At 53.2% G+C, this 69,888-nt stretch overlaps 2 protein-coding genes across 2 annotated transcripts in view; one reads left to right on the top strand and one right to left on the bottom strand.

The window, feature by feature from the left end:
• The window catches only part of IGFBP5 (insulin like growth factor binding protein 5), a 20,580-nt gene extending 339 nt beyond the window's left edge, over positions 1-20,241 (top strand). The window contains exons 1-4 of the mRNA XM_062191468.1: positions 1-807; positions 14,073-14,302; positions 14,793-14,912; positions 15,753-20,241. The exon at positions 1-807 is cut by the window's left edge and continues 339 nt beyond it. Of these exons, the coding sequence (XP_062047452.1) occupies positions 474-807; positions 14,073-14,302; positions 14,793-14,912; positions 15,753-15,884 (816 nt within the window). The 5' untranslated portion in view covers positions 1-473 and the 3' untranslated portion in view covers positions 15,885-20,241. The remainder of the gene's footprint in view (positions 808-14,072; positions 14,303-14,792; positions 14,913-15,752) is intronic.
• Positions 20,242-27,053: 6,812 nt separating this feature from the next.
• Positions 27,054-53,371, bottom strand: IGFBP2 (insulin like growth factor binding protein 2). The gene is made up of 4 exons (XM_062191453.1): positions 52,897-53,371; positions 30,969-31,192; positions 30,125-30,265; positions 27,054-27,548 (listed from the first exon to the last, which is right to left on the bottom strand). The coding sequence occupies exons 1-4, from the start codon at positions 53,294-53,296 to the stop codon at positions 27,396-27,398; spliced, it is 918 nt and encodes a 305-aa protein (XP_062047437.1). The 5' UTR covers positions 53,297-53,371; the 3' UTR covers positions 27,054-27,395.
• Positions 53,372-69,888: the final 16,517 nt, after the last annotated feature.

Here is a 69,888-nt window from a genome sequence, read left to right as displayed (position 1 = left end):
GGGGGTGTATTTTAAATTTTAAGCAAAAAAAAAATATTTTAAGACCAATCCATTTTTCTCCTCCTCATCTCTCCCCTCCCCCGAATACCCCCTTCTGCACAGCCTTCGAACTCATTATTTCGGAGGTTGCTTTGGGGTTAGCGATTTTGTGACTCCCGCCCACCTCCCCCTACAGTTCTGACCCGCTCGGGCTCCGGGCTTTTTCCACCCTCCGCCTACCCTGAGTGCACCTGGCGAGGCTCTCCCCCTCCCACCCTCCCAACCTGTTGCACGCCTTTAATCCCTGCAACCAGGACTCGCTTGCAGCCACCTCAACCCTCCACCTTCCGCTACATTTTGCAAGTGTCTGGAGAAGGCACCTGCTCTACCTGCCAGACTTAAAAGAAAAAATCTCCGGGCTCCCTCTTGGCCCCCTTAACTCCCTGCACTCTCGCTCTCCTGCCCCGCCCCGAGGGAAAGCGAGAGACTCGAAGATGGTGCTCACCGCGGTCCTCTTGCTCCTGGCCGCCTGCGCTGGGCCGGCCCAGGGCCTGGGCTCCTTCGTGCACTGCGAGCCCTGCGACGAGAAAGCCCTGTCCATGTGCCCCCCGAGCCCCCTGGGCTGCGAGCTGGTGAAGGAGCCGGGCTGCGGCTGCTGCATGACTTGCGCCCTGGCCGAGGGGCAGTCGTGCGGCGTCTACACTGAGCGCTGCGCACAGGGACTGCGCTGCCTCCCGCGGCAAGACGAGGAGAAGCCGCTGCACGCCCTGCTGCACGGCCGCGGGGTTTGCCTCAACGAAAAGAGCTACCGCGAGCAAGTCAAGATCGGTGAGCGCGCTCGGGGTGCCAGTCAGCCGCGCGGCGCAGGGCGGGGGACTCGGGACGCGCTGGGCCCGCACGCTTCGCGCAGCAAGTGGCTTCGGGCTGGGGCGCAGCCCGGGAGGAGCCGAGGAGGGTCCTTGTACCTGGGGATCGGAACCTTGGCCAGTACTGCCGCCCTAAGCTGCTGTCCAGTGAGCAGCTCCTAGATTTCGCTCCTTCTCTTGCCCCCTGCTGGGGTCCCACGCGACCCCTGCCCCCACCCCCACTTCCGACCACTAGCTCTGATCTCAAAGTCTAAACCCCAATCTGCAGTCGGAAAGGATGCCTGTTACATTATGGACTCCTTCCCCACACACTCCCCTTCCACGTTTTTTTTTTTTTTTTTTTTTTTTGACCCTGAATTGGGCGGGCGGGGGGCGGGGGGGGGGGGTCTCTGGTGAAAATACTGTTTAAATTCGGACCTGGAGAGGCGCTTCCCATCTTCTGAGCTAATTCCACCTTTGTGCCTCCCAGCTCCTCTCCCGCCTCCCCACCCCGCCCTTCGTCCCCCACTCCAGCGCCTCTGGACAACCTCTACACACGCAGACGCGCGCGCGCGCGCACAGGCACGCACACACAGAGACACGCACACAGACACGCGCGCACACAGACACGCACACCACATCATTGGTCAGCAAGGTCTTGGGGGGGGGCCCTCGCGCCCCTCCCACGTGCACACCCACTGCTTTTGACTTGGTATGATTGATCGTGGTAAATGGTAAAATAGATTACATTGCAAAATGGCATTTTTTTTTCCTTCCAGCAAGGGAAAGAATGTTTTAGGAGCTCTGGGGTGGGGTTGCGGCTGGGGGGAGGGGCGAGCAGAAGGGTTTGGTGCTGTGTGCGGGGTATTTGTGTCTGGATCCAGTTCCTTCCCCTCCCCAGCTCAGAGGTTATCTTGGATGAAAGGTGGGCGGGAGGCTCCGAGGCAAGGTGGGAATGAGATGCAGACTTGGCGATCTCCAAGCCTACGCCGCCCCCCTCACCCTGCCCCACCGCTCACCCTCCACCCCCCACCCTCCATTCCCCACCCTCCACCCCCCCATCCCTCAAACCAGATCATAAGGGGGTGTGGCGTGAGCGCTTCAGGGGCCTTAGAAACTACGAATACAAAATTCAGGGGGAGGAGACAGAAAAGGCCACGCACCAGGCCGCCCCTCGCTGGCCCCGCCCCCTGGTGGTCCCGCCCCCTGGTGGTCCCGCCCCCACGTTATGTGCGCCAGGCGTTTAGGGCTTAAATGATTGACAAAGCTACTTGTTCAATCAGAACAGTTCTCCTCCTTGGGCTGTGTTTCTTTATAGAAAATCACCAGGTCTTAAATTAAAAAAAAAAAAGTTTAATAAACTGTACACAGAAGTATGGGTTCTGAGATGTCAACTTGGTTACTGGTTATCTCCGAAAGCGGTTAGTTAAAATTGGTTCAGTATGCTTATTTATTTAGTGTAGTTTCTTCCTGGGAACATGCCCGTCTCCCCTTCCTTCACTCACAAGCACCCCAACACGAATTTTCTTAAGTGCAGACTACAGACGCTGTCTTATAGGAGAGCAGAGTCTCCGCGCTTGCCAAGAGGCAAGAGAGCTTTCCTGGGCTCGGTCCCAATGCCCGCAAACTCTACAGGTGTTGTCCGTGGCAGGAGCCAGCCCTCCAACTTCGCAAAAGGCAATCGTTCTCCGGATTGCAAGACGATATTAAAAAAAAAAAAAAAAAACAGAGGGAGGTGGGACTGCAGACGCTGGAAGCACCAGAGGTCGGTTTGCTGGGGTATTTTTATTAAGATCCACTTTTCAAAGGCAGCCCCACCCGCCTTCAGCTGGGGGGATGTGGGTTTGGAAAGGCTCAGCGCTGGGGAGGGTTGGAAGGGAGCGCGCTGGCTCACAATCCAGTCACGTCGAAAATATGCAAGATATCATTCAGCCGCATCTTGGCCCTGCTTCTGTTTGCCCAATCCAGTGGCTGGTGTGGAAGGTGTGTGCTGAGGGCGCACTGGGAGAAAGTGGACGCATCCAATGTCCCAGTCTAACCCACTGGGGGCGCGCGCGCGGGAACGCACAACTCTTGTCCCTAGGAGGGTCCTCTTTAGAATTCTCTACTCCCATTCTGGTGCTCCGAGCAACCTCCCCTTCCCCACCCCCTCCCCAGCCCTTCTCAAAGTCCCCACCCTGCCCAAGGCAGGTGCCTGGCGGGCAGCAGTTGCGGCTTGGCTGCGCTCCCCGCGGCCAGGGCCGACGCCTTCCTCCCCGACAGACCGAGTAGGAGGGGGCGCTCCAGGATTCTGCTGCAGGGCTGTTGTTGGGTGGGTCCCCCAAAAGTCGGAGGAGACAGCTCTTAAAGAGAGGGAAATGGACAGAGGAAGCATGCCCTTTGGTCTTTTAGCCAAGATTCCTGTTGTCCAACTCCCTCTTCCCTCCCACCCAAAACCGAGCAGTGGGAATGTTTAGGATACATTAAATATACACTGTGCAGATTCGATGTCTTTATACCAGTATGTGTATATTACACATGATATGCATGGACTATAACGTGATTTATACAGCATACCTAACCAAAATCTATATCATGTATGTGTAGATAGTTTATATTACATAACCCCCAAAAGTGCATTTCTGGAGTGAGACAGAGAGCGGAGGAGAGCGAGGTGGCAGCCGGCCAGGGCTTGGGGAGGGAGACCAGCAGACGGGTTGGCCTGGTGTTTTGCTGGGCGCGTTGCTGGGTGACTGCAGAGGGAGTCGGCACAGAGCAAGGGTGCTCGCTCGGAGCTGGCCTGGCACTGCCTGCTCTACATTTTACTTCGGCCAGTTCAGGGGCAGAAATAGATATAGAAACAGAGAGCTGTGTGTGTGAGGCTGGAGGGGGCGAGAGCCTGGAGTTATTTATTGGACCAAATTCAATAAATATGAGTGAGCTGTAGCGACAGGAGGAAGGCCTGGGCTCTGCATTGGATGTTGGGGGGGGGGGGAGCCTTGTGGCTTTTATGGGCGGCACCGGGTAGACTCACCCGCCCCAGGCTGGTGAGACATCAAATTTGAGCCAGAGAGGACAGTGGGTTCTGGGTTTCCATTCTGTCAGTGAGAAAGAGACCAAGAGGGACAGAAAGTATGCCTCTAGGGGAGAAGTCAGGAGGGAAACCTGCACTCCCTAAAATAAAAGGAATTCAGCCTTTGCCTCTTGGAGGCGTTTGGCCCCCATCACCCTGGGTTCATCTGCGAGCCTGGTCCAAATGCCATGTTGAAGTCAAGTTCCAGAGTTAGGCTCATTGGCCAAATTTATGTCTGGGTTGAACACGATCATGGAAAACTGAGAGAGCCAGATTGCTTTCCCACTCATACTCCCTCCCTTTGAAACGAGTCTTTTACAGGCTGGCTGTACTTGGAGCCAACCAAAACGGAGTTAGGAAGGCCAGCGATGATGGTGCATTAACTTGACTTTTCTTTCCCTTCTTTCTGCTGCGTCAGCTCAGACTGGAAGAACGAGGGTAGCTGGCCATTTCCCCTTTCTCGGCTCCCTAGCCCTCCCCCAGCTGGAAGGCAACCCCTGAGGGGCAGCAGCTGTGAGTCAGTCCTGGGGCTGGGGCTGGGGCTGAGGCCGAGCAGGCAGGTGGGCCCACAGCTGCAGAGGGAGGGCCAGGCTGACCCGGGAGCCAGAGGTCAGCGCGAGGGTTACAGCAAAGGGCATGGGAGCAGGCACCCCTGCAGAAGCCACCGTCCCTTCAAGGAAGGGGGAAGAGTCCGAGGGAAGGGGGGTGAGCTCTGTCTGCAGCTTTTCCTTTGTACCTGAGTAATGCCTGAGAAACTTGAAGATTATTTAATTGTGTGGAAAACAAACCTTTGGCGAAGGGACCAGCACACTCCAGGCCGGCTGCAACCAGAGCTGGAGGAGCACAGTGAGCACCGAGGGACCTCTGAGCGGAGGCGAGAGGGCAGCACCAGGGTTCCACTGGGAGACAAGGAGGTAACTGGGAAGGGTTCTGTTTAGTTTGACTTTTGCACTTTTCCTACAGTGTTGGCACAGTTGCAATTCCCAGACACCATCCTGAACTTGTGATCTGCAAGCATTACTTAAAGCAATAAGATTGAGGACATGTCTGCAGAAATAAGGAAGCAGATAAACCAGGAAGCCAGGGTAGACTTAGTCTACAACCCTTCCCCAAGACCAAGAGGACACCCCCCGCCCCGCTTTTGTTTCCAGCTCCCTTTCTGTCCATGATTTCCATTATAAGGTCATTTCCTTCTTTTTAAAATACTAAGCCAGAGGAGAGACTGGAAACCTCTGTGACAGAGGAGGTGGCCTTTCCCACAGGACCACTTGGCTTAGCCCAGTCCTAGCGTCTCTCCAGGAATTGTCTGGGTATTGGCCAGAGAATGCCAGAGTTGGGAGGCACCCAGAGGCAGCCTCACAGTCAAGGCCCTTTGTTTTATGGAGGACGAGCTGAGGCCCAGAGTGGGAAGTCATTTGTCCCAGGTGAGGGGCAGGACTCGAACTCAGCTCCTGCCACTCCTTTCTGCCATTCCTACCTGCTTTGCCAGCCACAAGCACCCTTGTCCAAGCCTGGAATGAATAGCAGCAAGGCCTTCGGCAAATATTGGCAAGTGCTGTCCTCTGGGGTGATGTCTGTGATGATAAAACCCTTTATGGTACCCTTTGCTGTAACCCTCAGGGTGCTTCTGGGGCAGCAGGGGGATGAGTGGAGGAACCACAAATAGAGAATGCAACACTCTGTTATTTCATACCCACATTTGCTCTTTTCCTACACAACCCTGCAGACAGGGCCGGCTCACGCCAGTGGCTTAGTTTGAGACAGAGGACAGGGACGGGCTATGAAGAAATGTCACTCCACCCAACCTGTAGGTTCAGGCACCAAATCTCACTTCCTGAGTGGCAGGGAGCTCTCCTGATGGGAGCAGGCGGTCCCCCATCTCCAAGGAGAACCCAGCCCAGAAGTGGCCTGCTTCAGCACAGGCCTGACAAGGGACAGGCTCTGAGGTGAGCTGGGGTGGGTATGGGCACCCAGAGGAAAGAGGAAGAACCCTGGGAAACAAAAACTGATAAGGAAAAGAGCAAGAGAGCCCCCTGCAGGTGGGCGGCAGATCTCTCCGTGGGAGAGGAGAGGCTTCCAGGTTACAGCGGGGCCCGAGGTGGGCTGCAGGAATTGCTGGAGCCATCTCCATACACACTGAAGGCAACAGCTCCTGCCTCTGGGATGATTAAGAAGGCAAATTAGACAAGCTGTTTCCCTGATACCTCTGTCATGTCTCGGTGGCCAGAGCATTCAAACAGCTCTCTAATAGCTCTTGTGAAATGCACAGTACTTCACAAGGGTACTTCAAAATGCTTATGAGAAATAGAATTAAAAGGTGAGGTTATCTGAGTGCAGAGAAATGCTGAAATCCATGCAAATGCAGGGTCTTCAAAGACACACATTGGTATAAATTCACATTTGTCAATCATATGTATTTAAAAAATATGCATGGGTTTCCAACTTTTTTGCACCAAGGTAAACTTACTTTTTAATTCCATTTCCTATGAAACTTTTGAAGTAGTCACAATTAAAAGTAAAAATATTTTCTGAAATCCGAAAAAGGAAAAAGGAAAGAATAGCCCCTCTTCCTAACTAGTCAACTGAGTCCAAAATAGGTTATCTGAATTTTTAAACAAATGTTTATTGATTGATTGATTTGAAAGGTAGCACAGACAGACAAACAGAGAGACCTTCTTAGTTCTCCCTCCCAAATGCCTGCATCAGTCAGACAAGCCAGGAGCCGGGAAGTCAGTCCAGGTCTCCTGTGTGGACGGCAGGGACCAATGACCTGCTGCCTCCAAGCACGCCCACCAGCAGGAAGCTGGCATTGGAAGCTGAGCTGGGACTTGAACCCAGGCACTCAGACACGGAATGCAGGTGTCCCCAGCAGCATCTTAATCATGGCAGCAAATCTCCACTCCTCATTTTTCATGAGTCAACCTAAATCATCTGATAGGGCCCCATCCCTTGCCGAATCCTGAAGTTAGGCCTGGCTGAATTTGCACTCAGATCCAGGACTCAGATGACCTTGCTGAACTGTTTACTGTGGGTTTCACTTACTCTGAACCATCTAGATGGTTCCATCAAGGCCGTCACATCCCTCCAGCCCACAATAAGATGACTCCTTCTGATGCGTTCTAGCAACACTCCCAGTTGAAATGTGAGACAAGCCACGTGTGTAATTTTTAATTTTCTAAAAGTAGCCACCTTTTCAAAAAAAATATAAAAAGAAACAGGTGAAATTGCTTTTATTAATAGATTTTAACACAATCACTTCAACACATGCTCAAAATAAAAGTTATAATGAGATATATTAAGTCTTAGAAATCCAGCGTGCATTTTAATTACCTTAACAGCACATCTCGAATCAGACACTAAATTCTCATTGGAAATATTGGGTCCGTATTTAAGTTTCATTTAGGTTTCGAAGATTTAAATTCATGGCCCAAAGCCGTTCTGTATATGTAGACTTCAGAATTTTCCAATAACTGAATCGATAGCAGTTCTTTTAAACTAGTTAAAACTGAATAAAATTTAAAATCCATGCCCTTGGTTGTATTAGCCACATTTCAAGTGTGCAGTAGCCACATGTGGCCACCTAACTGGACCACACAGAGGCCCCAGCGAGCCCTCCCTCCCCTGAGAAGGGAACCGCCATCTCCACTCTCCACTTGCACCCAGAGGTCACGAAAGAAGAGTCTGGACCTCCGTGGACAGACCTGACTCCCTGCAGAGCTGTTGGTCCTGGGGTGTGCCGTTGGAGAGAAGGAAGCTCTGTCTGCTCTCTTCCGCCCCCTTCTGGTCAGCCAGACTTTTGCGGTAAAGGCACTGCCTGCCTGGCAGGTTCTGAGCCGACTGTGATGGGTCAGGAATGGAAATGTAGCCAAGTCGAAAAGGGCGCTCCAGTGAGCGACCAGGAGCAGCCATAGGCGTTCCTGCCAAGCTTGCTCCCGTTCCTGGTCTCCTGGAGAGACCGCCGTGGAGGCTGTGTAGAAGGGTAACGTGTTCCCTAGGTGCACATTTATCACCAAATACCTCTCAGGAGCAAGGAGTGTGGCCCGCGAAAAATGGGAAGGAGCCTTTTCTTTCCTTCTGGTCTCTGGATGTGGGACGTGAGTGAGTGAGCCCTCAGCTTTCCTTCTGTTGCTAGCTGGGCACCTGCCACATCCACGTGGCCGGGGTGGGGGGTAATGGGTCGCCTTTCCTGCCTTTTTAGGGCAGATGACCTCATGCCCTTAATGCAGCATGAAGCGAAGGGGTTAGAGGGAAGAACTCCCAGGGTGAGGTCTCTAAGTGGAGACTGGTTCCCAGTGCACCTGTGCCATGTTCTCACCTGGGGTTTGCGGGTAGTCTCCCCGGAGACAAAGGTAGAGCCCCAGGAGCCTCAGATCTGACGGGCTGCAAGCAAGTTCTTAGCTGGTGATTGGGAGGGGAGAGGCAACTGAGCCTCCTGTGCTAAGACTTAATTAGTATCAACTCATTGAGCACTCATGGTAGGAGAAGGGGTTGTTATTGTCTTCATCCTCCCCACAACCAAACAAAGAGAAAGGAAGAAGAAACCAGAACCAAAGTAGAGTACACCTGCACCAGGGCTTACAGAGGCCCTCACAGTCAGCAGCCCCATCTTCCTCCCAGGAAGAGTGGCTGGAGGTTGGGGGGGTGGCACCGCTTGATGCATCTCCTCACGGGTGGAGCTGAGTGCTCCGGCTCCTGATTCTGAATGTTTTCCCTCTGTGCTATAGGGTGCCCTTATTTCTCTGGCCAGGACAGAGATATGACAACCCTGCCTTGGCCAGCCTTGCCACGAGTATGCAGCACCCAAGCCCTTTCTGAGGGGGTCTGGGGAGGCTGAAGGAAGCCCCCGGCTGCCCTGCCCTGCCCGCAGGAGCCTGCCCCACTCCACTCTCATCCTCCTGGCCTTCTTGCTTCTCGCAGCTGTTCTTTAGGATGGCACTTGCTGGGGTCCATTGTCCTCATGGAGGGACCAGCGTTTGTCTCCTCCCTGGCCCGTAATTCCAGTTTTAAAAAGAGCCCAGAACATGCACGTGTCTTCCTGACCACAGAGGACAAGCCAACCATCTTCCCAGAGCCTGGGGCCAGGCCGATGCTGGCCAGGGAGGGGACAAGGAAGAAGAGGGTCCTTGCTGCTCCCCCAGGAAGGTGCCACAGTCCCTCCTGGCCAGCCCCTGGGCCTTTTTCCCTTTATGCAAACACACACACACACACACAGAGAGAGAGAGAGAGTGCAAGTGAGTCATCTGGCAAACCCCAGCAGGGGAGCAGTCAGACTTCAGGAAACCAAGACGTGTCTTCCACTTTCACACAGGGAGCAGCTGATCCCTCATCCCCCATGCCCCCCCCCCACAACCCCCAGGCCTTGTGTTGCAGCGAAGAGCAGCAGGCCAGCCAGGGCGAGGCAGGGAGGGGGCCTGCGGAGCACCGTGCCTGGCTTTGCTATTTTCGTCCCTACCCAGGCACGGATCAGTGTCCTCCGGCCAGCTCTGTCCAGTAGAACTTTCCGTGATGATGAAAGTGTTCTATATCCGCACTGTCCAGCACAGTAGCCACTGGCCACATGGAGCTCTGGAGCACTGCACTGTGGCCGGAGCAACCGAGGAACTGAATTTGTATTCTATGCAGTATTTATTCACGTCAAACAGCTGCATTGGCTCATGGCTGCTGAATTGGCTAGCACAGCCATAGGCCAAAGACAAGCCCAGTGCATCCAGGCTCACCTGTGATGCTTTCTGCCTGTCCCCCTGCACTCTGCTGCAGTGGGTGGTCACACTTTAAAGCCACTGTGGAGCTGCACTGACCTTGCCCAGTGTCCCGGCCAAGCCCCACATTCTTCCAGGGCTGTGAATCGCTAGTGCACCTCCATCCATGCACTTCTGTAAGCCAAGCTGCTCTACCCAGCTTTCCCTTACGTTGGCCAAGATGGAGTGGGAGACTAACCGCAGACCAGGGCCAGCTGTCGTGGTGCCGGGGCCTGATCGGGAGGCCCCGAGTGGAAGGTCAGACTTCAGACAGCAGCAAGCATCCCCCTCTATCTGTCCGCCGCTGTGACTAGGAAGCAAGGCAAAGCCCAAACACCTCTTAAGAGCCCGCCTGCCCCTGCCACCAAAACCCCTGGCCCATGCAAGAGGACAGCAGCAGCCCAGGGCAGCTTTGGGGGAAGCAGTTGAGTCTGGGTACTTCGTATGCACTGTGCAATCGTGTTGGGCGTATCACTGCCCCTGCCCCGGACACTTCGGAGCCCACAGCGGCTGGGCCTCCACCTAGACACTCTCTGTGTTTGCTGGGACTCGGAAGAGTTCAGTCCTCGGGCACATGTTCATGTTACCGTGGGGAGAGGCCCACAGCCCCCGCAGCTGCCTCAGAGGGAACGGGGAACACCCTGTGAATGCAGGGGCTGCCCGGGGCCCCCTCCGATGTGGCAGGAGCAGGGCTGTTAGAGAGCTTGCTGGCAGGACCAGGGACGGAAGCCTGAGCAGAACCCACCCAACTGCCCCAAAGGCCTCCCTTCCTTGGTTGCTGGCTATTAACAGGACATCAAAGGCCCCACCTCTTCCACTTCAGGAGGAAGTCCAATATTCCACATTTCCCTCCTCTGTAGAATCCCCTCTGCATCTAGAGATGGGTGGCAGGTCTGGGACATGTTTCTCTTCCTCCCCAGATCAGTTTCCAGTTGCAGATTAAAGAAACAGCAGGGCATGATGCACCACTAAACGCTGCCCCCTCCTCGGATCCCTCCATCTGCTGTGCCACCCACCCTACCCGCACATGGGCTCTTTCTCGCCCTCGCTTCACATCCCCCTGACCCTTCCAGTGCATGTGCTGCAATGCCCTCCCCCCAAATACAAGGGAAGGATTGTGGTGAATCAAAGAAGGAAGAGGAGACACACAAATTGCACATTTTAAAACTGCTTAGGATCCCCAGACAAGAACGCAGATTGTGTGAGCATCAGTCTCCCACGCCATCTACTGGCCACTAGAGGTACTGACCTATTTGTCTATACAGCTCCAGAGCCCTGAGTTTTGTTGCTGCTCAGGTGCATGGCCAGGAAGCCAGGAAGCAGGTCCCTGTGTCCCATCTAAGTGCCCCTTGCAACCTCAGTTCATTCTCTCTTGATGAAGTGGGTCAGGTGTGCCGGCGTACTTGTTGTACCTTATTTTTGCTTGACCTAAACCGCAAAGCCTTCCAACACTGAAAGCCTATTTCTGACTTGAGCCACCAGGCAGCTGAATAGTGCTAGCTGCCTCAGGCCTTCCAGCTCCGTCTTACTTTCCAGATCTTTAATCTTCACGGCTCTGCACTGGCTCCCTTCCAGGTTTCCACTGTCTCTCTGGAGCCTCCAGGTGACCACAAGACCCTGATCGGTATCTTTGATACTCGACTCCTCCACGGACGGAGGAATAGGTCCCACGGGGTTAAGTGGCACCAAAACCTGGGAGGCACAGCAAGAACCAAAGCCTGTCCTTGAGAAGTAGCCGAGCTGCCTGCAAACTCAGGTGTAGGGAGCCTTGTCCTTAGTGGCCCCACCCCGGTGAGGCCAGGGGAAGGAGAGAAGGTTTGCCAGGAGTATTTTGAGGTCCTTAAAGGAAGAGACCAGGATCTATCTACATTTGTTGTCCAATATCATCACAGACTGGTGCTGGGAGAAACACCTGACCACTGCCAATGAAAAGGCTGAGAGGGGCTAAAGCTCATTTCCCCCGTTGGTTAGCCCCCCCCCTCCCATTCTCCTCCCAGGAAAGGTGACCCAATACAAGGACAGTCTATAGCACATCTTTGAGAAAGTCTTAAAAGGTGAAGCAGCTTGAAAGAAGACCCCCGAGCCCAAGGCGTGTGAGCGGGCTGAGATGACAGCTGGAGGAAGACATCCTCTGACCAAAGGGACAGAGCTGCCTCCAAGAGACTGGTGGCCAAGGGCGGGCAGGATGACACCCCCTTCCCAGATCTTCAAGAGCTAGACACAGGTGCATGCACTTCTTTCTGCTGGGGCCCAGCGGGCGCAGGAGAAGTGGTCAGTTGCAGGACTCCAGGAGTGGGCGCCTCCTGGGCTCAGAGGCCGTGCCTGGTAACCCAGCTTTGCTAGCTGTCCAGGTTCAGCTGGAGCAGCCCACTGCAGGAGCTGCTCACCTTCTGTCCCTGCCCTGGCCAGCAGCCAGCCCTCAATCAAGCCTCTCCCTGCACTCCATATGGTTGTGGTATTCACTGGGGAAGGGGTTTGGCCATCCCACCTCTCCAACCCCATCAAGGCCCCAGCATTTCACGGGCATCTGTCTCCTGCCCTGGCTCCTACCCTGCTTGCTGATGCCCAGAGAGGCTGAGTGAAGTGTGTGCAGCCTCTTGGGGAGGAGCGCCAGGGTCAGCTCTCCCCCCATCCTGGGTATATGATGCAACCCTAGCCTTGCAATCTTCAGATTCCCCCAAACCTGCCATGCTTGTACTTACCTGTCCACCCCCTGCAACCTTTGTCCTGCAACCCCAGAATACAGCTTGACCCCAAAACATCACTAGCTTACTCCCTAGTCTACCTATCAAGCACTTCACCCCATTGAGAAATCACCAGGCACAGGGGACATCAGGAGACAACAGGGTGGAGTGAGTTAGGAGGAAGAGGAGGGCTGGGGTCCTGGTGTGGAGCTTTGTGCAGGATGAGCCTGCCCCACACATTGCTGCCGCCTTCTCCTTAGCATCTTGCCCCCCAGGAGTGGCCCCCGATCTCTTGGGCATGGACAAGCCCATCAGCTCACCACCACCACTCCACACCCTTGGAGTCTTCCTCCGGGCAGCAGCTTCCCTGCCAGGGTCTTACAGACCAGAGTCCTCCTTTGTTAAACCTCACAAGTCCTGAGCCAAGAAAGACGCAGGTGCTCGGGGGCTTCTTGCCACCTGCCTGGTTAGGCCAGATCTGCAAGAGCTCCCTGCACCTTCCTCTGGGCTGGGAGCTCAAAAGACAGCCTCTGTGGCTGCCCCAGGGACCAAAGACTTTGTCTTCCTAGGTAGCTGCTCTCCCCTTGCACCCCCCTCCCCACCCACATTCCCCATCCGGGGTGCTGGACTATCACCACTTCCAGAAATCCTAGGGATATGGGAATGGATGGGGGATAGGATGTCCCGTTGCCTCATCCTGTTTATTTGGGGTCACCCAAAGCTGCATTTCCTTTTTAGGGTGTTTGAGAACAGATCAGTGAAGACAGAACCACCCACACCCACCCACCCCAGCACCTGTCTCATGGTGGGGAATCCTGACCACATCCTGCCCATGTGGGAGAAGCAATCGTAGGTCTCCCCACTCTGAGTCCGTGAGGCTGGGGATTGGGGGGGAGCTTAGAGGAGAAAGGGGACCCAGAGCCGGGTGTCTATGAGAGAATTTAGTGGAAATCTGGACAGGGCAGGGGAAAAGGGGGCTCGGCGTGGAATTCAGACCGACAAATACATGAACGAAGTCCTGGTTCTTCAAAGGTCATAAGTCAGCTAAATACAGACTGTCACCAAGTCACTCCTATATTTAAACTTGCGCCGCCCCAGACAGCTGTCGGCCTCTCTCACACTGAGCCTGAGCAATGGCCCAGCCTCCAGGGGCCTGGAGCGAGGCCTCATTCTGTCTGCCCCCCTCCACCGCTCCCTCTGGCCTCCCACGTTCATCCAGCTCGCCTGGCTCCCACTTCCCCTCTTCCTGCCCTTTGGGTCCCCTGCTCCTCCTCCCTCCCCAGCGTTCAGCTCCAGACCTCAGGACTTTGGTTCCATGGATCCAAATCCATCTGCATGCCCAGTGGTTCTGAGAGCCCACGGCCTCTGCTCGTCCTGTCTTCGCCTTAGCTGTCGCTGAGGTCTCCAGCATCCCAGCTCCCAACCCCACCTCCCGCCACCACCCCATCTGCTTTAGCCAACCCCAGCCGGCAAACTGCCCACACCTTCCAGGAGACAGTTTCCTCACCCTTCCTCCTTCCTACCCCCCAGAACCCTCTCCCTCCTGTCACCCTTCTACTGTGGATCAGTGATACTCTGCCCATGGTCCCCTCCTCCGGGACGCCTTCCTGCCCACTCTTCCCCCGCCCCCCATGCCAAGCTGCCCACCGCTGAATGAGTTTTGGCTCCTCCTCCTGGGAAAGCAGAGACCTGGTGACTGCAGCCTTGATTACTCACCACGCCCTGGGAGGCTGACCTTGAGGCTGACCTTGAGGCCTTTTCCCTCCCCCTGCAGAGAGAGACTCCCGCGAGCATGAGGAGCCTACCACCTCCGAGATGGCGGAGGAGACCTACTCCCCCAAGGTCTTCCGGCCCAAGCACACCCGCATCTCCGAGCTGAAGGCCGAGGCTGTGAAGAAGGACCGCAGGAAGAAGCTGACCCAGTCCAAGTTCGTGGGCGGAGCTGAGAACACTGCCCACCCCCGGATTGTCTCCCCGCCTGAGATGAGACAGGAATCCGAGCAGGTGAGCCTGAGGACCCCACCGTCTGCCACCCCTCACCTCCTGACCATCCCAGCTGAGGCAGCAGGAAGTATGATGGCCTGGCCGGGACCACCTGTGTGCCTGGGAGCTCAGTTTAGGATTCGGGAGGAGACTTGTCAGAGACAGAGAGAGCAGGAATAGAGGTGGCACTCGTGCGGGAAGAGTCCCTGCCAGTGCAGCAGCCACACGCCAGGTGTGTCACCCCCAGAGCTGGAGGCTTTCCTGGAGCATCCAGAGACAGCCACCTCCGGACTTTCTTTCCCAGCAGGATAGAAAGCCGCGGGTGGGTGGTCTGGAGGACCAAAGGGAAAACACGGCTCCACACCTGGCCACAGGTGGATCCTTGTACACTCTTGGGGCACACGACGGGGATAGGGAGCAAAGACCCAAAGGTGGCGACTCATCCCCAAGCCCTGTCAGCTGCCGTGTCCACTTGGGCCATGGCAGGTGCTCATCCTTGCTGTCCACACAGGGCCCCTGCCGCAGACACATGGAGGCATCCCTGCAGGAGCTCAAAGCCAACCCACGCATGGTGCCCCGGGCCGTGTACCTGCCCAACTGTGACCGCAAAGGATTCTACAAGAGAAAGCAGGTATGTGGTCGTCTCCTATCCCAAGCTCCTAGGCTCCGAAAATGGCACCTGCCAAGAGAGGGCCACCTCGTACGTAAGCTAAGACTTCTACCACTGGTGATTTAGTGTTTCCCAAAACCCAGTGGCCCCCGGACATCCGAGAGCATCAGAGTCCCCTGGAGGGCTTGTTAAGGTGCTGCTTGCTAGGCGCCAGGTCTGGGGCGGACTCTGAGGCTCTCCAGTGTATAACAAGTTCCCAGGTGCTGCTGGTGGTGGTGCTGCTGCTGCTGCCTCCAAGGCACCCCCAATCTCAGGCAGCATAAGAGCCAGAGCACCTTATGGTAAACCTTGACTCTGCCACTTCCTAGTCACGTCCTCACCCCAGGCTCGCTTTGTCTCTGTGCCTCAAGACCACGACATAAAATGGGCAGAGCAGTCCCTGCCTCACAGGATTGAGAGAAGTGAGTGCTTAATCTCTGGGACACTAGACAGGGTTCAGCAGCTCTGGAAGTGACCATGCAGCACAGTTCTGCCTCCTGTTACATTCTTGCCATTATCAGGTAGCAGGTAATTACGGTACCCGTTATTATTAATTATTCTTGCCGCTGTCATGATTATCAGAGCGTGCACCGCTCTTGGAGAGCCTTACAGAATTCTAGGTTGGAGAACCCCAAATGGATAACCAACAACAAGAACAAAATAGAGATCTTAGGAACTAGCCAGAGGCAGACTCACTCCTGAAACTGGAACACCAGAACCCTTGCCCTCTCTAGGGATCAGTCAGGCCGGGGAGGGGGTAAGATGGGCAGCAACAGAGCCTCGGGTACAAACGTCCTCACTGCCTGTCGCTCTGCGCCCCAGTGCAAGCCTTCCCGCGGCCGCAAACGTGGCATCTGCTGGTGCGTGGACAAGTACGGGATGAAGCTGCCAGGCATGGAGTACGCGGACGGAGATTTTCAGTGCCACGCCTTCGACAGCAGCAACGTTGAGTGATGCGTCCCCTCCCCATCCCTCCTCGCCCCCCACCCCCACCCCCGACTCCAGCCAGCGCCTCCCTCCACCCCAGGACGCCACTCCATTCATCTCATTTAAGGGAAAAAGAAATACACATGTATCTATTTGAGGAAACTGAGGGCCTCGGAATCTCTCGCAAGGGCTCGACTTTGAATATGGCAACAACGGAGACGCCAGAAGCTAAGGAGACCTCCCCTTGGGCAGGATTTTCTTTTTGAGGCAGGTTGAACGAGCGGAGAGGGGCAAGAGGAAGAGAAGGGAGGAACGCGTCAGTGTAGGGCATAGAAGAAGAGAGACAGAGTGACCAGAAGGCACGTGGGCAGGAAGGAGGAAAGGCCACTGGGCCAGGGCTGGGTGCAGGAGGTCGGGCAGCGAAAGGCGTGGCTTCGATGGTGTTCTCCCGGTTCGGATTGGTCGGGGGGAGAAAGGAAGACAAGAGAGGTCATTGCCTCTCGCGGATCAGTCTCCTCCTCCAGCCCGCAGGTGTGGGCGGCCCGACCCCCGTGCCTCCTCCCTTCAAACCCCTAGGAGGAGTCTTCTCTCTCTGTCCCCCAGATTTATTAAAAAAAAAAAAAAAATCATTCCATTCCTCCGAAAAGTAATTGATTTCACCGCTGAGTGATCTTAGGTAGACAGGTCTCCCTAAGCAAGATCCGTGAGGTTGAAATCCGTGTGCCCTTTTCACTGCCCCTGCATTCGTGTAGAAGTCAGTTCACACCGGATACAGGAAAGACCTGTTCTTCCAGGGTGACTAAAAAAACCTGCAGAGACCTGCTGGCTTCAGCCCCTCATTGCATTGGATTCACAACTAGCACAGCACCCTCTGGAGGAGGATGGACTGAAAACCAAGTGGGCTTGTATCATCTACCAGGCTCCATATAGTCATATATAGGCATGTAAATCTATCTCTTATCTTTATTTCATTTCTTCCTCTTTTTTTTCTTTTTGCATTAATTTTTCAAAGTAGTTCCAATGGGGGCATTGAGAAGCTTCCTCGTTCTGGGAAAACCAAGAAAACCCGTATTGTCCAAATACAACCCATAATCGCAGTATCCCTGCCCCTAGTCAGGGTTCCCCACAAGCAACAAACCCAGGTCTGTCTGGGGCATGGTGTTGAACAGCCAGGTGGAAGTCAGCCTTTGATGCTGTTCCCTGGCTCATCCCATTCCAGTCTTCAGACCCTTGGGAAGCCATTGTCTCTGGACCCCAGGACATGGCACCAAATGAGCCTAGCAGATCCATGTTGCAGCATGAGTCCTGCCCTGGCCTTGTCCTTGCCTGGGGACAGAGCATTTGAAAGGTCTCTCTCTCAGTCTCCCCACCGGCAGAATAGGAGAGAGACTGACTGGAGAGATGGCCAAGAGGGAGGTGGTGGGGAAGGCTGTGGGTGCAGAGCAACAGGAAGCTGATTGTTGAGGCCAGAGTAGACGGCGTGGAGGGACAGAGAGGTGGCAGGAAGGGACACAGCCAATAGAAATTCCTGGGCATCGCTAATGCACAAGCCCACTGGGACTCAAAGAGAGAAGAGAATGGCGGAGCAGGTTGAAAGATAGGAGTGAGCTCAACTCAGGCTGCAGAGCCAGGGAAGGTGAGGATCTCAAGGTGGATCCTGGACTCTAAACGCTGCATGGGAATAAGGATCAGCAGGAACTGGTCGAGATTTTTGAAGGGGCGAAACTTGGAGCTCAGACTGCCCACCCTCAGACCATCATGAGCCACCTGAGGCCAAGGAGTCTTTCCTGCTCTTCATTTGTTCTGGCCAAGCCTGGCTTCTTCCCTGAGGCAGAGGATGGAAGAAGGGCCCAGGACAACCAGGGGCAGGTGCCTCAGACAGCCGGGTTCCGATCCAAGAAAAACTCTCGTCCTCCACATATGGATGGCCTTGGCACTGTGCTGGAAGGCTGAGCTAGCCCACCCCCCAAAGGAGGCTTGGCCACTGCCAAAGAGGTTTCTTGCTATGGATGAAGCTCTCTCTCTCCACTCTCTCTTGATGACGTGACCCAAAGGAGACTACCCTCCAACGCAGAACTTGGGGCAATGGACAAGGGACAGGGAAGAAGCAACTGCGTGGGAAACGTGGCTGCAGCACGTGAGGGATGTTTCCCCTAGCCTGGGCAGCTGGCTGAGGGCAAGAGAGGTGGTCCGGCTTTGTGAGACAAAGGGCCTGATGGGAGCGACAGCTCCAAGACCTGACCTCCCACGTCAGTGCACCCCGCCGCTCTGCACAGCTATCCCCTAACCCCGACTCCGTGCTATGTCATTGGCCAGTATCCTCAACCTTTGGCACCCTACTCCTCCTTCTGCAATTCTTCCCTTGGATCTTGAGCAGTCATCCAACTGGGATCTGCCAAGTGGATACTGGGGTGCCACTCCCCCTAAGAAGAGACTGAGCCAGGGACTGCCTCCGCCTCCCTCTCCCTGATTCCCGAGAGGGGCTCCCTCCTTCCCCGCTGTCTGCTGACCTGACGTGGAAGCAGGTCTCTGCTCCTTAGGCTGGCTCTCTGCTGGCAGCCACAGGTAGGGAGAAGGGTTGATTTAGCCCCCACAGCCTCTCCAGTCCTCAAGAGTTCACGCCTGCCATCCCAAACCTGTGAGTCTCCCTGGCTCACATGGGTGTGTCAGCACATCTGGCCAGCCCAAGAGGAAACTGGACCTGCATGGACACATAGAACTAAGCGTCTCGAATGGGAGAACTGGCTGCATCCAAGGTGGGGAGGCCGTGGAAGGAAATCACCGAGGGTCGGTCACCCTCCACCCTGGACAGGGTTTGGATGGTGCCAGCAGGCTAGGTCCTGAGCAGGGATCTCCTGGGCTCCAGGCTGCTGTTGGCCAGCTCTCTGCTCCCCCTACAGCCTTACACCCTCAGTTATCGCGGCCCCAGGTCTGAGTGTGGCCCACCCCTGCCCCTGCTGACTCAAGCCTCACTCCAGCAGTGGAGAAGATGCCTCCGTCTTCCCTAGTACCATGAGGAATGGACAGAGGCCTGAACAAGATGGCTCCTCCTTCCCCCAGCCTGCACTGACCCACCTGGGCTGGCAAAGATGGGCACCTGGGGAGGGGGAGACTCGAATGCCTCTCTGACAGCCAGGCCTACACAGACAGGCCTGGGACACTCAGCCCTGACCCGGGGATGGAAGGTGAGCACAGGAGGCCCTGTGTGGTCACTTCTCCCCCCCTCGCCCCATCTGCCCATCACTGCCTCATGGTCTCCATGGTAACCCCGAGGGGTTCGCCTCCTCGGAGCAAGGCGGGTCTCAGCCACCCTCCTCCCCAGCTCACGCACAGTGACAGGGCTGCCATGGCTGCCACTGCACCTACCAAGCCCCCTCAAAGTGGGCCGGTTACCCCGTCCCTCTCCCCCCGCCACCTTTATCCACAGATTCAGACCCAGAGAACTGCAGGCCAGAATGGGACCTCCAGACAGAGAGGGCCAAGGAGACGCTGCCCGCTGGTCTCAGAGAGGAAGTGCTGTTGCTTCCAGGAGAAAGGAGGCTGAGTTTTGAGCAGAGTGGGGACAAGGACAGGGGTGTGACCATCCGACCGTCTGTTGTACTGTCTTTATTTTTTAAAACCACTAAGGTGCAAGGATCCTTTTGCACTGTTTCGCCACCTCCTTTTGTCTTGTAGGTTTTTGTTTCTTGTTTTAAAAACACACTTTCTTGGTTTTCTCCTGGAGTCTGTAGTGTAGACATTGGCAGACTCTGGCCTCTTCATTCCTTCTGGGTGGGGAGGGCCCGAGGGGAAGGGGTCCCCAGCCCCCCCTGCACCCACTGGCCTTGCTTCTCTGGTCCCTGGTCATCGCCTGAGCCCCATCTCTGCCACCACCACCACCGTCACACAGTAGCTCCCATGGGTAGCACCGTTGTCAGACAAGATTCCCTCAGATTCCGAGTTGCCTACCGGTTGGTTTTTTTCTTTAAGACAGCAATAAGCACAGCACATATTACTGTAGCTCTCTGTAGTGTTAGGTACATGCATACCATAACTCTGGTCTCTCTACTCGTTTTTGTTTGCAACTTTAAAACAACAATAAATGCTCATAATCTTTACTGGTGAAAAGGATGGGAAAATAAGCCGATAAACGAAACCAGTTTGTGAAAAAGCAAAAGGCAGAAAACTATCATGTGAACGCGGAAGAGCTCAGCTCCTGTTTAGCATTTTGTACTTAAGGAAATAAAAAAAACACAAAAAAGCAAAACACCCAGAGGATCTCACGTTTTATTAAACAGTGAAGATTGCTGTATGCTATTTATTCAACTTATAATTTATGTTACTCCTTGATCTTTGTCTTTTGTCATGACAAAGCATTTATTTAATAAAGTTATGCATTCAGTTAGCCTGCGTCGGCTTCCTCTGGGCGCTCAGGGTGCGTAGGGAGAGGGCGAGTGAGCGCCAGGGATCTCCTCAGGCCACAAACCCAAGGGGAAGGAGAAAGGACCCTGGTGGGGGCAGGGGTGGGGACCAGGTCCCTCCCTTGATTGGAGAATGGGTGACCCTGGAAGACAAGCACCCTGCAGAACCCAGTACCCCCTTCTCCACGCATCCAGAAGCCGCTGCAGACCGGTGACCCTAACCGCCCTGGGCCTTCCTTCCCCTTGGGTAGCAACTTCACAGGGCCCTTGTGAGGATTAAACAAGTGAGGGAGTGCCAGGCTCTAGGACAGCCAGCACACAGTAGGTGCTCAGCTGTTGCTGAGGCTGTTACTGTTATTCCTGCCTTTTCATCTCAGCCTTTGCTATTAAAATAAAAGTGCCTTAACCCACCCTGACATGAATGATGAGTCGCTTCTCCTTGGAGAAGACTTTAAGGAATTTCTGGAGTGTTCTAGAACGTTCCATTGCTTTGCCTGCTCTTAGAGCCTGGAAACTTCCAGCCAAGCAGAAAATCCCCACTTTTGGTCCCCACCCGACCCTCACTCTCTTTTGTGTCCAATAAAGAGGAAAGTTGTGAAATGATGGCTATCATTTCAACCATGTCCTCCTGCCTTCTGCCTCCATCACCTGTGGCTCCCTCCTTCCCAGACCCCTTTGTCACCCATGCTCTCCCCTGTGCATCCCATTGGCTGCACCCTACAGAGGCCTCCCAGAGGTGATGGTGTCTGCACTCTGCCCAGCTCAGCAGCTGAGGCCATCAGGAACTCTGGCGTCCAGCTCAAGTCACGTGGCCAGTGCAGTCTCTGGGGGCATCTCAGCCCACCTGTCGTCGGCTCATGTTCTCCTGGGGTCACTGAGACTCCTCCCTGAGATCTCATGGTACCAGGTTCCCTCAAGTTCAGATAGAAATCTGTCCAGCCCAAGAGGCCCAGGCACAGGGCTTCAGAACAGGTGTTCTCTCAGAATCTGCCCTGTGGTCACCTGCAGCCAGTACCTGGCAGAAGAGGTAAAGATGGAAGTGTTCAAGAAGACCAAGAGGTGCGGAGGGCACGGAGCCTTGAGCTGGGGGCCGGGGAGGACACGCGAGAAGGCCCTGGCACGTGGCTGCCATCACCGGGGACTTTCTCCTGGCATCTCCATCAGAAGCTATTCTTGCTGCTGTCACCACACACTGCCCAGAGCAGGTGTGCCCAGGACCAGTCTCTGCCTTGTTCCTCCCTGGGGGCTTCTCTCACTCCCGGCCTCACTACCACTTCATGACCACCATGTCATTCCCTCCTGGCTCCTCCTCCCTGCCCTTTAACCCTCCTGGGCTAGCTCCCTGCTCACACCCCAGACCAGTTGGGATCCTGGCTCTTAACCCTGCCCCTTAGGTACCTTAGGGTGCTTGCGACTCATTGGCCGCCCACTCCTCGCCTCAGCCTGCTGCCCGCCACAGCCCCCTCAGCCCCCTCCTCCATCTTCTCAGGCCACATTCTCAGCCTTGGTGCCCCCAAAGGATTCTGGAACTCAAACCCGAAAATCCCATTTCCCACTCCCATTGCAGTAAGAGAGACATAGGGCCAGAGAACTGCTAGAGTCGGCATTTTCCCCAGTGAAGAATGAGAGTTTCTGGCTCCCCCTCCCATCTTTAGCAGTCCATAGACCTCTCTGGTTCATCTTCCTTCCGTAAGGAGACCAGAGCCCTTGTTCCCACCCTTGCCTTCTGCTCCACTGTGTCCTACAGCCGCTCCCCCAATCCCCTGCCTCCTGTCCAATATGGTACCTAGGAGAGCTCCAACCCACAGCAGCCCCAGGCTCTGCAGGCTCCAAACCCTGCCCAGAGACCAGGCTCACCCCCCTCCCATGATCCCTCGTGTTTACAGCACACTGCTCCTTCTTTGTGCCTAGCAAACGCCCTTGACCTTGACCTTGCGCTATCAGAGAAAACCTAGACCAGCAGATGAAAACTCCCTTCATCTGTTCATCCTCACCCCTATGGAATTCACCACAAAACCACTCATCAGCGGCCAGCATTGTGGCAGAGGGTTAAGCTGCCACCTGTGATGCCAGCATCCCATAGGAGTGCCAGCTCGAGTCCCTGCTGCTCTGCTTCCCAACTAGTATCCTGCTAATGCACTTGGGAGAGCAGTGGAAGATGGCCCAAGTATTTGGGGCCCTGCACCAATGTGGGAAATGTGGAAGGAGTTCCTGGCTCATGGCTTCAGCCTGGCCCAGCTCCTGCTGTTGCAGCCATTTGGGGAGTGAACTAGCAGATGGAAGCACGCTCTCTCCCTCTCCCTCTCCCTCTCCCTCTCCCTCTCCCTCTTCTCTAATTCCATTTCTATCCCTCAAGTCTCTCTGTCACTCTGCCTTTCAAATAAATAAATCTTTAAACAAACAAAGCACTTGTCACACTCCTTCTTCCCTGTGCCAGTTCTCCTCTGCTTCTGAGGGAGGAACTGCCTCTCCCTGCACCCTCCCCACCTGCTGCCCCTCCCCAGCACCAGCCCACACCCCTCTGCACTGGTGACTGGGCAAGGTGCATGTGAACTTCCTTTGCATGGAAGGGACAGACCAGATGCCCAGGTGAGGAGAAGGAGGGGGAGGCAGGCTGTGGCCTCCACCCAGCATCCTTCAGCAATTCAAACTCAAACCTATCCTGTACTCACAGGTAGTTCCTCTTTCATCATTATATCTTACACCTTACACAGCACAATTCAATAACAACAGTAGACATGGATTTCACCGCCTCCCCCAGCCACTTGTCTGCCTTCCCTTTCTCCCTTCATCCTGCACACTGCCTGCTCACCACCTGTTCTTCCTCCTGTGTTCGCCAGCTCAGAGAATGGCACCACCACCAGTTGGCTAAGCCTGACCCCAGCCATCAGCCCTGACTCGCATTTTCCCCCTGCATCCCACAAACTGCCAAGGATGCAGCAACTTGCAGATGCCGCAGAGACCTGGTCCCACTCTGCATCTCCTCATTTCCCACCCGATGGCCTCAGTTCCTCCTGCCACCCCCTCCTGTCCTTCATCCCCATGAGAGACCTCTCAAGTGCAGTTCACATTCTGAACACAGGTCCACTCCCACTCGCCCTCTGGCTAAATTCCTCCCTTGGTGCTTCCTAGCTCATGGTCCGAAGTTCAGTCTCCTAGCAAGATGCCCAAGGTCCTTCTTTATGGCTCCCCTCTGGCTTCCTCTCGTGTCTGCTCTTCCACCTGCATCTACCTTTCACACACCTGTGTGTCGTCTCCAAGTTCATTGTGCACCTTGTGACTAAAGCTTCTGCATGTGCTGCTGTCTGAACCCCCTACACACACACACGCATACACACACATACACACATGCACACACATGCATACACTCACACCCACGTGCATGGCCCAACCCAGTCTCCCCATTCCCCCAGTTCAAAAGGCAAGCACTTGCTTTGTTCTGCACACACCCAAGCACATACATGTGCACACATGCCCTCCCTTCCCCTAATTCCTGCTTCTCACAACTCTGCCTCCACAGCCTGTCCTGACGTGTCTCCCTGACGGCGCACTTGGACAGATATTCAGCCTGACTGCACCTGCAGCCTCCACTGCAGAGTGCTTGCCTGTCACGTCCCTCCACCTGCCGATCATCTCTGGGCAACAAAGCTGTCTCCCTGTGCTGGAACGGCAGCCTTCAGCTCCATATCTGCTGTGGTTTGGGTTTCTGGTTTGCTGCAGTGTTCCCCAAGGGTCCGTTGTGATCAGAACCCTGGCCCCCAGGTGGAAGTATTGGTACCTGGACGAGGTCCCCAAGTCACTGGGGCTGTGTCCTCTTGAGCGAGCTCTGCTAGGCCCCCAGAGGTTCTCAGGAGAGGGCTGTGATGAGAGCCTGAGTCTGGCCCCACCCAGCCTCTCTCTGTTCCTTGCTCCTGCAGAAGCTCTCCCCGTTGCTCTGTGTGCCCACAGCCACAGAGCCCCAGCTCTGCCATTTGCACTTGGAATCCCCAGCACCGCGAGCCCCAGGAACCTCTCTGCTTCCCAAGTAGCCTGGGCCATGTGCTTGGTTACAGCGATGCAAGCTGGCTCACAGGATGCCCTCCCCCTGCACCTAGGAAGGAGAAAACTACACTGAGGAGTGCTGGCGAGCTGGCAGGGATGGCTTCCTCCCCTTACCACATGCCTCTGACATTGAAATCACACTGCTGTGTCAAGGTGAAGTGAATGGGACTCATGTAGATTAGAAATGCACACACAAGTAGCACCCAGGACAGCTGCCCTGGATGCCGGCTTCTCTACACAGCAGCTGAGGGAACGGGGGTGTGGGAGAAGGGCTGGGTGGCAGGAATGCCCATCAGCAGGATGGAAGGAACTCAGACCCCACGTGGGGACTGTGAATCTCAGGGTTCCAGAGCTTCGGACCCTCTCCCATCTCCACCTACAGGGGGCAGTGTAACTTGGGGCTGAGAAGCAACCACACTTGGGTCTTGGGACCCCAGCCCTGCCCCAAGCCCATGCTCTTGACAACCCCTCGTAGGTAGGTAACCGGTATCCAAGACACACTGAACAGGAACTTCCCAAATCCAGGCTGCATAACAAAGAGCCTGGGACTTGTGCAGACACACGGAGTCTATGCTCAGTTTAATGTTCTACTGTCCCTGCCTGGAAATTCTTAATAATTTCTGAACTCGGGAATTCCTACTGTCAAATGTACAAATGAAGTCACCGTCCTACGTAAGAATCACACAGAAGATGTATTTAAAGGCAGCTTTCCAGGTCTCTTCCTGGGAGTCACACGCCAGTGATCCAGGATCAGGCCCATGAATTCCTAAGTCCAATAACCTTCCCCAAGAGCCTCAGCCTGGACTCCCCAAGGACGGAGGTAAACTCAGCTGCAGTTCCCCAAACCGCCACACGGTGCCAGTATAGTCCTATGTCTGGTAATAGCCAGGCTTAAACGTGAGCGGCACAGCGAGTTCCAGGAAGATCTACTCGACATCTTTATCTTTGCCCAGCCGTTGGGTGCAAACAGCAGCGGTGTATCTGGGCCACAGGTGACATCATCCAGTGAGGTCCCTGCAACTGGAGTCACAGTAGAGGTGCTGCTTACATGTGGGACGTGCAAATGGGCCCAGAGGCCGTGGCACCCTCGGAACAGAAGCCCTCTGCAAAATGCTTGGAGAGGACCTAAGCAAGCCAGCAGCTGCCCCAGCGATAATCCCTCCCCTTTGGTACCCTCCTGTTGTTTCCAAAGCACATTCACATCCAGTCATACTGATACCACTGTGACTGGAATTATGCCCATTACACAGATGAGGGATACTGACTCAGAGGAAGCAAGTGGGTAACCTCCCCCCACCCAGCAACAGACTGCGTGAGGCTCCCAGCCTTCTCAACTGTCCCGAACTCTTCCACAGAACAACCTGGGCATTTTTAAAGAACCCTACCCAGACTCCTCCCCTTCCCCTGCCCCAGCTCTGCCCCTCCCCTAATCAGATCAGAATATGACACTGGGATCAGTTATTTGCAGTGGCTATCTGGATTCAGCTAAGGCTGTGCCTCCCGTGAGAGCAGGCTTGCATTGCCCCACCCAGGACAGCTGCCCTGGATGCCGGCTTCTCTGCACAGCAGCTGAGGGAACGGGGGTGTGGGAGAAGGGCTGGGTGGCAGGAATGCCCATCAGCAGGATGGAAGGAACTCAGACCCCACGTGGGGACTGTGAATCTCAGGGTTCCAGAGCTTCGGACCCTCTCCCATCTCCACCTACAGGGGGCAGTGTAACTCGGGGCTGAGCAGCAACCACACTTGGGTCTTGGGACCCCAGCCCTGCCCCTGGCAGTGAGGCTGAAGAATCTGGGAGCTTGTGCCCCATCTGTAAAATGGAACTAACTTTAATACCTCCTTCACAGATTCAGGATTAATCGAATTAATGCATTTCTGGGCAGCTGGTGGCAGCTGGCATGGCCCCCGTGCAGCTTAGGACTCTCCTTCCTGGCAGGGATCTGCCTGTTCTTGGGCTCTGGTTTTCTTGTACCGGGGGACAGCTCATCTCACACTTAGTAGCACCCCCCACCCCCACTCCACAGTGCCCCTCTGCCCCTCCAGACTTGCTGGATAGATGGACGCTCAGGGGGCCAAGTGGGCGAAACTACTGGAGCAGTCCCTGCTCTGTGTCCAGAACGATCCACCTCTGTGCTGAGGAGGGGATGGGGGTACACAGGAGCTTCTGAGCCTGAGCCTGCCTCCCCCTACCTCCCACTGCAAAGCACTGAGGGCTGGGACCAGCAGAACCAAGTGATGGAGCTCGGCTATGGAACCATGCTTAAGGAATGGAGCCTTCAACACTGCTGTGTCTGTGTGTGCAGTCTCTCAGCCTGCGTTCCTCTGCCCACACACAGCCCTTTATCTGCAGGTAACATTGGCCAATCTGCAGGCAAGATGGCTATTTGCCCCTTCAACACACAGAGAGTGCAGCCTTTATTCTCAGTGGGACAGCTTTGTGAATAAGCAAATCCACCGTAGCCCACGCCCTTCCTCCTGGCCTGAGCTGCAATGCTTGACCAGAGCAGGACAGCTTCTCTTCATTTCAGGGCCCAGGAGCCCACCCTGCCCTGGCTGCCAGCCTCGGGAGCCCAAGCAGGGAGAGGCCAGATTCCTGGGGACGGGTCTGGACTGAGAAAATTCTCCTTCCTCTATCATGAATGGGGAGCCTATATGCACCTTCCCCACTTTCCCAGGAGTCCCAGAAGGAGGCTCAGGAGCCCTCTGGAGAGCATCCCCTACGGTGGCCCCAAGGACTCAGGCAAGAGACACACGCTTGAATTTTCTTCTTTAATCTTAAGCAAAAGAGACACAGGGGTTCAAAAATAAAAATTTCTTTCCCCCCTCCCAAACCTGTACCCCCACTCCCTCAACCACACCCCGCTTCCTCCCCAGGGGGAAGCGGGAGGGGAGGGGGTAGGCATCTCCAGCAGGGGAGGGGGCAGGGGGTGTGCCGAGCGCGGTGCTGGTCACTTTCCAAATATAAATACATATGTCAAAGCTTCTGGAAAATCCTCTACTCCCACCACCCAGGCCCTCTCTGCTGTCTGCCAGGGTTTGGAGAGAGGGTGGGGGAGGAGGGTGCCAGGCACCGGCTGGCTGTGCATTGCTGCATCCGCTAGGCATCCACTGCGGGAGCCTCCTCTTGTTCCTTGTAGAAGAGATGGCACTGGGGGTCTCCACGGACGGTGGGGGCTCCCTCGATCACCTTCCCGGTATTGGGGTTCACACACCAGCACTCGCCACGCTGCCCGTTCATAGACATCTTGCACTGAGGAAAAGAAAAGAGGAGACGGTGGAAGACAGGCCCCACATATAGGTCCCAGCTCTCCTTCCTCCTATTAGCACAGCCCAGGGCTGAGTGGAACTGCAGGAGGCGCATCTCAATGTGCACCCAGTACTCCTCTTAAAATGCTGATGCAGGGCCAGCTCTGTGGCCAATGGGTTAAGCCTCCGCCTGCAGGGCCGGCATCCCATGTGGGAGCCAGTTTGAGTCCCAGCTGCCCCACTTCTGATCCAGCTCCCTGCTAATGCACCTGGGAAAAGCAGCAGAAAACAGCCCAAGTCCTTGGGTCCCTGAACGATGTGGGAGACTCAGAAGAAACTCCTGGCTCCTGGCTTTGGATCCACCCAACTCCTGCTATTGTGGCTATTTGAGGAGTGAACCAACAGATGGAAGACCTCTCTCTGTCCCTCTCTCTCTCTCTCTCTGTCTTAATTCTGCCTCTCAAATAAATAAATTAATCTTAAAAAATAAATAAATGAAATGCTGATTCCTCTCTAGCATGGGCCTGGGACTCTGCACAGCTAACAAGCCCCAACAGAGTGATGCTGATGCCGCTGGCCCTGGCACCACTCCAGATCAACAGGGCTGTAGAGGACGCTCCAAGGTAAGAAGAATCGGCCTCCACCCCCTATCAGAGGGCCCCACCCACGGGGGACCCAGTATCCCAGAGTTTAGATGTCATGTAAGCTGGGAAGTCTCTAGACCAAAAGCCAAGATGCACCAGGCACTGCGTAAGCGGGGCTCCCACTGCCCAGGCAGCTTCTGTCTCACACACATGAGTGTATTCACTCAAGCCTCTCAACCACCTGGTGACTTAGGTACCATTCTTGCCCCTGCCTTTACAGATCGGTTAGGAACTCACCAATATCACTCAGTGAAAAAGAGAGGCAGAGCCAAGCCACAAACCCAGACATTCCTGTTTCAGGGTCCCTGCTTTTATCCAAAAGCTATCTGGTTAATTCCTGCGAATCACTTCGGCCCCCAACCTGTGCAGCAGGCAACCTGTCTTTCAGTAGAAGACAATATTATGTTTCCTGAGCTCCAAACGGTTGGCTTGCGTCTGGAAGGTGCAGGGACAAATGAACAGCTTTCAAAGCTGGACTAATACTTAAAAGGGTAAGATGCCTAGGTGGTGCAGGTGGGGAAATGCGACCCCCAAGGGATCGGCAGAGCCCTAAGCCTCCTCTCCTGGCTCCACCATCCGTGCACCCTTTAAATCAATGCTCTCTGCCTGTTAGGATCCACAAGGCAGCCTTTGAACATCTGAACACCCACAAGGCACCCCAGTCCCATGCAATCCAAATCCCTGTGGGTAAGACCCTATTGTCTGCATGGCTGCGAGCTCCCAAAAAGACCCCAGGACGCAGCCAGGGCTGAGAAGCTGTTAATATCGGATGTCAGCCACAGAGCATCCTAGCTCTCCCTGTCTGCCTCCCACGCCTTCTCTGCCTTACACCAAATGCCCAGACTCTTCTCCTGGGATCACGGATGGTGAGGTGGAGGCAGCCGGAGATGGGCTGAGCAAAAGGACAACAGAGGGATTTGTAATAATTACCAAGTCCATGTGGCTAAGTGCCCGTGCGTACACACTGCTCATTAACACATGCACATGGGCAGAAAGGAGACATGTAGGAAGGGGAGCTCCTGGGTGCTCTAACTCAACTTGTTAACTATCTCTAAGGAGCTTAGTTATTCAATTTGAATGTCAGAGTTCCCAAGAGATGGAGAGAGACAGGCAGCTAGATCAGATATGGAGGAACCGGCTCTCAAACTGGTACCCACATGAAAAATGGTGGGCATTGCAGGCGGATGCTTTACCAGCTACACCAAAGCCAGCCCACTAGTCTCTTTTTTAGGTATGTTTTCAATGTCATTTCTCCATCCTTCTTTCTCTTGCCTGAAGTAATCTGAAAACCAGGAGCGGGCGTTTGACTTACTGGTATCCCATGTTGGAGTTCTGGGGTTCCATTCTGGGCCCCAGCTTCCTGCTGATATGGCCCTGGGAGGAAGTGATGATGGCTCAAGTACTGGGGTACCTGCATCCTACATAGGAGACCTGGATTGCACTCTTGGCTCCTGGCTCCAGCCTCATACAGCCCCATGTGAGCATTTGGGGAGTGAGCCAGCAGATAGAAGAATTTCTCTCTTTCTCGCCCCAAAATAAACAAATCACTTTAAAAAGTAAAAGAAGAAAGAAAAAGGAAACTAGAGAGGCTACTTGGTAAATGGCTGAAATCCGTGATTCTGGAGTGTGGTCCATGGACCATCAGCATCTCATCGCCTGGGAGCTACTGAAAATGCAAGCTCCTGGTCCCTATTCTACCCATCAAAGGGCAGTCTCTGGGGCTGAGCCCACGAATCAGCTCCACTAGCTGCCAATGCTCAGTACAAGTTGCTCTCCTCCAAACCCGCCGGCACTGCTCACAGGTGGCTGAGTAAGCAGAGTCAGCCTCTGACCCACCTGAGGCCAGGGAGGGGTGCCACACTCTCCCTGTCACCACCACACCTGTGGTTACAGCAGCCTCTGAGTCTCCCACTTAGCTCTGGGCAGCCACACTCACCTGTTTGAGGTTGTACAGGCCATGCTTGTCACAGTTGGGGATTTGCAAGGCGTAGAGATTCTCCAGGGGACCCCGATTATCAGAAAGGCGCATGGTGGAGATCCGCTCCAGAACTTGGTCCAATTCCTGCTGGCACTGGGTCTGTGGGCACAGAGCATGTGGGAAGTGAGAACAAGGGGCCCACTCACCCTGGCCCTGGATGCAGCCCAGGTAAGAAAAGCATCCATAGGAAAGAGACTTTCCCATGGCCACACCACTGGTAGCAGGGACACAAAGCCCAGTGACCTCCCCATCATGCCCAACCCTCGCTCAACCTACCCCCTAAAGAAAGGAACATGGATGATTTCAATTCTTGGTTTGTGATGGTGGCCTTGATGGGCCAAATTGGGTTCGGCATGGGCAAATACTGAACGCAGGTGGTTGTCTCCAAGGTACCTGCAGACAACCATGACCCAAAGCTCCCTTCCCTTCCCTAAACCCAAGGCTCAAAAAAGCAGAGCTGAGCAGGAGAAAGGAAATGGGCAGCTCAGTGAGGGCAGCACATCCCAACAAGAGTGAGCTAGTTCTGGCAGGTTCCCCCAGGATGCATGTGCTCCACCTATGCCCTAAGTACAGACAGAAATGTGCAGGTGTTAGAAGGAAGGAGCTTCCGTCCACCATATGTCTAGTCCGCTTCACAGCCAGACATATTCACAGGCCCAAAGGCCACTGACTATGCCAGAACTAGAAAGAAGAGGGCTTTGTCGAGGTGACCCAGGAAGCCACTCTCACTGGGATGTCCTCCGGCTTCCACAACACTCCCTTGTCATGCCCACCCCCCCCAAGGGAGCAAGACCCCACTGACCCTAATAGACAGTGGCCACAGCTTCCTGGGATCCTCCAGACCAAGGTGGTGGTTGCCACCTTTGCTCAGTTGTCGTTGCTGCTCGGCCATCTTCTCTCGTAACACGGCCATCTCCTTCATGCTTGTCCTGGGGGGCATCCGGCCCGCACTGCCCCCAACTCCCACATTCACGGTCCCGTCCATGTTCTCGACCACAGTGCCTTCAAGGAAGACATCAGCATTGTCTGCAGAGACAAGAGAGGAAGAGCTCCAAGTCTGGCTCCCCAGGGACATGGGCCCTCCAAGGACCCCCTGGAGCCCTACCAATGCCCAAGATGGCAATGCCCACCCACCCAGACCCACACTCAGGAATGCATGTGGATTATCAACTTCAACTTCCCAGTACCTCTTAGGGAGCTGCTCTTAGCTTATAGAGGCCAATTACTTGATGAGGTCACCAATCTGCCAGGTAATGGATCCAGGACTTGAGCTCCAGAAAAGTGACAAGGGTGCTTCCATCCTATCATTCTGCCCCCATCCTACAAGGCCTACAGAGCTGAGCAGGGGTGTCAGGCTGAATGCACCTGGTGAGGCTCCTAACAAGGAATGGGATTAAGTCCTGTCTAGGGCTCCATTGAGCACTAACCCTCAGTTTAAGTTCTTCATCACTTTTTGTATGAAAGGTGCAGATTAGGTGAGTTTTTAAAAACTCATTCCCCAGAAATCACTGGGCTACCACAAGTCAGGTGAGGGAGTGAGAGGCAGGAAGCCACAAAGTCACCCAGACCCCACCGTCTCCAGCTCTCCCCTGCTGTCTCTCTTCACTTGCCAATCTTCCTCACAGCAGAGTTCCCATAGTGCTTTGCTCCTGGGTGCCAGGGTACCACCTCTTGGACTCTTATTTGCTTTAAAGTTCGTCTGTGAGTTCTGCCCCAACCCTATCACACAGAGCCCTGGGGACAGGAACTACAACTTCCTGCACTTGATAGTTTCAGCTTAACACAGGGTATGAAGCTTAATCAAGGGTGAAATGATCAGAATCATGGCAGAGTTGTAACTGGAGATGTAAGAGGAGATGAGTTGTAAGAGGAGATGAGTCCCAGGGAGCTCTGGAATCAAATAGTGCTGCCCTGGCCTCTGGGAGACACAGTAGAGCAGAGAGAGTCCCAGACTCCCAGCCTACCCCTCCCAGGGTCCACACCAACAGGCAGCCAGAGTCAGGTATCAAATCCAGCTTCTCCAAGAATGCAAGCACCTTAACTTAATCGGCTAAAATGCCTGTTCCATTAAAATATTTCTACACAAGGATTCAAGGTTACTTGGTGGTCCCATAGGAATTCAGGCCCAGCGTGGTGGGCTCCCATGGTCCCACTCCAGGGTACTGAGAAGGTGGAAAGGCCCAGCCTTTACCTGTGCGACAGGAGCTGTGACACCCTCTCTGGGTTGTGGTGAATTGTGTGGGGTTCATACACCGCTAAGGAAGAAAGCATGACCTCCATGCCAGGGACAGCACACCAGGGACTGGTGCTAGAGCAGTATCTTCTGACCAGTGCGTTTCCTGGCAGCCAGAAGCATCCAGCAGGTGTGCCACACCCCTCCCCCTGGGCCTGACACCTGGTGAGCTCTCAGCAGCCACAGCAGCCTTGCTTCAGAGCCCAGCTCCGGGTCTTGGCAGAGCACTGAAGTTGAACCTCAGCTCTGTCCCTTTCTCTCTCCGTCGTGTTTCCCTGCACATAACTTCTCTGAGCCTCTGCTTCCTAACTGCGAGCTGTTAGACTTAAGAGTTCTCTGTGCAGAGAACCATTCAGAGTAGGCTATAGGTACATGCGACTTGGAACCCAGAAATCCCGTGTCCACCTGACTTCAGTGGCCTCAGGGATCTGCAACCTCGGCCACATGGACCTGGACCAAAGGGAAACAAGTCTGTGCACATCTGGAAGTTGAAAGATGCCTGAAGAACCCTGACAGTTCCCAAAAGTATTGCTCCAGCCAGGTTTCTGGCATCTAAGGCCACCGTACAATCAAATCAAGGAGATGAAAAGAACAAGAAGGAGTGCACGGGGACAGTGACAAGAAGTGTGAAAGGGCAGAGAGGAAAGAAGACACTAAAACAAGCAGACACGGGGACTCTGGGGCCATTTCCTACTCAGCAAACAACTCTGTGCCCATCCACGGTCCATGGGCCCTGAGCACCGCCACCATGGCACAGCCCCGAACAAGAACTGTATTGAGGATGGTGACCTTGGGATCTCGGTGCAGGGTGGGGTGAAAACGCCAAGTATCCAGCATGAAATGTTTTTCTACCTAAAATGGTTACACTTCAGAGAAACCAAACTTGAGCCATTTATGAAATGCAGAAATCTTCTGAAATCTGGAAAAGTCTTCTTTCTGCAACAGCTATTCCCCCGAGGGTGCTAAGCAGCCTGGGTTTTACAGTGAATGAAGCAAGAGCAGATTAAGTTCTAGTCCTGCAGGGCAGGGGCAGGAAGAGTTAGAGTTTGCCTCTGGGCTGGGCAGGAGACCTGTTCTACCACATCTAATCAGACCCGGCCACAGTGCCAAACCCTCCTCACCCATCTGGCCCCCCGCCTTGCCACTCACTGAGGCAGGGAGCGTGCAGATCCAGGGGCCCCAGGAGAGGGGTGCAGCACCCCCTGCTCAGCTGCCTACCAGGGGCCCAGAAGAGGCACCGAATCGCCCTATACTGCCATGCAGATTTCCTCCATATGCCACGTCTGCACAAGGTCACCATCATGCAAGCGGGGCCAGCTGTGCAGACGGCCTGTGACCTCTACAGAGATACTGGAGGTACAGGGCAGAGGCTGAAGGGAAAAGGCTTGGGAAGCTCCGAGATGGATGAACCTGCAAAACAGACCCAAGGGGTCCAACGCCAGCAACCACCCACCTCCTTAAAGCTGAACTTTGATGCAACCTGCAGGTGCTGGTCCAGCAGAGGGAGGCTCAGCCCTTCTCAGTCCTATTGCCATTGCTGCATAGGCTTCTCCGCACCTAGACCCGAGTGAGACATTTCAACCTCCCTACCCCACCCCCCCTGCCGACACTGGGAACACAGAACAGGTGGCTATAGAAGTCCTTTTCTGCGGTGAGCATTTGGCACTGTGGTTAAGATGTTGCTTGGGGCACCTGCCTCCCATCCTGGAATGCCTGATTTGAACCCCAGGTCTGCTTCTGAATCCAGCTTCCTGCTGATGCTGGCTCTAGGAGGCAGCAGGTGAAGGCTCAAGTGGTAGGGCCCTGCCCCCTGTGTGGGGGATCCAGACTGAGTTCCAGCTCCTGGTTTCAGCTTGAATCAGCCCTGGCCATTGCAGACATTTAGAGAGTGAATCAGTAGATGGAAGATCTCCCCCTCTCTCTATCTATCTCTGTGCCTTTCAAATCAATAAAGTCCCTTTCTTCCCAGTTGCTTGGGGCCACAGAAGGTCCTTCCTTCCACCTTCCCAGCCACCTGGGAGCCAAATGAGAAAGACAAAATGGGAGCCTCTAACTGGCCTTCCGAGCACATTGTTGAAATGACCCCCACCCCCATGCAGAGCAGACCTAACTGTAACACCCCTCGCCATGTCTAAGACCTCTCCACCACCTTCCACCCCACAGCCAAGAGGGCCCCCGGGGTCTGCCCGAGGCAGCTCAAAGGACTTTCAACCTCTGCCCCTTCTTTCCTAAGCCCAGTGGGCACGTGCGCCACAGATGGTGGCCAAAGCAGCAGCCCTGGGCGGAGTCCAAGAGGTCAGCCCTCCTCTCCTGCTCTGAGAAAGGCCCTCCAGCACTTCTGCAGATACATCTGAAGAAAGAGGGGGGCATTCGTGCTGAAGGTACCAGCCAGGGTCAACTTGTCCAAAAGGAACAGCAGGGCTTACACATTGTTTGAATCTCCTTTAGAATCACAGAAAAGGACCAGGCATTTATTGTAGCAGTTAAGACACCGCCCGGGAAGCCAACATCCCACCCTGAAGTGACTGCTGTCAAGTTCCGGCTTCCTGCTGGTGCAGACCCTGGCAGGCAGCAGGTGATGCTTCAAGTGGCTGGGTGTCTGCCAGCCACATGGGGGACCTGGACTGAGCTCTGGGCTCCCAGCTGCAGTCCGGCCCAACTCTAGCCATTGGGGTCATTTGGGGAGTAGACCAGTACATGGGAGCTCTCTCTCTCTCTTTCTCTCTCTGCCTTTGCCTTTATCTTTATGTCTTTCAAACATCAGTTAATTTTAAAAATGTTTTAAAAATAGCACTCAGCCCTCTGCTGAGCAGCCCGCCTGGCCTGGTCAGGTGTAATCTCTCCACTCAACATGTAACCTCCCTCCTTCCTCCTCCCCAGTCTCTCAGGCTCTGTCTGGAGAGGTGCCCATCCGTCCTTTCAGATGTCCCTTCTCTAATAAACCTTGCTATTTTACCTCCCCCCAAAAGAATTTTTTTTAAATAAAGCTATTAGATCAAAAAGATAACAAAATATTCATATATTTGCATTTATAAAACCAGCTGTAAAGTAACTTTAACATAGTTTGATGGAAGAAGGGCCCATGAATGTCATATGTGAAACTGGCTCCAGATCCCAGAAGGCAGGGCCCACACTGAGCAGTTTTCCCGGGGGAGGACAGAGTTGGCTTCCCGTCCAGAGATGGCCCTGACCTCTCCCAGGTGCAGGTCCATTTGTCCGCCCTCACGGAGGCCACCTGATTCAAGGGTATGTTTCATTCCATTCCTTTATTGATCTCACGACTACCAATGAGCCTGCCAATAAGATGAGGAAATCCACAGGCCTGCTTAGCTGGCACACACTGTTTCTATTTGTTTTGTTTTTTTAAAAAAAATTTATATTTATTGATTTATTTGAAAGGTAGAGTTACAGACAAAGGGAGAGAGAGCAAGAAAGGTCTTTCAGGCCGGTGCCGCGGCTCACTAGGCTAATCCTCCTCCTGCGGCGCCGGCACCCCGGGTTCTAGTCCCATTTGGGGCACCAGTTCTGTCCCGGTTGCTCCTCTTCCAGTCCAGCTCTCTGCTGTGGCCTGGGAGTGCAGTGGAGGATGGCCGAGGTCCTTGGGCCCTGCACCCACATGGGAGACCAGGAGAAGCACCTGGCTCCTGGCTTCGGATCAGCGCGGTGCGCCGGCTGCGGCGGCCATTGTGGGGGGTGAACCAACGGAAAAGGAAGACCTTTCTCTCTGTCTCTCTCTCTCTCACTGTCCACTCTGCCTGTAAAAAAAAAAAAAAGAAAAAGAAAGGTCTTTCATCTGCTGGTTCACTGCCCAAAACGGCCGCAATGGCCTGGGCCAGGCCAATCCGAAGCCAGAAGCCAGGAGTTTCTTCCGGGTCTCCCATGCAGGTGCAGGGTCCAAGCACTTGGGCCATCTTCTACTGTGCTTTCCCAGGCCATAGCAGAGAGCTGGATCAGAAGTGGAGCAGCTGGGACTCGAACCAGGGTTCATATGGGATGCCAGCACTGCAGGCGGCAGCTTTAACCTGGCTATGCCACAGCGCCAGTCCCATGCATGCTGTTTTTAAAGGTAGTAGAGTGGTCATTTCCGTCTCTGGGACCAGCTTCAGGACCCAACTCTTGCAGCCAGCTCTGAGCTACACACCTTGAAGTAGAAGCCCAGGGAGGCTAGCGCCGTGGCTCACTAGGCTAATCCTCCACCTGCGGCTCTGGCACCCCAGGTTCTAGTCCCGGTCGGGGTGCCGGATTCTGTCCCGGTTGCTCCTCTTCCAGTCCAGCTCTCTGCTGTGGCCTGGGAGTGCAGTGGAGGATGGCCCAGGTCCTTGAGCCCTGAACCCACATGGGAGACCAGCAGGAAACACCTGGCTCCTGACTTCAGATCAGCGCAGCGCGCCGGCCGCAATGTACCAGCCACAGCAGCCACTTATCGGGTGAACCAATGGAAAAAGGAAGACTTTTCTCTCTGTCTCTCTTTCTCACTGTCTAACTCTGCCTGTCCAAAAAGGGAAAAAAAAAAAAAAAAAAAAGCCCAGGGAAGAGAAAGATCTCAATGGTTTGCAGACTGAGAAAAGCCTCCGTTCCCTGTCACTATTCCCAGCCAAAGAAGTTTGAGAATTCAGGCCCCAAAGTCTAACTGCCCGAGAGCCAATCCCAGCTTTACCACTTTGCTGTGAAGCCCTGTGTAAGTTAATTAATCTCTCTGTGCCTCCATGGCTCATTTGTGTGAAGAGGACAAAGAGAATCCACCTCCAATGGGCTGCAAAGAGGACCCGAGATGCTGGGCACACGCACCATGAATACGGACCCACGGAAGGAGCGCATGGGGTGGGCGTTCAGTGCTTCCGTTTCCTCCCCACCAGGGAAGTGCTCACACAGCCTCCACCCTCAGTGGGACAAGGGCACCGTCCCATCACCAAGTCCTTCGCATTCGTCCTCTTCCAGGCTGCAGAAGCTTTCTGCAGGAGAGCGTTCCAGATGCAGAACTCCAGCTAGAGATGGAATTTGCCCTCTGAACAAAAATACCAAGTTGCATTTTTTTTCTGCCTAAGAGAGTTAGTTCCACAATAATATTTATTAAGCAACCCCTTTGTATGCTGTGCAGAGGTCCCAATAAAAAAGTGTTCTCAGCAACCCAAGTCACATAATTGGGCTTGGGGATGACTGGCAGGGACCTCTGAGACGTCTCCTGGGGATTAAGCATTAACTCGTCTCCCCTACATAGCAACTAAGAAAAATGGGTCAACACTGAAACAGGCGATTTTGTGATTTTATACAGAAGGTAAAGCTTTTCCAGAGAGAACTGGGGGGGGGAGGGGTTTACAAAATTCCAGAGCTATTCAGTAAAGGGGAGAACTCTTGTGCCTCTCTTAGTGGTATTGCCATACCTGTCCACCTTAGAGAGTTGTAGATAAGAAAGACAGGTGTCCCATTTTACAGATGGGCACACCTAAGGCCCTGGAGGGCTACCATCTGATCTACAGGGACAAATACATCCTCTTCGTTGTCGTCACAGGTGCTCCATCATGGGTACAGGGGAGTCCCCCATTGCCCTCTGAGGCACTGTTACGAATCTAGCCAAGGAGAGCAGTCAGAAGCTGCCCCAAGACTCGGGGCTCTCTGTCCACCTCCGGCATTAAAACACCGGTTTTTTAAACTTAGCCTTGGCAAGGCCCCTTTTTCCCAGCATAACCTTGCTTGGTCATGGTGCCTACAACTTTCATCAAGGACCCAACCCTGTGTGCGACAGGTCCTCACTCTCAGAAGCCTCTTTTTCCCCCTAGTACAGCGTTCTGACCTCAGGTCACCATGGGTAAGCTGGTTTGACTCCTGACCTGCAGGAGACCTTAACACACACTTGGGAAAATAAGCCCCAGGAAGCTAAAAGCAACCCCCTGCGCCTCCTTGCTGGCATCGTGTGGCGCTGGGCCTTATCCAGGCCTGGTGAGGAGATACGACCCTTCCTCAAAGCTCGGCAGGTCTCCCTCCTTTCCTTTATTCTAAACCGAACCTTCTTCCAGCTTTCTCCTTCTACCTCATGACTACCTTGAAACGCAAGAGCTGAGGACACCATGAAGACGGCCTCATCCAGCCCTGAGCCCATCACTGCCTGCAGTGGAGTCAACGGCGGCAGCAGTCCAGGCCCTACGCGAATTGCTCTTGAGTTACAGGCCAGAGAAATGAAGGCCAGCTGATTTCCTGGTTGTACCCTGGCTAGGCATAGAACTCATACCTTCTTGATTAATTCCTCCCAAAATGCACTTAACCTTGACTGTGTTGGGCAGAAGAATCAATGCTAACCACTCTCCTCGTCCTCCCCTTCCACAGACAACTGCTCCATGAATAGCCACAGCAGCGGAGAATTCATTAACAAGCCTGAATGGGCAAAGAACGCCAGGAGTCGAGAGCCCTGGATTCCAGCTTGGCCTCCTAATTCACCCGTGACTTCAGGCCAAATCCTGAAAAATGGGACTAATCTGAAAAATGGGACTAACAGTCCTGCTTAAATCATGGCTACCATTTAAACAGGATACGACAGGACTGTCATCAAACGCCCATCATGGGCAAAAGCCAAGCTTCAAAAGAAATGTGACAGGGATCTCTTTCTAGAATGGGGAGAGCGGCTAGGGAGGGGGAAGGCTGGATGACACTTGATCTGCAGAGTGGCCAAAAGCCATGGAAAAAATGAGTTAGGAGAGTTCTGCAATACTCTTTGTACATTTCCTCTGAAGCTTAATTTTGTTGGTTGTATAAATTCTGTGTTGCTAAATATCAAGGCTCTCTGCCACTGGATGAAAGTGCTTGGGCAAGAATGGATTTGCCTCAATTGCTTTAACTTTGTTTACACAAAGTTACACAAAGTTACAAAGGAAAGGAGGAGGCAGAAAAAGGGGTCCTATTTGTTGTTGTTGTTTGTTTGTTTTAGCTAAAGTTTAACCTAAGGACCTTAATCTCTCTGGTGAGAACACTGTTGATGCCTCTTTCCCCACCTTCCACCTTTTTTTGTTTCTCCTCCAAAGGTCAGAGGCAGAGGATGGCCCAGGCTGGGATTCTGAACAGTTCACATAGATGCCCACCTAGGTGTAGGATGGCCCAGGAAACAGCCCCGTTTAGTCAATGCCCTTATCCCAGTGGATCCAGCTAACACCCAGCTTTGTCCTGGACTCCCTTCCCATTCCTTCTCCCCACCCCCCACCCCCCCACCCAGAGCCAGCCAAACAGAATCTGACAGCTGTCCCTCAGATGCCACCCGACTCTGGGAGAAAAATCTTCCAGGAGCCACAGACCAGCCTCTTCTCCGCGTGGCCCCTCCTCTCTGAATCTCCCTGTGGTAGGGGGAAGGGCTACAAACAGCCCTCTTAGATGCTCCAGATCCACAGTCCTCTCCTACCCCACCCCCACCCCCCACCCACCCCCCACCCCTTCCGGTTAAAAGATAACACAAGTGGAAGAACTGGCCTTTCTCATCCAGGAACCACCTGCACACCTGTAGCTACACAGGCCCATCACCAGCTGAGTGCTGGAGAGCTCAGAGAGTGGAGTGGGAAGCCCACTGGGCACCTGCCCCAGCCCTCACACAGTGAAGGAACCTGGGGGAGAGGACAGAACAGGAAAAGGAGCCAGTGAATCCCCTCCATGCCGAGCCATCCTGACTCTTCTGGCATTTGCTTTGAGACTCTGCTGCTTTTGCAGCCTTGGCCAAGCACTGCGAACGCAGTAGACGGGCCTGAAGGTAGAGGACCCAGGTTCCCACCGTGACTTTACCACCAGCCCTGGCATTCGGAGAGCTGGCAGCCGGGTGTTGAACTTGAGGAGCTTGCTAACGACATTCCTGGATCCCAGTCCCAGAGATGAGTCTTACAAAACAAGCCCCTCAAGCGCTGGCATTCCCAGGGCCCTCATGCCTGTGAGTCTATCTCTTCCACTGGGTTTCCCGAAGAACTTCCTGGTGAGAGGAGAAAAGTGCCTCTTCTTCTTAAGAGCTGTGACCTCACATGCACACTTGGCAAAGACCCAGCCCCTTGAGCTCTTTCCACCCACTGATCCATGGGGTCATAAGCAGACACAGATGCATGCTGGGATGCATGCAAAGAGGCCCCGCTTGGCTTCCTGGAGATTTCTAGAGCATGCCCTCACACCACTGTCTCATCGCAGGCTCCCTGACTGAGCCAGAAACAGCACAGCCACTCGGAGCCTCCCTGCCTGTGCACTCTGCGAAGGGCTGCTTTATAAACACCAGGTCATTCCTGGAATCGCAAAGGCCTGGGGAGGGTCAGGGCTGAAGCAGACAGTTGGAGAAAACAAAAACATGCTCAAATTCAGCCCAGGTCCTCTGGGGCTCTATAAGCCATGCTGTCCTTGAAGGGCCAGAGAAGCTGCTATCGAGATGGCAAACAGCACTATCAGATCTCGCTCCTTCCCACAGCTGCGCATGTCTCTCCTCTGCTTCAACGGCAGCCATCCGGGAACCTAGCAAGGTGACCTTGCCGCTGAAGGGCCGAGGGACTACAGTGTGCATTTCAGTGCAAACCTGAACAAAGGGCCATGGAAATGTGCCTGACCTGACCCAGCAGTTTTACTTCTCTTTAAATGCACACAAGGCCACAGGCACAGAAATGTTCACTACAGCATTCTCTGTAGTTGCAAAAAAAAAAAAAAAAACCTATTAGCAACTTCAAAAGTCTTTCAATAAGTGTATGGGTAAATAAAGTCAGTAGGATAATACAATGGAGTAAAATACAATAGTTAAAAGGAATACCTTCCATCTGTGCAATAAACGTGAGTAGATCTCAAAAATGCTGATAAAAAAAGTGAAACTTCTTTGTACATTTTCCATTGACTTTCAGGTAATTTGGACAGCACTGGTCATCCATCTTAAATATACAACTACACCTGAGATGTATTCAGTATATGCAAATATATGCATATTGGTCATCCATTGTATTTATGCACAGAAATCTTTTTGGCTAAGATAAACACTAAGTACTGCATCCTAACAGACAAAATGCTAACAACTTACAATTCTAGGCAATAACTTCTGTGACTATACCGTTCACAGCACTTTTCTGTATTTTTTTGAAAAGCAGAGAAGCAGACAGAGGTCTCCCAGGCTCTGGTTCACTCCCCAAATGCCCACAACAGCAGAAGCTGCAAGCCAGGAACTCAATCCAGATCTCCCACATAGGTGGCAGGGATCCACTACTTGAACTGTCACCTGCTGCTTCCTAGGGTACACACAAGTATACATTAGCCGGAAGCTGGACTTGGGAGCAGAGCTGGGACTCAAATCTAGGCACTACGATATGGAGTGTGGGTATCCCAAACAGCATATAACCACTGTGTCAAATACTTACCCTCTTTTCTACATTAAAAAAAAAAAAGTTTCTTAAGAAAAAAAAAAAAGCCTCTAATGCCATCTATCCCTCCCCTTCCTTGTCAAGTATGCATTCAGTGAATGGTAGTGCTCCTGCGACCCCACCAGCAGGAAGAGGACGAAATGATAGCGGCATGGGAGACTGCACCGCCACTTTGCTCGGCCAAGCAATGTTAACAGGGTCATCCACTCACCAGCTGGAGCCTGGCCATGGGCTCCCATCCAGTGCTCTGTGCCATGAAGAACTAGGAAATGAGTCAGAGGAAAGATTCAAAGAAAATGGAAGAGGGTCACAGAATCAAGAATGGGAACGATGGAGGCATCAAGATGACTCAGCGGCAGAATGAAAAGCCAAGGGACAAGCTCATGTTGGCGCAGCCCAGAGCGTGCAGGATGGCAGAGGTGCCCAACGGCCAGTCAGCTCCCGTAGAAAAGAGATAGCTGTTCTGGCTCGCCAAGGACCAAAGCGGAAACAGCCTTGAACCAACCCGGGAAAGATCCACAATAGAAGCCATCCAAGAGGTTCGTGAGAAGGAACAATCGACCAATTATACAGAGTTCCCCTGGTACATTTTAGGAAGAACCTTTCAAGGAGAAGGAGAATAGACGGTGTGGCCCCAAGCACCCAAATCTACTCGACTGAGTCGGCAAAAGGCATGGGGATGCCGAGCACTTGGATGGTAAGTTAACTCAACGGCATCCCACCCTGTGTCCATCCGTTGGCAAAAAGCCACGTCCATGTTTTTTTCTTCCTCCTCTGTAGGGTGGATGCTTCCTGAAGGCATAAACTCCCAGAGATATTTTTTTAATTGTAATGAAAGAGGGCAGGAGGAGAGACAGTCTGTGTTCTCAATTAACATTTTGGGGAAGGATATGGTATTTTCTTTTTCCAAGACTAAACAGGCAGATACCTCTCAAAGTTGATCCTCTTACTTCTGTGACTTTATTCACCATAAAAGGACCTCATCAAGATCTTTCCCAAAGCAGTAGAAGATGGCCCAAGCCCTTGAGCCCCTGCACCTGCATGGGAGACCTGGAGGAGGCTCCTGGCTCCTGGCTTCGGATTGGCGCAGCTCTGGCCGTTGCGGCCAACTACGGAGTAAACCAGCAGATGGAAGACCTCTCTCATTCTCTCTGCCTCTCCCTTCTTTCTCTGTGTAACTCTGACTTTCAAATAAATAAATAAATACATCTTTAACAAAATCTTTCTCGAAGCCTTGATCAGAGGCTAAAGAGTCACCCATTGGTCTGCATGAGATGCATGAACACCTCCATGGACTTGGCTTCCTCTTAGGCACTATTAAACTTTTACAAATGCTTTTCTACCCTGTTCAGCACCAAAGCATGTGTGATTTAGGTGTTAGGACAACTTCTTTCTTATATGGTTGTACTCAAAGCTTAGATGTTAGAAGAGATGACTCTCCAAGGATCATCTCAACAATTGCCTTACAGAATTTTATTACATTTATTCTTGACCTTGCTTTTCCTTCCTCTTCTCTCCCTCCCTCCTTGCCACATAGCAGAACCAGGGGTGGGGTGGGGATAAAGAAAGGCAGTGAACAAAGAATAGCATGAGTTGGGATAGGAAGGACATTTGCCTTTCCAGGGACTCAGATTCAAACTACTTTCCCTCCAGGCATTTCCACTGACGTGGACCCACAGTCCAACTCCCACTGAGTTACAGAGATGGATGGAATCCTCCCAATCTCTCTCCCACTACCCTCTCCTTCTGCCAGCCTCTTCTCCATCCCATAGCACTGCTCTGATACTCCAGGCCTGACAAAACTGAACCCAGAGGATGCAGAAAGAAATCTAAAGCCTGCAAAGATGCCCGAGATTGCCAGCCACACTCTCAAACCAGCACAAGAAGCGTCCTGAATATAAATAAGTGTCTTTAAATAGGTCACCATGCTTTTCTCTTTCTTCAACTACAAGTTCACGGATTTTGTCTGATCTAACACTGCATCACATCCGTCTCCTCCCCTAGCTATGCTCTCTTGGCTTAAGAGGCAGCAAACCAAACCAGAGATGGCAAATGGAGCCTCAAGTGAGAATACTAACTTCTGGAGCATAAATGGGCCACGGTTGGCCATCCAACTGCTGGTAGAACCACTGTGAGGAACAATGACATCAAGGCCTTCTCTGCCCCACTGGAAAACCATCAACCATTGACTCCACACTCTGGACTCATCAAAGGCTTTCCATGGCAAAGAGCAGCTGTCCAGGTAAGCCACACCCCCTTGAATGAGCCATACCCTCCAACAGGATGGCCAATCAGAAATCAACTAGCCAGGCATTTGCAATCCTCGTGTTCTCTGGGTGAACAGCAGAGGCAGAGAAAGAAAAGGGTCAGAACGCACCACGCACACTTGACTATCTGACTTTCTGAGCTACATGGTGTGTATGGCAACCATGTGAGGTTGATAACTTCTTATCTCCCCCCACACCTGACACAAGAGCCACAGTGTTTGAGGTCAAAGGCTTGTAGTCTGTGGCAGAGCCAAAATCAGATCCAGGTCGTTCTGCTTCACAGCTGGTCACCACCACAGTGGCATTTGGTCAGCTGGCATCACCTACGGAAAGACTCCCAACCAGAATTCACCTCCAGTGCTTCATTTCTTCTGCATCTCCACAGGATACCCGTCTTCCCAGGGAAGGAAGCCATCAGTCATATGCCAGCTGGCCCCACCCCTTCATCCTGCCTGGCACACTGCCTCCTGTTGCAGTTGCTATAGACACTACCCAGCACTATCAGACAGCCACAGAGGCAGGGTACAGGGCACAGGGGAACTGCCATTTTCATTTTTTTCTTGGCCTTGGGCACTTTAGAAAGTTCCAAAGGCAACTTGGCACCTTCAGCCAAAACTGAAGACAAAAGATCTAAAAGAAACTTCCTGGAGAGCTGCATAAAGGAACATTTTTGTAAAGTTATGCTGTAATTACTACATCCTAGGGAAGAGGAGCTTTTCCAAGAAGCTGTGTCTGTGCACATGCAGGGTAGATGGAAGAGAGACCCTGACTCCATTCCAGGCTGGGCTTGCCTTGACCCAACCTTGACTACTGCATCTGTCAAGTGGGGAGAACCCCCAAAGGTAAAACAGAGCTGGGGGTGGGAACCAAAACTAAATAAAGTACACAGTTTGCTAGAACTGGGCGATGATGTCTAGAACAACTAGAGTTTAATGACCGTTATTTTATCACTCACCTGTCAGGGAAGCCCCCTTAGCTTACTGCCAAGGACTCTCAGCAGTTCCACTGTCCAACCTGTATCCTTCCAGCTGGGATGTATCCTATCTTCTCAGCAGGTTCCTCTTGCCTCCCCACCAACTTACCAAGGCCTTCCAGGGCCCAGAGCCCCTCCCCTCCTCGACTTCCTGGCTTGGTGAGCCCAGTTCCTTGAATGAACACAGGCAGACACACCTACAGCTGTCCATTAATTAGAAACCTCCCCAGGCCTCCCTCCAGCCAACTCCTCTGTCCAGTCCTCACTCTTACTCTGCCTCCCACCAGCCAGGAAGAGATGTGGGGCTGGCGGCCAGAAGGGCTCCAGGGGCTGCCAAGTTGCCCCTGCTCCACTCCCCCAAAAAAGAGAAGAGAAAAAAATGTCTGACTGCAGTTGACTGTATTTCTTTCCCGGGGCAGCCAGCTTTCTGAGCAAGGTCTCCCTTGGAGTCTTGACTGACACCCAGGGGCTGAGCCAGGCCAGATCTCCCCCGGCTTAGTTAAGGAACAGGAGTGGCCAGAGGGGTGGGGGTGGGGACAGCCAAGGAGGAGGAGGGGCATGAGGAAGGGTCCATTCCCCACCAGGAAACCATCTCCTCCATACCTTACAGGGTGGGAGTGGGGGCGCTATCCCACCTGAAAACCAACACCTCCGTAGAGTGGGGCTTTTCCAGGTTTCCTCTCCCCACCATGAAGTCCCCAGAGAGCCTAAAAGAACCTTCGGGCCCTGATTCCCAGAGGCAAATATCGAGCTTCATCCCTATGGGTGAATGTTTCACCATCATTTAAGCAGCCACCTTCTCTGCTCTCCTGGGACCTCGCGCCCATGAGACGCCTTACACTGCTGTTGTGGTCACGGACACGGAAAGGCTGCCGCTCAGAGGGCTTTCTCTGAGTGCCACGGATACAATCAAGCACTAGGAAGGCTCCGCCTGCTCAGAAAACACTCCCCCAAGCCAGCGTTCCTGCTAGGAGTCCACTCCCCCACTTGGAAGTGACCTCAAGGCTGGAGATGGATGTAGTAAGAAAACATCGTTATTTTGGAAAGAACATCCAAGTTCTCAGCCAGGATCACGTTCGACTTTCTGGCATCCAAGGCTTGGGGGGGGGGGGGGGGGGGGGGGACTTGGAAGCCCTCATTTGCCTGGAGCAGGGAATGGGCCTCACAGGGTCCTTGCTGGACTTAACAGCAGAGAACCTTGTACTCACACCACAGGCATTTAAGTGGCAGGGCTGTCTGACCCTGTGATTCCAAAGCCGAGGCCTAACACATCCCCTCTGGGGGGCTATGATCCAGAAAGGCCCTCCCCCACCCCAGAAGTGGCCTAGGGTCCCTGGCAGCTGGAAGGTTGGCTGACCAGGTGAAGGCAGGACTGGGCCCTTTGTCACCTGCTCATGAACAGCAAGCTCATGAACAACAGGTGTCCAAGTTCTGGGGACATCTCTTCTCCCACAGTCCCTCCCAACCCTGTCCTAGGCACCACAGAGTGAGGTGTGAACTCCGTACCAAGAATGGTCGCCCCTGGACATGAGGATCCCAAAGGGCCCTTGCCCATCTCATTCATTTAAAAAAAAAAAAAAAATCAGACTGGCACTGTGGCGTAGCAAGTAAAGCAGCCACATGCAGTGACAGCTTCCCATATAGGTACCAGTTCTAGTCCCAGCTGCTCCTCTTCCAATCCAGCTCTCTGGTATGGCCTGAGAAAGCAGTAGAAGATGGCCCAAGTCCTTGGGCCCCTGCACCAGCATGAGAGACTCGGAAGAAGCTCCTGGCTCCTGACTTCAGATCTGTGCAGCTCTGGCCGTAGCAGCCAATTGGGGAGTGAACCAGTGGATGGAAGACCCCCGCCTCTCTCTGCCTCTCCTCTCTGTGTAACTCTGATTTTCAAATAAATAAAAAAACTTTAAGGCCGGCACCACGGCTCACTAGGCTAATCCTCCGCCTTGCGGCACCGGCACACCAGATTCTAGTCCCGGTCGGGGTGCCGGATTCTGTCCCGGTTGTCCCTCTTCCAGGCCAGCTCTCTGCTGTGGCCAGGGAGTGCAGTGGAGGATGGCCCAAGTGCTTGGGCCCTGCACCCCATGGGAGACCAGGAGAAGCACCTGGCTCCTGCCATCGGACCAGTGCGGTGCGCTGGCTGCAGCACGCTGGCCACGGCGGCCATTGGAGGGTGAACCAACGGCAAAGGAAGACCTTTCTCTCTGTCTTTCTCTCTCTCACTATCCACTCTGCCTGTCAAAAATAAAAATAAAAATTAAAATTAAAAAAAAAAACTTTAAAAAAAATCCAAAAGCCTGCTGACCATGAACCATTTACTTACTTATTGCCAACTGGGTTTTACATTGCATTGAAAGTATAGTTGCATGATGCTGTCCACCACCAGCCTCACTCCAGCACCACAAAGGTTAAGTCAGAGAGGCATGGACATCTCCTGGGAGAAGACATGGAAACCAAGTGACTCTACCAAAAAGACAAGGGCTCGGCCTTTCCACGTTAATTGTCCGTCTCTCTGGTGCAGGCATGGCTGGAGGGAGCTGACAGCACTATCAGTTTTGGATTTACAGATAAGGAAACAGGCCCCATCTGAATACACGTCTTGCCTCGGGTGCCCGAGATGTCCTGGATACCTGAGATGAGTGGCTGGGCCAATGCGTCCAGTTTGACCTGGTTTCAGGCAGCTAACAAGAACCTGGCATGTGCCAGGAGCCTCCTGGTACCACAGTTGTGCTAACACAGAGGCCATGGAAAGGGTGAAATGGGCAAATCTTCCCTGCCTCACCCATGGGGAGCCTGGCGTGTGAGGAAGCCCTTGCTGCCCACTCAGGTCTGCACTGGGACCTGGATCACCCCAAGAGCAAAGGCCAGACTGTTCAGCCATCTCCCGCTGCCCAACAGCCCTCCTCCAGAGGCTGCCCTGTGACCTTTGGTCTCCCCTAACCACTGCACACTCGTCAGTCACCATCTTGAAATCTCCAAACTCCAGGAACTGAGCCTCTCACGGGAGTCCAGGGAGTTCCCAGGACCAGAGTCTGGCAGTGATGTGCCACGGCCCACCCATCACCTGCACAGGGCACGTGTCCAGGAACCAAACCTATGGCCAAGTGCAGAGCTTTTGCTTGCCAACAGCGCAACACCTTGCTTGGCCATGGACACAGAAGGGAAGGGGGTGAGATTCTCTTCTCAGGAAGCCACCCCCCCAACAGAGCCCTCGTGTTCACATATGCAAGATGGAAACCTCCCTCCCAGGAAGGGATGAAGGAAGACAGGAGACAAAGCAGGCACACAAGTCATTTCATGATTGAAGGCTGAGAGATGGGGGGAGAAGACAGCCCATTTCCTGGCAGCTGCTGTCATCTCGTGAACAGGCTGGCCAGAGATGGCATGGAGAAGCCAAGGGGCCTCGAACATCTGCCAACCAGATCACAGGCTCCTGGGTGAGCTAGAGTACCATCTCCCTCTGCTATGCGTCGGTTTGGGCAGAAGCAGTACTAACACCACTAGCACTAACCTCCCTGGGAACAAACTGTCACCTTTGTACCCACCCAAGTCCCTGCCCTCCAAGCCCTGCCGCTGCAGGCCTATTCGAGGTTCCCAATTCTTTCAAACATTCTAGTCTTTCACACGGCCTCCTTCTCATGACAGCTCTGAGCAAGGCTGTGGCCAGTATATTTTCTATGCCATTTGTTTTGAGCCCTGTCCACCCACTTAGCCCATAGCTATTCGAGATGGGCCAGCAGTGGGCCAGGTGTGTGGGGGGGGGGGCGGGGGCGGAGTAGCCTAGGGGAAGGGGAGGAGGAACTGGGAACACAGGAGAGCGGCTGAGCTCAGATGCAGTCCCTGGATGCAGAGTCCCTTAAAAAAAAAGGAAAAAAGAAAGCTTTTCCCCTGTGTTTTGTTTTGTCCACTGCTGCATTACGTAAGAGGAGAAACAAACAACCAAAGGTAGAGGCTGTATCATTTCTTCCTTCCCCCTGGCAGGTATGCAAATACCTCCAGGTATACACCTGCCCTTCCAGGCACATACTTACCTTATCCATTCCAGCAGAGTCAAGAATTTTTGTGAACTTCCTCCTGGCAAAACTTAGCTGTTATCAGCCTATGTTCTATAGCACAGAACAGCCAAGCTGCGAATCTAGAGAACAAGTCCTCCTGTGTTTCTGAGGTAACCCATGGCATATGCAGAAGGCTCAGTTCCATGTCTCCCACCCAAAGGTTGGGTTCGCCTAAGCTTTTTATTCTAAAGCTCAGGGCTAACACAAGCTAACAGGAAGGGCCACGTAAGCCACTCCTCCCTTTGCCTGCCGGGAAACTCAATCATCCAGTTTGGCCAAGAACCTGCGCATGGATAGACCTACATCAACCCTCAACAGGTGGGTTGCTCTTTCCACCCACTTTAAATCAGAAATTCCTTAGCCCAGTCTTTGGTTTTTTTATTAAGATACTTTAGCCCTGCTACATGGAATTTTTTTTTCCCTCAAATATCCTATCAAAGGAATCGGGTCAGTGTAACTGCACAAAGGGAACTGTCACACCTGTGGAAGGTGGGTAAGAAAACTCTGGGCCAAGACCCCAGTCCTGCTGCTTCCTCTGATCCAAGCCAGCAGGGGCACTGCAGCCCAAAACTGCAGACAGGAACACTGAGAGCCTTGCTGTTGCAAACCTATGAGGCCTGGGTGTAGGGAGCCACACCCTGCCTGGCCTCCCAGCAAGGAACCACACCTGTGCAGAGGCGGGACCCAGAACAGCAGCCCTTAGCAGCCCCATCTCCCCCCAAGGCCCCGTGGTGACCCAGGCAGAGCTGAGCTGCTGAGCTGAGCTAGTTCAGAGAGTTCTGTCTGGGGCAGGGGGAGGCGGGAGGTAGTGGTGTTCACCATCAGTGACAGTGGGTCCCACTCATTCCTCAGCCTATTTTACGACTTTGAACTCGGTATGCAAATTTATGCAAGACAAGATGCAAAGCAGTGCTCTGAGCCAGAAGTCCCGTTGCTTTCTCGCCCCTTTTCTGGAGCTGCGCTGAGCCACTGTAAATCAGTGCTCGCCTCTGCCCCCCCCCCCGCCCCCTTATCCTCCCCAGCAACTGCAGATGCAGAGCCCCCGGGGCCAGCCGCCGGCCTGCCTGTCCGCTCTGGGCCTTTGAATGACTGCACATTTCTATAGCACCTTTATAAGTGCAGCAGGCCAGACGGCCACTTGGGCGGCCCCGCCCCTCGGCATAATCCCCTGCTTTGTGCCCGGCAGGGAAGGAGGCTGGGGGATGCTGAGGGAACCAGCCCAGCCTGAATTCTGAAAGGGCCCGGCCTGGCCCAAGCCTGATCCCCTAACCCAGCCCACCCCTACCCCACCCCCACGAGGACATTCCCAGGCACCCGCGTCCACTCCACCACTGAACGCACCCGCACACTTTTCACACCCTGACTTCAGAAAGCCCCTTCCATTCTGCTTCTAGGATTCTCCACCCTTGCCCTCTCACCCCGCCTGACTTCTCAGTTTCTCTGAACCAACAAGTCCCAGCCCATCACCCCCCCCCCCCCGAGAGATGCAGGCTCACCGTCACCCACTTCTGCTACCCTCTGCTACAGGCTGCTGTGCCCACCCCCACCCCCGCATCCCTGCCATCCCCAGGAAGCCAGCAACACAGCCCCTGCATCCTGGGAACAAAGACAAAAGAGCTAACAGCAAAGCCGGAACTGCTGGGGTTTGCTGCCTCGAAATAAGAGGGTATGTTTAAAATTCTCAAAAGCAACCTGCTCTAAGAGGAATGCAGGAGGGGGTGGGGCTCATTCTTCAGAGGGGGGAGAAGAGATGGGAGATGCCGCCGAAAGGAACTCGGCGCTCTGCAGTCCACACCCCACCCCCAACTCCGATCCCAGCACTCCAGAGAGATCCAGCGCCTGCCCCAGCCTTGCCCTCTCCTGCCTGCACCAGGGAGAGCCCAGGCTTCTCCCACAGTGCCCCTGCCCCTCCCCCAGCCCTGCTCTTAGCTGGCAGTGGATGCTGGTCCCTTCTCCCCAGTGCACCCACTCAGCTGCCACCCACCACATGCCCACCGCTGCCTACTGCCCCCTCCACATCAGAAGCACAAAAAGAGCGGAAGGTGTCCCGGCATGGGGAGGAGACAGCTGGGGCGAGCTGGCAGCGGGGAGTCCCATGAACTGGGCAGAAAATCCAGAGGGACAGCCTCCCCAAGAACTGACCCCATTGTCCTGGGGCTGCCCCCTCCTCTCCTTCCCAGAACAACTGCCCTTTCAGGCTCCAGGAAGAGGACCATCTCCAGCAATTTGTCCCTGCTAGAGACTCTAACCTGCTTCAGGGAGAGCTGGTTTTCAGGCTCAATCAGAGCTGAATCAGAGTGGAAAAAAAGCACTAACGCGTCGAAGGAGAAAACGCACACCACCACACTTTATAAAAAGTCACAACCCCAGAGGCTCTGTGAAAAGTCCTCCCTCCGAGGAAGACAGTTCATTCGCTGGAGTTCGGCTGGAACTCCCGCAGAAGCCACAGAAGCTCCACGGAGCTTGGACCGCGGTGATGCAGGAGGAAGTGGGCAGGGCCCGGGCCGGGCACCCCGCGGGAAAGGCGAGGGGGCTCCGTTTTCCTAAGAGAAGCAGGCAGGAGGGGGTCCACTCTAATGCAGGCTGGGGAGGGAAGCAGACTCGGAAACCCAGGGCTCTGTCTTATTCGGTACTCAAGGTCAGAAGTGTGCCTGAGAAATGGACTTCAACTCTGACCCCTAATTCCATTCTCAAAGGGAACAGGGGAAAAAAACAATAGCATTTGGGGGGAGGGGGCGGAGGTGCAAAGACTCCCAGGAAGGAAGCAACAAGCAAGAAGGTTTTCCTTTTCTTGCTCCCCTTTCTTTAAGATTGAAAAACTTGGTCAGGCTCGCTTGCTTTTTAAACATCGGCCGCGGGGAGTGGACACCTCGCACCGCTGTCTCCCAGAGGAAAGAAAAGAATCACAGCTTCTTCTAGGCCACGGGGCAGGAGGCTTTGTAATTAAATAAAAAGAAAAAGAGAAGGCCAAGTGAGCTCCTAATGACCTGGTCGTGTCCCCACACAACTTTTTGGGAGGGAAGAAGGTCCCTTAACAAAGAACCCCAGGTTCCCCATCCTCCCCCCACCCCGTCCGCACCGAGAAGGGCTGCCTCCCTGGAGGCGGGGTGGGGGGCTGGGGGCGGGGTGGAGCCGCACTCACGCCAGAGCCGTCGCTAGAACCAGCCTGGCTGCTCCTGCCCTCGGACCTGGGGCCCAAATGCTGCATCGCGCGGCGCCACGCCGCTGCCCCTTACTGGGATCTGCTTAAATTACCCTGGCGCTGCTGCTGGGGTCCCCTCCTCGCCGCTCGAACACCCACACCCCTTTACGTTTCCATCCAACAGAGTTGCAAGAGCCCTCTGGTCCCCTGTAAAAAGTAACTCTCGCTGCAAAGCACCACGTCCTCTCTCCGCCGCTTCACAAGCCCAGGAGGGGGAAGGGTCCCTTCACTGGGCTCATCCCGGTGTCCCCTCCGCACGCTGGACCCGCGGTAGCGTCCGTCTCCCAGCAGCGATCCCACCAGGGCTCTTCGGTCGGCGGCCGCGGACCGAAGCTGCGCCCCAAACACGCGTCAAGGTCCTACTCCCACGCGTCTGCCCAGCACCCTCCTCCCCGGCGACAGAAGTCAGGGTACGTTCCGCCCGGGGCAGCCTCTCCCCTGCCCATTGATCCCCGCCAAGGCTGACTGCGCTCCGCCCCCCTCCCCAGGTCTGACTTGTGGGGGCACGATCCGCACAATTCCCTGTAGGTCCCTGTAGGTCTGGCGAAGGGCTCCTCTCTTCCCGCCCTGAAACAGTCCCGAGTGCCGCCGCACGCCGCTTCCAACAGTCCCGCTGCCCTCAAAGTTTCCCTACGCGTCTCAATCCGCGTTACCTGCAACCTGCTGGGTCCTGGCTTCCTGCAACTTTCCGCAAGTGGCCTGGCCTTGGACCAGCGCCTGAAGCGGCAGCTCGGTGTCGGGTTTGGGATAGCAGCGCAGCCCGTGGGCGCAGCGCGGAGCGTAGACGCCGCACGGCTCGCCCTCGATTCGGGCGCACACCGAGCAGCAGCCGCAGCCGGGCTCCCGGACGAGCTCGGCGCAGGGCTCGGTCGGCGGGGGCCCGCAGGCGGCCAGGCGCTCGGGCGTGCAGGGCGGGCAGCGGAACAGCACCTCGGCTCGCGCCCCGCGGCCGCAGCCGCCGCCGCCAGTGCCCAGCAGCAGCAGCAGCAGCAGCAGCAGAGGTGGCGGCGACAGGAGCAGCGGCAGTGCAGAGCCGCCCCGTCTCGGCAACATGTTGGCGGTGGGGATCGCGACCGCGGCGAGCGAGCGGGCAGGTGGCACGGTCCTGGAAGCCCGCTTCTCTGCTCCCCAGCGGCCGCAGCCTGGTTCTAAAAAGCCTGCTTCTCCCCGCCCCCTGCTCTCTCCCCTCCCCCTTTTGGAGACCACCCCCTCGCCCTCCCCCGGCACCCGGGCGCGTGCGGACTTATGCGTGCGTGCACGCCCCCTCGCCCACCCTGCGTGGGCTCCCGGCTCCGTGAAGCCCCTATCCCTCTTTCCCCGCCCCGAGCTCACAGGCTTCCAGCAAATAAGAATCGCTTGCAGGTTTGGTTAGGATCGGCGTGGGAGAGGAGCAGAGCTTTTGTCTCTTTGAGTTCAGTTTGTAAAGACTTAGTTTGCGCGCCTTCCATGTGGTCGGCCCTGCGCTAACTGCTGGGGACACACAAAGGACATTAGGTGGTCTCGATCTTCAGGTGGGTTTCGGTCTGTGCGCATGACTGCCTCCATCCTCTGGGTATCGCCCGCCGCTGACACGTGGCTTGGAACAATGCCCTTGCTGTCCCGTGGGTCCGGACCCGTCTGGACCGGGCTAGCCCCAAGCAGCCCCTCTTAGTGACCATGGCAGTTTCTCCAAAGGGAGCTCGAGAAGTGCAATTTCTGGACACCGAGAAAACCTCCCCCTTCCCCTCCCGTAAGCCCTACCCCTGGTCCCCTCAAAAGTAAGCCCTTAGTGACTCGGCTCCCCATCCGCAAATCCCCAGGCACTTGCTACAGAACAAATCCCAACACACCCTGCTTCAGGGGTCTTGGAGAGGTCAGATCAGAGCTGCAGGTGTGAAAGACAGCCCAGAGATAGGGCTCTTCACAGCTCCCCCTCCGATGATGCGAATGGACAAGTGTGGCTTCCTTTCATTGTTCTGTTTGCTTGACCCGAGGTCTACCCAAGCTGCCCCAGCCCCCATCAACCCCGCCTGGACTCAGCCTTAATTATCACCCATCTCCCTGCAAGACAAACACTTGTCAGAGAGATTGTCTTGATGAAGGATGGGCCAATAGCCTGCCTCCAGCTCAGGTTTAATTCCCAGTAGTTCAGCGCCACCCCTCCCCAACCAGATTCCTCCACACTGGCTCTCTCTGAGCCTGTTAGGGTTAGAGTGACAGCTCCTTAAGCAAGTGAGCACCTGGCCCTGCCTGTCGGTGAGCTAGGTGACTCCAGAAAGGCAAGTTCCAGATCTTCAGGAAATAAGAGTACAAGAGTTACGGGGAAGGGTTTGGCAAGACAGACAAATAGCTGGTTGTCAGAAGCCGGAGGAAAAGAAATCTTTAGTTGGAGAGTGGATGGGAGAGGGCAGCAGTAGTTTCCCTGTGAGTCAGGACTGAGATTGAAGCTTAGAATCCTGCCAGCCCAAAGGAGGGGGTAGCAATGACTTCCCAAGCCCAGGGGACAGCAAAAGCAAGGGCACAGACATGGGAATAGGAGGTTGGAGAGCAGAAAGCCAGTCGCCAGTAGCCAGAGAACAGAATGCTCAGCGGAGCAGAGGGAGACTGGCAGGAAATCCAGTTGACGTCTCTGGAGGTTTGGCTTGATTTGGCGTGCCGTGGGATCGAGCATCCATGTCTGAGTAGAGAAATGAGACCGAGCTGGACTTGCAGAGGTCACTGGAGTGCAGCAGAGAAAGTCACGGGCATGGAGAGTGTCCAGGTGACCCCACTTCAGTGTGCCCTGGTGTCCTGAGCCTGCCAAGGAGCAAGTTTCTGTTGGCGTCCCCTGCTAGGTTCCTTCAGAGCAGGGCTAGGGCCTGGCACCACACCATCCCACACAAATCCAGTGGAAGCTCAAATGTGAACCACGTGTACAATTTTACATTTTCTAGTAGCCGCATTAAAATGTAGCAAAAAGAAAAAGGAGGCATCTATTTTAATGATCTATTTAACCGAGTCTATCCAAAATTTTATCATTTCCAAGCAGTGCTGGAGGTATAGTGGTGAGCATAGCTGCCTTCCAAAGTTTAATCATTTCAATGTATAATCAGTGTTAAAAATGATTGAAAGATTTAACAGCCCCTTTTTCACACCAAATCCTGTAGCTCTGATGTGCATGCGTACACTTATAGTACACTTTAGTTTTTTTTTAATATTTATTTATTTATTTGCAAGACAGAATTATACAGAGAGGAGGAGAGGCAGAGAGAGAGAGAGCTTCAATCCACTGGTTCACTCTCCAACTGGCTGGAATGGCTGGAGCTATGCTAATCCAAAGCCAGGAGCCAGGAGCTTCTTCCGGTTCTCCCACAAGGGTCAGGGGCCCAAGCACTTGGGCCATCTTCTACTGCTTTCCCAGGCCATAGCAGAGAGCTGGATCAGAAGCGGAGCAGTCGGGACTTGAACCGGCACCCATATGGATGCTGGCACTGCATGCAGTGGCTTTACCCACTATGCCACAGCTCCTGCCCTAGCACATTATAATTTGAACTTAACCAACATTCAGATGCTCAATAGCGGGGCCAGCGCTGTGGCATAGCGGGTATAGCCGCTGCCTGCAGTGCGGGCATCCCATATGGGAGCTGGTTCGAGTCCCGACTGCTCCACTTCTGATCCAGCTCTCTGCTATGGCCTGGGATAGCAGTAGAAGATGGCCCAAGTCCTTGGGCCCCTGTACCCACATGGAAGACCTGGAAGAAACTCCTGGCTCCTGGCTTTGGATCGGCGCAGCTCCGGCTGTTGTGGCCATCTGAGGAGTGTACCAGCGGATGGAAGACCTCTCTCTCTCTCTCTCTCTCTCTCTCCCTGCCTCTCTTTCTCTCTCTGTGTAACTCTGACTTAAAAATAAAATAAAATAAAATTAAAAAAAAGGTGCTCAATAGCCACATGTGCCTGCCAAACTGGACAGTGCACAGGTCTAAAATGCAGTGCAGCTCAGTGAGTAGGCACCCAGTAAGAATTTGTAAGGTGAGTGGAAAGCACTGTCTTCATCTAAAAACATTCCCAGCATGGTCCCTCACTCCCTGAGTCTCCAGTGCAGTGTCCAGGAGCTGGGGGTGCCCAGTGGTGAAGAATCTGTTGGGAAGCTAAGAGAGGCAAGCATGCACGCATGCGTTCAGCTACTCACCCGTTTTGAGAATCATTCCCCTTCTACCTCCTTTTAAATTACTGATCTTGAAGCCAAGAACTGTGGAGATGAGCAGACCAGGTAATGCTGACCTCATAAATGCAAAATACACAACGAATTTCTCTTCCTAATAAGGCTGAAGATCACAGCCTAATTCTTTTTACCTACTTCCTAGTTAATAGCCAGTTTTACCCATCCTTACACACACACACACACACACACCCCTCTCAACAACAGCCGCATCTTTTCAAATCCTGTCCTAGCCCTCATGAGTCTCAGAGTTGCACTCCAGAAAGGCCTGTTGCCACGGAGGCTCATATTCAGAAACTCTTCTGTGAAATAAAAGCAAAATCACAATGAAAACAACATTGGAAGAGCTTTCTAAAACGGACTCAGAGAGTGGGCTTACCCTAAAAGTTAAGACGCCAGTGCACCACATCCGAGGGCCTGGATTCTCTGCCCGGCTCTGGCTCCTGACTCCAGCTTTCTGCTAATGCAGACGCTTGGAAGCAGCGGTCATAGCTGAAGTCATCGGGTTCCTGTCACCTACCTGGGAGACAGGTGTTGTGTTCACAGTTCCTAGTCCTAGCCCCTGCCCAGTCCTGGCCATTAGAGGCATTTGGGGGTATGAAACCGTAGATGAGTGCTCATTATCTCATCCGCTGCTTCTGTCTCTCTCCCTCTATTTAAATTTTAAAATGTTTTTAAAAATGAAGTTAGAGGCGGCGCCACAGCTCACTAGACTAATCATTCACCTGCGGCGCCGGCACACCAGGTTCTAGTCCCGGTTGGGGCGCCGGATTCTGTCCCGGTTGCTCCTCTTCCAGTCCAGCTCTCTGCTGTGGCCCGGGAGTGCAGTGGAGGATGGCCCAAGTCTTTGGGCCCTGCACCCACATGGGAGACCAGGAGAAGCACCTGGCTCCTGGCTTCGGATCAGCACGGTGCGCTGGCCGCAGCGGCCACTGGGGGGTGAACCAACGGCAAAAGGAAGACCTTTCTCTCTGTCTCTCTCTCTCACTGTCCACTCTGCCTGTCAAAGGAAGGAAGGAAGGAAGGAAGGAAGGAAGGAAGGAAGGAAGGAAGGAAGGAAGGAAGGAAGGAAGGAAGAAAGAAAGAAGTTAGAAGGCCGTTAAGGAAGTAGAACTCAGGCACATCTCAAGCTGCTGCCAAGAAACTTTGGTTGCCTCCAGAGCATCCCAGAGACCAGACATGACACTGAGGTTTTCAGACTCTTGTTTTATAGACGTGATTGCTAAGAGTATGCATTCTTTCTTTACCTTCTGCGTGTCCCAGTTACACAGCTCCTACTTGCTCTCGTGTTCAACAGCCCACGTGAGCTCCCACTTTCCCTGCCTCCCTTCAAAATGCAGTTTCAGATTCCAGATTGCAATTTCTAAGACCGCAAACTTAAACTTCATTTTACAGGGTCTGGGTTTGAAACCAGGTGGTTGGCCCCTTAATGAGGTCTCCTCTTGACACTCTCAAAACCCAAGGCCTCCTACTATGCTCCCCCACTTCCTACTATGCTTTCTGGCCTCAGGTTTTTCCAATAGGTTCTGGTCATAAAGCTTTGACTACATTTGTTAAAGTTTCTGTTTTCTTAGGAGAGCTGTTTAAATGTGAGCCCCATGTGTGCAAAGAGGAAGTTGGGGACCTACAGATGACAGCCAAAACCAGAGTCACACACACGACCCCACAAAATTAAAAGTGGAAACAGAAGAACCAGACACCCCTAGGAAATGAAGGGACCTAGATGGCAATGTCTGCTCGCAGTTTGTTCCTCACCAGACCCACGCATGCACTCAGAAATGGCCCTGTGGATTTCTTTCTCCTGAACCCATCAAGCTTCCACCAGACTCCTGATGGAGGAGTCAGGGCCAGGGCCACGCCCCTGCCTCCTTTGCTGGCGGGCAAATAAAGCTTCTCTTCTCACAGACCAGGCTCACACATTGGTCTTCGTGCACATCAGGGAAGCAGCCCTCCCTCGCTCAGAGACACGTCTGACTTAACCAACTGGAGCCTGGAAAAGTGCAGGGACTTGACCACACCCTGGCCTGGTTAGCAGCTGCCCTGAGACATGGCCATTTTGCTCGTTACTGTAGGTCTGGGGCCTAGAACCGTGCCTGGCACACAGATGCTCAGTAAGTGTTGAGTGAACCCCAGTACTCTGCTCCTACTCTATCCCTTTGCCCATTGCTCCTTGAACATTCTTTGCTCAAAATTTCACATGAGTCCTCTGGAAGGGTTGTGTCTTGGGCTGGAGAGCCTGTCTGTGCCGAGCAGTGTGTATGGTTCAAAGTTGGAAACAAGCTGAGGCGGGTCTGCTCCCTTCCCCCTAATCCCGGCTTTTCTCCACTTGAACAACCTTGCACAAACTCCACCCACGTGGCTTTACCATAACTAAGACCCACCTGTTCTACTATTTACATGATGTTTTAATGCAAGTCAGCTTGCTCTCTCTCTCTCTCTCTCTCTCTCTATATATATATATATATATATAAAACTTAAGGCTATTTTTAAAGGAAACTTTATATCATTCCCATAAATGGAAATCTAGTATGGATGGCCACATACAGATGGTAACCATAAAAATAAACACAATGAAAACAAAACAGTGTTCTTCGATTCCAGCCAGAGACTGCCATTTGTTGGAACATCTGAGCCTGGTATCTCCTCCCCTGTTCAAAAAGGTGAGTCAGTAGAGACGAGGCAGATCCAAGCCGAGATTTGCTCCCCAAGTCATCAGAAGGATGGGAATATTTTGAAAAACATATTATGGAAATATCCATGCAAAAAGGGGCACATAGCATAGACTTGATAAATAGTCACAAATTGATCATACTGTATAACCAGCCCCCAGATCAGGACAGAGAACATGGGGAAGGGACATTTAGCTTAGTTGTTAACATGCCCACTTTCTGCATCAGAGTGCCTGGGTTCAATTCTCAGCTCCAGCTCTGGACTCCACTTCCTGTCAGTGCAGATCTTGGAAGCAGTTGTAATGGGGCTCAAGTAATTAAGTTCCTGCTGCCCACACGGAAGACCTGGATTGAGTTCCCAGCACCTAGCTCAGGCCCTGGTCCAGTCCCAGCTGTTATGGACATTTGGTGGGTGAATCAGCATATGGAAGTATTCCCTCCCCACCCTGCCTCACAATAAATAAACTTAGTTGAAAAGAAAAGAGAAAAATTACGCACACAGAAGCCCCCTTCATGCACCTTCCATTGTTACCTCCACCCCCAGAAAGGCAAACATCCTCATTTCTACCAGTGTGAGGAATTTTGCCTATTCTGGTATTTTAAACAGATGAAAACATGCAATATGCAATCTTTTTGTCTCTGGCTTCTCTTGCTCAGTTTTATGAATGTGAAATTCACTCACTTTCTCGTGGGTAGTTGTAATTCATTCCTTTTCAATGGTAGGTAGTGCTCCATGGTATGACTACACCACAATTTGTTCATTCATTCTATTGTTGATAGTAATGTGGATAGTTTCCAGTTTTTAACTAGCATGCACACATCTGCCACAAACTTCCCAGAGCATGGTGTTTTTTAAAGATTTTTTTTTTTTGAGAGCCAGAGATACATAGAGAGAGATCTTCCATCTGCTGATTCACACACTCCCCAAATGGCCACAACAGCTGGGGCTGGGCCAGGTTGAAGCCAGGAGCTTCTTCCAGGTCTCCCACATGGGTGCAGGAGCCCAAGCACTTGGGCCATCCTCTGCTGTTTTCCCAGGCCATTAGCAGGGAGCTGGATGGGAAGTGGCTGCCGGGACTTGAACTGGTGCCCATTTGGGATGCTGACATTGTAGGCCAAGACTTAACCAGTTATGCCACAATGTTGGCCCCAACATGGCATTTTTTTAAAAGATTGATTTATTGTATTTGAGTTACAGAGAGAAGGAAAGACACACACACACACACACACAGAGAGAGAGAGAGAATCTTCCATCTGCTGGTTCACTCCCCAAATGGCCACAACACTGCCAGAGCTGGGCTGATCTGAAGCCAGGAGCCAGGAGCTTCTTCCAGGTCTTCCACATGGGTGCAGGGGACCAAACAGTGGTACCATCTTCCTCTGCCTTCCCAGGCACACCAGCCGGGAGCTGGATCAGAAGTGGAGCAGCCAGGATTTTAACTGGTGCCCATATGGGATGCTGGCACCACAGACAGTGGCTTTACCCACTCGCACAGCACCAGCCCCACATGGTAACCATAAAAATAAACACAAAGAAAAATTGAGAATGTGCACCCATTTCTTTAGGGTCTACACCCAGAGATGTGATTTCTGGGTTATAGAATATACATGTGTTTAGCTCTAGTCAACACAGCCACAAAGTTCTGCCAAGATGTAGGAATTTATTCTGTTATACACAACACTGGAAGGTTCCATTTGCTCCTTATCCTTCCAACTGTTGAAAATTTTCATCTTTTCTCAATTTACCTGTTCTGTAACTTTCTCTCATTGTGGTCTTATTTTGTAATTCCCTAATGTAATTCCCCAGTGAAGCTGTGCAATTTTTTTTTTATTTGTCAGGGAGAGAGAGAGGGAGAGGGAGGGAGGGAGGGAGAGAGAGAGAGAGAGAGAGAGAGAGAGAGAGAGAGAAAGGGAGAATTCCCATCTGCTGATTCACTCCCCAAATGCCCATGACAGCCAAAGCTATGATGAAGTAGAAGGCAGTGTCGGGGAATTCGGTCTCACTCTCCTATGTGGGTGGCAGGAATCCAACTAGATGAAGCATCACCACTGCCTCCCAGTGTCTGCGTTAGTGAGAAGCTGGTGTCAGGAGCCAGAGGTGGGTAAAGAACTCAGCACTCTGTTAAGGAATACAGGTGTCTTAGCTGCTAGTCCAAACACCCATCCTGGAATCTTTTTATGCAAGAGAATAGAAGAAATCTTAAAAGTGTTATATAAAGGCCAGTGCTGCGGCTCACTTGGCTAATCCTCCACCTGCAGTGCCGGCACACCGGGTTCTAGTGCCAGTTGGGGTGCCGGGTACTAGTCCCGGTTGCTCCTCTTGCAGTCAAGCTCTCTGCTGTGGCCCGGGGAAGGCAGTGGAGGATGGCCCAGGTGCTTGGGCCCTGCACCCGCATGGGAGACCGGGAGGAAGCACCTGGCTCCTGGCTTTGGATCGATGCAGCACACCGGCCGTAGTGGCCAATTTGGGGGTGAACCAACGGAAGGAAGACCTTTCTCTCTCTCTCTCTCTCTCTCTCTCTCACTGTCTAACTCTGCCTGTCAAAAAAAAAAAAAGTGTTATATATTGTCACGCCCATGTATCATAATTGAATGTCTTGAGTATCACTTAGCACCACTTTGCGAGCATGGGTTGCACACTTTTTCATTACAGGGCGTTTTGCTTTAGTTTCCATTGTTTAAAGAAGAAGGGAAGGGACACAAAAGGAAAAAAGGATAAGAGCATTATTTGGGCAGAAGAAGTGTCCTCCAGTCTGTTTGTTGGCCACAGATAAGCACCACCTCCTTGGTGATCCTTGAAACAAAACGCATGGGGGTGAGGGTCTCTGGCTTTTCGTACCCAGGTCCTTGGTTAGAGACCCATAGCAGGAATCTGAGAGACCTCACTGCAGAAAAGAGCAAGACAGAAAATTGTGCAAGGCCAGGGCTGCAGGCTTTGTGGTGATTTTCTGAGCAAGCTCCAAGGCCAAGGCAGCCACATGATCGGATCCCCATCTGGTCGTGCTCTTAACCAGCCCTCTTTCCAGATGTCCCTGCCGTTAGAGGCTGCCGACAGATGAAGGAGATAGGAAAGAATCAGTGTCAGCTGTCAGCATGTGAGTCCTGGAGGCTGGCAGAGGAGCTAAGAAGAAGGGCTGGAGGCTCAGACCCCCAGCTTCAGTTTCCACGTCTGTGCAGCAGTGGTCATGAGGTTGAGAGTGTCTTGGGGTGAGATCAAGAGAACGTCCAGCCCCTGTCTCCAGACAAGCTGGGAAGGGGGTGTGTCAGGCCCAGTGGTTAAGACACCACTTAGGACACCCACATCCCACACCAGAGGACCTGGGTTTGACTTCCAGCTCCAGCTCCTGACTCCAACTTCCTGCTACCATAGATCCTGGGAGGCAGCAATGATGGCCCAACTTTTTGGGTCCCTGCAGCAATGTAGGAGACCTAGGTTGTGTTCCCGGCTCCCAGGTTCGGCTCAGTTCAGTCTGGGTCATTATGGGCATTTGGGGAATGGAGCAGAGGAAGAGTGCTCTCTTGCATTCTCTCTCAAATAAATAAGTAAATTTTAAAATAAATCAACCTGGGAAGACGTTTACAGAGGAGGGAGGAATCCAGGGATCGGCTTCAGGGAAAGATCTGGGAGTTGTTCCCTGCACAAAGGCAGGGACAGGGTAACTGAGTGTCCAGCACGTCTGGCTAATGTGCTGAAGAGTAACAAGAAAGAACTAGAAAGCGTGAGAGCACAGCAGTCCTCGGAGACCTGGAACAGAGCATGGAAATCAGCCACCCAGACCTCCGCCTCCCTACTGTAGGGTGGAGGCGTGGCTGATTTCAGAGCCATGGCGTCAGGCAGTCAAGGGGAGAGACAAGAAGAAGAAAGGAAAAAACAGCAGCAGAAGTCTGCGTAGACTCCTTGTACAGGCGTTCTTTCACTTAGTGGTCGTAAGTGTTGCGTGCGGTCTGGAGAGGTCAGACGATGCATGATCACTTAACTAGTGTGTCAAACCTCTACATCTCTGCTGCCCCACACATGTGCCAAGCACGCATGACTGCAATCTAGTTCTGATGCCAGCATCAGCATGTGTGGCCTTGAGCACGCTGTGGCATATTACTCGGGTTCTCGAAGTTGACTCAATTTCTGCAGAAGCTTCAGGGGTTACATTAGAAGTACCTGGGCCCTGGATAAAGGCAAGGATGGCTTAGGGAAGCAGCTGAGCGTGGTGAGAACATGAATTCTGAAGCCACTCGATCTAGGCTGAAATTACAGGGACAAATTGGTTAGTATTCACTCATATCCTGTTGTTGTTTTCCTTCCTGGGGATCTACGCACCTGTCAAAGTCTCATTTTTGGCAATGATCTGTGTGTGGAGTGGTACATGTTACTTTTCTAAAAAATATCTTATTTAATGTTTATTTGCTCATTTTTTTATTTATTTGAGACAGAGCTTCAGAGAGAGAGAAAGAGAGAGAGAGAGAGAGAGAGAGATCGTCCATCCATTCTTCAAATGCTTGCAATAGCCAGGACTGGGCAAGACCAAAGCCAGGAGCCAGAAACTCCTTCTGGGTCTCCCATGTGGGTGGCAGGGATGCAGTACTTCAACCATCATCTTCTTCCTCCCAGGTCATTAGCAGGAAGCAGGATCAGAAGCAGAGGCAGAGGCAGATTTCCATCCCAGGCACTCCCATACGGGATGCAGGTGTCTCAAGAGGCATCTTAACCCACTATGCCACAACATTCACCCCAGGCATGTGTTACTTCTGGGCTGAGGCAATGAAATAAACCCTGCATGACTACCCCCTGCCAGGTTCTGTCCTCCAAAGGTTTTAAATGGTGAGGCCATAGTATGATGAGTCTCAGTCAGCTTGGATCCTGAGGGACTACATCGAAGAGAGAACAGAGTACCCTGCCAGCATGCCTTGTGTAGGTCATGTGTGTGAAATAAACATTTGAGCTTTTGAAGATTTATTTATTTAGTTGAAAATCAGAGTTACAGAGAGAGAGGGAGAGAGGGAGAAGAGAGAGAGAGAGAGAAATATCTTCCATCTGCTGGTTCACTCCCCAGATGGTGGCAACAGCCAGGGGTGGAACAAGCCAAAGCCAGGAGCCAGGAGCTTCCTCCAGATCTCCCACATGAGTAGCAGGGGCCCAAGCACTTGGACCATTCTAATGGACCAGGCCATTAGCAGGGAGCTGGATCAGAAGTGAAGCAGCTGGGACGTGAACCAGCGCCTGTATGGGATGCTGGCACTGCAGACAGCAGCCCTACCTGCTATACCACAAGCCAGCCTGGAAACAAACCTTTGTTGTATTAAGCCCCTGAGATCTTGGAGGCCTGCTTGTTAGTGTAATATAGACTAACCTGTCCTAACTAACTAATGCAACCAGTTAGCTGTGTAAAGTTAGGCAAATTGCTTAACTTCTATGTGCTTCAGTCTCTTTATCTATAAAATGGTGATACACATTGTGAGCACATAAATAACTTAATTTTTAAGCACTTAAAATGCCTAAGGCATCGTAAGTACTGAATTTTGAAGGATTCATTTTTTAGCAACACTAGGAACTAAAAAATTCTAATTAAAAGCAGAACATGCATGATATAGATCTGTGGTTACATTTCAGCTTTGCCCTTGCTTGTGGGATGGCATTGACCCAACCAACTAACTTTTCTGAGCCCCCGTTTCCTTACCTTTAATGCGGACAATAGTATCTATCTCAAAGGGTAGTAGTGAGGGTTCCTTGAACTCAGTTCTTGGGATGCTGTAGGTTCCAAAACAAAAATAATCCCTTCTTGACTTGTATTTTGTAGCTGGGGAATTGGTGGCAATTCTCCTCTCAGGTGGGACCACCAAAGCACAGGAAAAAAAAGCCAAAACCTCCCACAAGGAAGCTTACCTGCAGACCAAAGCCATGGAACCCCACCTGAACCGGCCAAATGGCCTCAGTCGTCCACTCTGGCCCTCACCGACCACCCTGCCACTGCCCTTGCTCTGGTTATCTTTCACTGTGCCACAGATCACCCCAAAAGTCCCTCTGTAAGTTGATTGGACTTTACTGGGTGATCCTCTGTGGGATCTGTCATATGGTTACAACAGACAGTTTCTGGGACTGGCGTCATCTCCACGCACAACTGAGCTGATGTCCAAGGGGACTGGGCATGCATACGTGCTAGCTACTAGCTAAGAGGTCAAGAATAGCATAATGTATGGCTTCTCCACAGGGCTTGGACTTCTCAGAGTAGGCATCGGGTTTTAAGAGGGAATGTCCCAAGATGGAATGTGCAAGACAGCAGATGGAGTTGCTAAGCCTCCTGGCATCCAGAGGGCCTACAGCACCCCGTTTGCATGCATGCATTCTGCTGCTCAAATAGTCACGAGGTCAGCACATATTCAAGGGAGTGCAGAGATACCACATGGGACAGAGGACATGGTTAAGGCCATCTTTAAAATGCCTTGTCAACATACCCTCCTCACGGTGAGGAACCTCTGGGTATAAGCCAAGCACCACTCCCTCTGCTCCCTGCTTCTCACAGACCCAGCCGTTCCCTGGGGAGCAAGGGAAAGCTGCTACTCTCAGAGACGGGCCAGTGTGAATAATCGAGCCGGTCTCCTTCCAGGGCGCCACTCTCGCCCAGCCTCTGAGGCTCTCAGTTCTACAGAAAGCACCCTAGAGCCTTGGGTAGAGGGGCTACACGCTACACATGTTACAGGATAATTTCTCTTTTTGGAAGATTGTTGGACTCCAGGACTTGCGGGCAGGACCTTGGCGTTCATTGCCTCTGAAGGAGAGCAGAGTTGAGCAATGCATCCCTGGACCAGAACTTTCTAGATTAAGAGCTAGCAAACTTTTTCTGTAAAGAGCCCCGTGGTAAGTATTGAAACATTGTAGGCTTTGTATGGTGTCTGTTGCAACGACTCAACCCTGCCATTATAACACACAAGCTGCCAAGGACAATATTCAAACAAATGAACGTGGCTGTGTTCCAAAGGAATCTTACTTACAAGAGCAAATGGAGACCAGAGCTGGCCCACAGAATGAAGTTTGCTGACCCCTGCTCTAGGGCCTACCCAATTCCAGGGAGCAGATTCTCAAAGGCTTCCATGCCCAGAACATACGTAGAGCCTAAAGAATCACTTCCCAGCCTGCGTCCAACAGTGTCTCTACGTGGAACCCCGGGGGGGATGACTGCACGCCTTTCAAAAGGGCCAACCCCATAAATGTCAGATTCTTTACGAGGGGCCCAACTCCCACAACTTCCGTCTCAGGTCCCAGTCCCTGTTCCCTCCCAGATTCCCCCAGGGAGACGTCCCTGGTTCTCCCCAGCATCAGGAGAGGTGAATCTCCACCTGGCCACCGTCCCAGTTCATCTGGGACAGGACTCTGTGCAGGAGAGGGAGCTCTCTGAGTCTCTTGGAGGAAGATGGCAAGGCAGCAGCAGAAGGAGGCAGGGCAGAACTGCAAACCAGAGCGGGAGGGAACTGACTTTGCCGACAAGGTTGCAAGCAGGGTGCAGCATCTGTGAAAGATCTGAACCAGGCTGCCGCCTCCATCAGCTGGGCCTGCCCCCTCCTCTGGGCTGCAGCTTTTCTTTCGAGGAACAAGCCTACATCTGTTTGGCGATACTCTATCTGGAATTGTTAAATAAACCTTTCAGGCCCTGGCAAAAGAAAGGAAAAAATACCACACACACAAAAAAAAGGCCCATCTTATTCCGGATGGGTGGAGTGCCTGCAACCCAACAGACATCCTCATTTTTGTCTGCCGCACCCCTGCCCTCCCAGCAAATCCCCCCAGGCTCCCTGACCTTCAACTTGGCACAAGATTGTGCTCACTTGCCACCTTCAGCCCCTCTGACCCCAGCAGATTCTTGGTTTTCAGTCTGTACGTTTACTTTTAGCATTGTTGCACTTGGTTTCTCTATCCCCTCCTTTCTTCCCGGGGGAGACTCCGTCTCTCTCTCTCTCTGTCTTGTTCAATGAGTCTCAGCCACACAATGCTGTCTGAGCAAACTTGCTCAGGGCCCCACAATTATCTCATGGCCCCATATCCCCCACCCTCACCCTCTTGAGGCCACTGAGAAGCAGGCAAAGCTAAACAAATAAAGGGTGGGAAGCGACCTAGCCAGCATCTCCAAGGCCCTGGCAATGTGAAATCGCAAACTCACTGCTGCTCAGCTTGCCTTCCAGCCCTCAAAGGCACTGCAGCCAGCCTCCCCCACCCCCCAGCCTCACACTCACACACACACACACACACACATACACACTTACACATGCACAAACCAAGCCCCTCCTACAGCTGAAAGCCAAGTCCACTAGAGACGTGTTGCAATTCAGGCTAAAGAATCTGTGTGCCCAGCTGCTCATGCAGGCTTCTCCCCTTCCCCAATCCTCCCACCTGCTTTGCTCTTTGCCCTAACTCCTCCTTTCCAGGAAATGTCTTGCCTCAGCAGAAAGTCATGGAAAGCAAGAAGTTGCTGTAGGCACATTTGATCTCTGACAAAATTGCTGCTGGGTGGTGGTGAGAAATGAGCCAGAGCTGCCTCCTTCTCCCTCCCCGCCTCTTTCCCGCCTGGGAGAACGATGTATAGACTTCACATTGCAATTTCACAGGCAGGCCTTGTTTCCAGGGCTCTGTAATTAAACCCCCGTCCCTCTCCTCCAACCAGCAGCCAGTCAGTGACACTGCCACTGCTCAAGCCCAAGTGAGGGAGATGGAGGGAGATTTGATTGACAGGAGGAAATCATGAAATAATCCAATTTGGAAACGGGGCCATGGCCATGAATGGGGGTGGGGTAGACATAACAGGGAATTGCTTTTCCTTAAGGGAATAGCAGGACCCTCAGCTTGGAGAACCATTATAGGTGGTCAGCTTAAGGAGTAGGAATGGTCATTGTGGGAGGAAATGATTCTTACTGCACCTTCCTGAAGGTGAGGCCAACCTCACGCAACCCTGTCCATTGTTCCTGATGCCAGGAACGGAGCCTCTCGAGCTCTCCCAGGATAAGAGTTAGGGTCTTTCTTTCTGTGTCCCACCTCCATCTTCTCACCAACACTGGAGGCTCCGTGAGGGCCAGGACTTGCTTTCTCTATTTCCTGTGCCCTTGTCTCCTCTCTGGCCTCCCCCCAGGCCTCCTGCCTGGCTGTGCCCACAGCAGCAGTCCCAGGATGACCACAGGTGAGCAGCCTCAGCGATTCTCTTGTGTAAATGAAAGAACTGCAACCCGAGGAAAGGAAATTCATTGCTCAAGGTCATCAAGGTCAGCCCCAAAGCAGTGGCCATTCTACTGGCACCCTCTCTCTTCCCCTTGACCGTGGTTAGGCCATGAACACCACTGACCGAGCACCAGTGTGAGCCGAGTTGATGCTCAGCAGCGCTTCCAGAACATCAGCGGTTCCAGGCCATCCTCTTAGTTTTTGCCTTACTGTTGAGCTGCCTTTTTTGAAGATTTATTTGAAGATTTATTCATTTATTTGAAAATCAGAGCTACAGAGACAGAGAGAGAGAGAGATTTTCCATTCACTGGCTCACTTCCTAAATGGCTATAACAACCAAGACTGGGCCAGACCGAAGCCAGAAGCCATGAGCTTCATTTGGGTCTCCCACAAAGATGCAGGGGTCTGAGCACTTGGGCCCTCCTCTGCTGCTTTCCCAGGCACGTTAGCAGAGAGCTGGATCTGAAGTGGAGCATCCAGGACTCGCACCAGTGTCCCTATGGGATGCTGGCATCCCGTAGACAGTGGCTTAACCCGCTACACCACAGCGCCAGCCCCAGTTACTATTTCTTTAATGTTTATGTTCAAATCAACTCTAGGGGCTGGCACCATGGCTCACTTGGTTAATCCTCCACCTGCGGGACTGGCATCCCATATGGGCACCGGGTTCTAGTCCCGGTTGCTCCTCTTCCAGTCCAGCTCTCTGCTGTGGCCCAGGAAGGCAGTGGAGGATGGCCCAGGTGCTTGGGCCCTGCACCTGCATGGGAGACCAGGAAGCACCTGGCTCCTGGCTTCAGATTGGCACAGTGTGCCAGCCATGGCAGCCATTTGGGGAGTGAACCAATAGAGGGAAGACCATTCTCTCTGTCTCTCTCTCTCACTGTCTGACTAATTAAAAAAAAAAAAAAAAACTCTAAAAAAACCCCACAGGTTTAATATACTATTTTTCCTATTAAACACGAAAACAAAACATATAACTTGTCAAAGAATAGATGTTTCTTGGAATACCACATAAAATCAGCTTGTGTACCATAAACTGATAGAAAATGTAGAAAGTATGTTGATCTTTTGGCCAGGTTATGCTTCCGAGTCTCAACCACTTGTATGTACATTTGACAGGCAGAGAAAGAGAGAAAGAGGAAGAGGAAAAGAACAAGGGAGAGCACCCATCCACTGGTTCACTCTTTAGATGCCTGCAATGACCGGGGATGGGCTAGGCTGCCACTGGCAGCTGGGAACTCAGTCCAGGCCTCCCATGTGTGAGGTAGGGACCCAACTATGTGAGCTCTCATCTACTGCCTGCCAGGGTCTGTCATGGCAGGAAGCTGGAGTCAGCAGCCATCCCCAGGATTCAAACCCAGGTACTCTGATATGGGATGCTGGCATCTTCACCACGAGGGTAGGTGTCTGCTCCCCTACCTCATCTATTAAATGTGATTAATAATCTTGTTCTGCCTTCAGGAGACAACAAGGTCCTCATGATGGATGGTATAAAGAGCTAACTATAGAGAGGGAATTGTTACTAAAACACACCGTCAGAGGGTTCATCTAAGATTTACAAGCCTGGGCATTGCTTTAATGTGTAAGTCACTACAGAGGCAAA

The sequence above is a fragment of the Lepus europaeus genome, chromosome 1, assembly GCF_033115175.1.
Source record: "Lepus europaeus isolate LE1 chromosome 1, mLepTim1.pri, whole genome shotgun sequence".
Classification (NCBI taxonomy): Eukaryota; Metazoa; Chordata; class Mammalia; order Lagomorpha; family Leporidae; genus Lepus; species Lepus europaeus.
The sequence above is the reverse complement of the archived record's forward strand: the minus strand, read 5'-3'. Positions and strand labels throughout refer to the sequence as shown.

Bases quoted from the DNA above. Each gene is read 5' to 3' on its own strand.
- IGFBP2 (XM_062191453.1), bottom strand. From the start codon at position 53,296: ATGTTGCCGAGACGGGGCGGCTCTGCACTGCCGCTGCTCCTGTCGCCG. The intron at 31,193-52,896 runs GTAACGCGGATT...TTGTCTCTGCAG, and splicing joins CAGGACCCAGCAGGTTGCAG to ACAATGCTGATGTCTTCCTT. The intron at 30,266-30,968 runs GTCAGTGGGGTC...CTGTGCCCACAG, and splicing joins TGTGGCCACTGTCTATTAGG to ACCCAGTGCCAGCAGGAATT.